Source organism: Anoplopoma fimbria, chromosome 20, assembly GCF_027596085.1.
Source record: "Anoplopoma fimbria isolate UVic2021 breed Golden Eagle Sablefish chromosome 20, Afim_UVic_2022, whole genome shotgun sequence".
NCBI classification, from domain to species: domain Eukaryota; kingdom Metazoa; phylum Chordata; class Actinopteri; order Perciformes; family Anoplopomatidae; genus Anoplopoma; species Anoplopoma fimbria.
Window position 1 is genome coordinate 10640766 of NC_072468.1, and position 72089 is coordinate 10712854.

The following is a 72089-nucleotide window of genomic DNA, read 5'->3' on the forward strand; positions in this document are numbered from 1 at the left end:
AGACAAAAACTGTTCATCTGACCAAAAACTAAGAAGAATTGGGTGAAAATGACAGATTGAGCATTCAGATGTGCAAAGCTAATTAGAGACCAGTCCGCATAACCTCAAGGCTGTAACTGCTGCCAAAGGTGCATCTACTAATTACTGACTCAACAGGGATGAATACTTATGCAAGCATGTGTTTTATACTTGTGATTAGGACCAACAAGGTAACAGACACTCCAACACAAAAGCACAAAGCAAGAAGCCAGCAAAGCGGCAACGATGAACTGACAAGTGGTGAAGGAAAATGGTCTGGTTAAATATCTGGAGGACTGATGAGGAGAGTGGGGACAGGTGAGCAGGTGGGCGGGGGAATAGGTCAGGTAACTACAGGGCCGATGAAAGATGTGGGAACAGGTGAGTAGATGTAGGGGGCAGTCAGCTGATGGGTGGGGAAAGGAAGGACATTCCTAGGGTGAGAGGGAGAATGGAAATTATTTGCTTTTGGGAATTGGAAACGTGGCTAGAGAATGACTGGTTAATACTCTTTATTGGCACCAAAACTTCAAACCCATAAAGCCTATGGACTTTTATTCAGTTCTGTGTTTGAAAAAGCATTGCTTCTGTGTGGCTAAGGACAAGGCTCTCCTGAGTGTTACCTAGCCGCCAGTGTCTCCATCAATTACTGTGGATTAGTATAAAGATGCAGTCATGTAAATATGTGTCATGATATTAATGGAAGTACAAGCAAACAAAGTTAGCTATCCCTTCTTTTTCATAAGCAGACAGAAATATTTTCCTTCAAACACTTATTTTCTGTGGAGCCACTTTAAAAAAAATGACAAACCAATTTGACCAATGTCACAAAAGGCCAAATCTATAACTCGTGAGAAGAACCAGTTTGTGCGTTAATCATCGTTCTTAGACTTTTTGGTGTGATTTCCTCATTACCTTATGTTTTCTTGAACAGGCAATTTTGTTTTATTTGTTATTGAAAACATATGCACATATTAAATACTTTATAAAAGAGACAAAGTAAAGGTATTAAGGCAGAGCTATCAGGCTATGTAATCCTTTTAATTTTGTAGCATCAGTTAAACAAACAGAATGTAGGCTAGCCTTTCAGGTTAGAATTCAATGTTATAAGCAGCCTACAATTATCAGAACAAGGGTGTACTGTAGATTTACATGTTAAATAAAAGACTTGAATTTGATTTGAATCACTTCTTGGTTTTACATGTGCATGGTTTTAAATCTCCTTAGGTGAACACAGCCATACTTTAAACCTGCTTGATCCCAGGAGAAGTTGACCTAACCGAATGTACTGGAACACATGAATGAGTACAACGCTTGCAGACCATAGTGTTTGGAATATTTCACAGCACTGAAGGTGGAGTTGGCATAATGAGCCGCTGCCTTGGCAGGGTTTAGTATATTAAAGGAAACAGTGATGTCAGCGGCTGACAGGCTGCCATGCTAGAGATCAGTGCAGGAGTCAGGAGCATCAGCTGTGCCAGCCTGGTTGGCAGCTCTTCAGGCAACAATAGCCAGGACTCTGAGACCAAACAGGACAAGCCAGGAGGATCTCATGTCACCCGGCAGTCTGCTTTCCACAGGGAATTATTCATACCACTCAGCCCTGTGATCTCTTTCCATCAAAGTATCTCATAGCAGGAGCAAATGACACATTCACAAGCTTGAAGCAGAGATGCTCACAAGTCCAAATCAAGTCTCAAGTGTTTGAGCTAGAGTCCCAGTCAAGTCAAGTCTTTGAGCCAGAGCCAAAGTCAAGTCTCAAGTCTTTGAGCTAGAACCCAAGGCAAGTCTATGAGCTAGAACCCAAGTCAAGGCAAGTCTATGAGCTAGAGCCCAAGTCAAGAGCTACCCAAGTCAAGGCAAGTCTATGAGCTAGAGCCCAAGTCAAGTCTCAAGTCTTTGAGCTGGAGCCCAAGTCAAGACTCAAGTCTTTGATCTTGAGACAACGTCAAATCCCAAGTCTTTGAGATAGAGGTCAAGTGGAGTCTGAAGTCTTTGAGAAAAAGTCCATCAATCTAATTTTATTGTGGTTGTAATGAGCCTTCTACCATCGGCTGCATGCCATCCGGTCTGTTTAGAACTCAGATTAACAATATCTAAGGAATTAGAAACATGTGCACTACAGTATTATCATTACTCCTTTATCTTTTAGTATTATCTAAATTATTTGTTAGCATCATTACTGTGATTACTCATGAAAAACAAAGGAAAATTCATGACCAAGACCAGACCACTGTTTCAGATCTCTGGATTGCATGTTCCACATTTTATCGTAAATGTGTCATTCGGTGTGGGATTAGCACTGGTCTGGTCTTGGATTTGACCGAGTCTCAACCTCTCAATGTCTTGGTCTTGTCTCGGTCTTGAAACATTCTGGTCTCGATCATGACTTGGTCTTGCTTAAGGTTGTCCTGACTACAACATTAAGGTATCGTCACACAAACACCAGTCTTGAAATATATTTCCTCTGACTCCCAGTCACTTCAGTTGAAGCCTATACAACCCATGAGATCCAGCTTTCCTCAACCAAAAGAGACAATGCACTTTGGAAAATGAAAAGTAAATATTCTTGTGGTGTGACATAACCTAGCTCTGTACAATATGACACTGTGAAAATTATCATTGTTTTTATACATAACACACATTAAAACTATGACATCACATTCTTTTTCAAGGCAGACTGTGGGACATAATGTGACCGGGCAAGAGAGTGAACACACATAAATACAGTTTCATGCAAACCGGCATTAGCAGCCACTGCAGCTCCGGTATCCAGGCTGTCTGCCCTGCAGGCTGGCCTGTGGTTAATATGTGGCAGGCAGGGGGCTGATGTGTCGACTCCTGTCATATCGCTCACCTGCAAAGATCTGACGGAGCGCTGCAGAGAGAGAGCAGCAGCAGCCCCGTCCACATGAATCCTCACAGCAGCCTCGTCATATCTAAAGGACCACACGGCGCGCTCACATGAATGTCGGAGAACATAAGTTGAGCTCAAGCTGTTACTGAGGGAACCCAGGCTGCATGAAAGAATGAGGTAGTGTGTATTGTATTTTTAAATACACAGACTGATGACCACAAGCTTTTTTTTTGTAGCCATCATTTTTGAACCGCCTTTCTTTTTATAGCTCTAGCTGCAGAATGTGTTAACGGTGCACACGGTTCATAGAGGCTCTGGGTGGAGGCGCACTCATTTTGGGACAGGAAACAGCAGTCGTCTCCAACTGGCTTCTATCAACCAAAATTACTTTTCTGGCTCCCAGCCTGCAACTCCATTACAATTAGTTAATACTTTCCAGTGAGAGGAGTGTTAGTGTAGAATACAAGTAAAAATGATTCAAGAGCAGAGGTTGCAGGCTGTGGATTAGAGATCCTCTTCATTAAGCGTGACCCCTTCAAAGATTCTCTTTCTCCCTGGGGTTCTGTTTTCCTCCTAGTGATATGTTTCAGTATGGAACTTGTCCTTGACCTCCTGGTTCCCATTGGACTGTTGAGGCCAGTGTAAATAAATAACAGCCAACCTGAGCAGACTTTCTGCCGTAACCTTGTGTAACAAGTGTAAAATGAATGTATACTTTTGGTTTTACACAGGACATGAACAGCGGTCTCCTGGGTGATATTTGTAGACATTTGTCAGGGCTTTCTATACGGCCTGCCGGGGGCGGTGGCCACTAAGAGCGTAATTTAAATTTAGATTTACAGTTGACAATGTGTAACTATAAAATAAGGCAGTAAAGGGCCGTGCTATAATCTATAAAGACGTGAATATAGATCATGATCATGGTTGTCATTTATAAAGCAGCGCGTGTGATCCATACCAAAAGTTACCAATGCACACAAACAACAGTTATCATAAACAATTATAACCCTCATAAATCACAACCAATTTCATCAATATGAGCCTCATATTTTGCTCAAATTCACCCTCAGGATGTACGGATAAGGCCTATTGTAAATCGGGTCATGGTGGTTTGTCATTCTTTTTAAAGAGGGTCACCAGAAAAAGAGTTTGAGAAACACTGGTCAACAGCCATAGTGGCTTTGTGTGTGTGTGTCATTGAGCTATTGTGCTAATGTCATTATGCTAACAGAATGGAATACCAAAACTGTGAGCATACCAGTTAAAATACATGTCATGAATATGTTTCCTATCAGTCCCGTATCACACTATATAAAACACCCAATGCCGAGTGGTTAACGTTGTGAAAATTTGTTTGGTTTAGTCAACAACATTACTTGGTCAAGGTTAGAAAAAAGATCATGGTTTGTGTTAAAATAATAACAAAACAACATACCAAAACAATATAATGCAACAAGTGTAAATAAATAACAGCCAACCTGAGCAGACTTTCTGCCATAACCTTATGAAACAAGTGTAAAATGAATGTATACTTTTGGTTTTACACAGGACATGAACAGCGGTCTCCTGGGTGATATTTTTGTTTGACCAATCCACCTGCCCTGACTGTCTAGTCCTTTATACTCTTTATTTTATCACTTAACTTTCAATAATAGCTGCTACATTTATACTATGTCACATTGCTCATTGTAATGTATCACCTTCTCTGCCGAATGCAAAAATGTCCACATAAAAAAAAAATCAGTTTCTGTGGTTTCTAGAATCGTACAATGCTAACATTTTGTTCCTGGTGACATTGCTTCATCAGCCCTTCCATTGATAGTGCTGTAACAGACAGATAAGGACATATCCTGTCTAAGCCTGTTAATCAAAACTTGTAAGCAAGAGTTCCATCACATCACAGAAGAGCTGTTGCATTCAAAATCAGGGCTTAGCGCTCGGAAATGTCGAGCTCAGAGCGTCTGAAAGGGAAACAGATAAGAGAAGAAAAAGGGAGCAGAAATCAGGGTGTAAAAGGAAAAAAAGCAGAACAGCACAAGCTCGAGGCATTGACCTATCTCTGATCCACTTTCCCTGCTCCGCGTTAGAAATATGGAGAGCAGCTGAGCTCCCTGCTTACAGCCTTTTATTTATGGCTCGCTGTGGCCCGTTGTGAAAACATCATTATTAGCTGATGGGCACTCGCAGAGAATGTGTAAATATAATTTTAATAGCCGGCGGCCTGCAGCAGCAATCAGGGAACGGAGGACTCAGTCACCCCCTTCATTTACATGATAGAAGTGTAGTAAGAGTGTCATACTGTGAAACTAGTGTGTACAAGAAACAACGCATTATCCATTGCAATCACGTTTTCAATTTATTTTCGAAGACCTGATAGCAAGCTGATGTAGCCCGGAAATTGTAGTCAAAAAGGAGTATTTTACAATATTTGGTTTCAACCATTGTTTGATTTAAACGTGCGCTGATTGAACTTGATAGCCACAGTAATGTGTGTCCTGTGATTGCATCAGGCGGCAACATCAGGTACTGCTGTGTGAAGCCAATGCGGAAGTGTCTTAAAACTTGCATTCTCTCTTCTGACCAGCAGGGGGCGACTCCTCTGGTTCCAAAAGAAGTCTGATTGTATAGAAGTCTATGAGAAAATGACTCTACTTCTCTCTTGATTTATTACCTCAGTAAACATTGTAAACATGAGTTTATAGTAACAATCTTTAGTTTTCAAGTCTTCTTCAATACAGCATGATGTTCATTTAGTAAATTATGATCCCCTTTAGAGTCAAATAGACCATAAAGCGGGGTATGCTATAGGGTGGGCTTACTGTGATTGACAGGATACTGCCACTACCAGAGTCGTTACAGCGTCTCTACGTCAATCCTCCGCATTCCAAATATGGTCACTTCTGTTTATTGGTTGCAAAAAGCTAAAATGGCGACGGCGTAATCCCCGAACTCAAGGCTTCAAAACATCAGTCCACAAACCAATGGTGATGTCACGATGACTATGTCCACTTCTTATATACAGTCTATGGATAGCATAGACAATGAAGCTAATGTAAAATCTAGTAAAGTCCTAATAAGGGAGGTAAAACGTCCTTGTTTCCTGTTGGTCCTCCTTACTCCCAGAGAGCAGGACTGTGAGTCACGTGTCCACGTCACGGGCCTCAAGGTAGCAACAGCAGACCGGTATACATCTTCCAATAGTCCATCTTGATTGCTCCGATAATGACCTTCACCCTACTGCTGCATGATGATAGCCATTAAGGATGAGTCATGGGTGACCGACCGTTTATGTTTCACATCACTCCGCCTGTCCCTCTCTCTCACACACACACACACACACACACACACACACACACACACACACACACACACACACACACACACACACACACACACACACACACACACACGCACACGCACACACAAACACACATAAAATTGAATTTAGAGCATGCATAGGAGACATACAGTCGTATAATGCAAGTAACCGCAAACAAGAACAAGGCTAATGTGTTCTTGCAGCAGTACGTGCTGTGCCACTCTGTTTACCTCTGAGATGCATCAGTTTAAATTGATGATGACAGCGGCACACACTTGGTGGAGCAAGAAGTGTGTACAATCCACATAATAAAAATAGAGGCGCTTCAGATATACTTCCATTGATTTACCCGTTGCATGATGTGCCCTTCACTGTATATCAATATTAATGTGTAATCCTAGAGGAGACTAAAAGAGGAAACAGCAGGTTTACGTTCTAAAAATGGAGCAAAACCTGCAAGCTGGTCAACTCCAGCTGCAACGCAACATTCACATAGGTATGACATGTCCCACTCTCTGTATCACACATCGAACGCACTCTTTCAATCGTCTATTTGGTGAACCTGCACCAAAGAGTATAGTGGCAAAGAGATGGAAACTCTGGTGCTTCTTTGACAGCCGCTGCGAGGCGGCGCTGCAGTACTATTTGCCCCAATTAGTTGGTTGCTATGCATATGTAAAGAGATGTCTGTAAATCAGAGGATCATTTTATTTAAGGTGCATCAAATTGCAAGGTGCTCATATGGTTTTGTGATTCTGCCGGCTTGGTGCTAGCTGTACGGGGTTTTAATAATGGATATATTGGCTGTAATTAATCATCTCCATCATCAAAACGTTCATTGGCTGTATACTGTAAAGCCATACACTATATAAGAAGTGGACGTAGTCATCGTGACATCATCCATTGGTTTGTGGACTGCCGTTTTGAAGCCATTGAGATGACGTATAAGGCTCTGGTAGTGGAAGCGACCTGTCAATCACAGTAAGCCGGCCCAAATATATTGATAGATATTGAGACCATAAACTCATGTTTACAATCTTTACTGAGAAGTAGGATCATTTTGTCGTAGACTTCCATATTATCAGAATTATTTTTGCAACCAGAGGAGTCGCCCCCTGCTGGTCAGTAGACAGAATGCAAGTTTTAGGACACTTCAGCATTGGCTTCACTCGGCAGAACCGGAGGTAGCCGCCCGTGTAAAGCATGTACCGTGGATGTAACCACTTCTCTGTTCCAAAACCGGCCATCAGTTAGTAGCTAGATGCACTACTAGCACAACACAAACAAAAATGAAGACCATTAAGTAACACACAGGGCAAAAGCACAAGGTACAACCTCTTGAGTTTTGTTTGCACAGTGGCGAGGCTCGCAAGCAAAAAGCACACACAATGGTGTTTACGCTCAACCTGCAGTTGATTCCTTCCCAATGCCGGGAAGGAATTGTAGTCAACTCTGAACACATGTCTCATATTCATGGACTACTTTTAAGTCTTTATACAAGCTCTGTAAAGAAAGAAGTCAAGTATTACATGAATGATAATGAAACAAAGGTTGAATAGAATCTGATGCTTGGGGACTTCCAACCCGCCCTCATTCCCAAACGTCACATATGGAAGCTTGGTCAGGACCACTTGGCATCATTTAGGTTTAGCACTTTACTAAACTTAATATAGGTCAATGTAAACTTTTGGTTTCACATGGGACACAAACAGTGGTTTCCTGTGTCAAAGTCCTGTCCATCCACCCTGACCTCCTCTCTTCACACACTTTGTTTCTCAGTTGCTCTGAGCATCTGATAATGGATGGGTTTACATTGAGGTTAGGTGAAATCCAGGTGCCAGGTGAGGCTGAGGGCCGTGCCATAACTGGGACTTCTGGGTTGAGTAATGTAGTAAGTGGACGCACGGCGGTCTCCTCTGTTGACCCCTTTAAGGTCATCTTATCTGCAGTCACGTCAGCAGGACAACGGAGTGGGGCCCAAACGCAGGCACACTCGGGAAGCAGGAGGATGATTAAAGGTGATTTTTTTATAAAGTCCAAACGAAACTTACACAGAAGGTTAGGCTGGTGAGTCCAAAAGCAATCCAAAAAACCACAAGTGAACCGATTAAACAAAAAGTCCAAAAGCTTCCAAAATCCAAAAGGGATTTTAGAGAAAATCCAAAGTCCAGAACTGAGTAAAATGACAAATAAAATGGTATCTGGTCCACAGGAACAAGTATAACAAAGGCATGGGGGGGATACAGCTAGGAGACATAGAAGACAAACCGTCAAACCAAGAGACAAAAGCCAGGACTATAAATACACAAAAAAAACACAAAGCCAGGCTGAAAGCTGATTGGTGGAGGAAAAAAAGGGTACAGAGCAAGGCTGAATAGACTAGTACAACACAGGTGATGCACAGAAAAAAGGAGGTAAGAAAACACACAAAGACAGGAAGTCAAACCAACAGGAAACGAACTAAACGAAAACGTTTTCTGATCACTTAGCCCCCTTAATATTAGACAGATTAAATGAAACCAGGAAATACAGCTCCATCCATAGTTCCTTAACTCAGTCAACTATTTCCTTAATAACTGAAAAGGAAAAATAACAAAAAAATAGTGCAGCTTGAGGAATGTTAGTTTCCTCAACATTATTGTTAAACCACTTGTTAAAACTCTGGATCGCCAACTGGACCCATCCCCCCAAATATTATCTCTGAAAATCAAACAGGTTTTTTAGGGCGACAATTATCATGGAACATTTAGTAATCTTCTTAACACAGCTCCATCTCCCTCTGAGGAGGCTTGTATCGTTTTTTATAATCTTATCTTCTGGCTCCATCCACTTTTGGATGAAGCTGACAGGAGATTGGTGGGAGGATGCACTGGATATACGGTGAACTGAACTCAATCTTCTCAAATTTATGAGGCCGAAATGTTTTTAATTTGTTCCTGCTTTGAAAGGCGCTCGATGTCTGAGCCCAATCAGACACATAATGTTCTTTTCTTGTTCTTTCATTATCTCATTGCTCATTTTTGGAATTAGCTCTGAGCTCCTGGGCCTTATGGAAATAAAAAGCTGATGCTTTAGCTTTTTGCATCCCTGATTGCTCGTAGAACAATTTAATTGCATTGGAAAATGCCCTAATCCTCCTCTTCCTCCTCCTCCTCTTCCTCCCTGGTTAGCTCAAAGATCTCCATTCATTTTTACACAAAAAAAACAAATATACTCTGAGGGGATTGACAGACAAATCTTTTTTGTTTTGTGTGTTTTTCTTAAATAACTGTCAGTTTGCTGTGAATGTGCACAATTATTTTTCAGCAGCTGTCTGAGTTAACAATGGACTGTTTTAACCTACCACCCTGACTCACTGTGTGTATAAAATAATGCATAACCCTCACTGATCAAACATATCAAAATCAATGTTGTTTCAGAGGAACGTCACCCTCAAAGTTTATTTATCAAGTGTGAGACAATAAACCATGTTCTTTAGCTAAAGTTGCTATTTTAATGGCATTACATTTCAAACCATGTATTCTAGTTTTAGATCATTGTATTTTCTAAACCTGAAGGTGAATAACCGCAACCTGCAGCAAATAGTTCAGTTCATTGGTAGCATTGGATGTCACCGGTAGCAAATACTTTTTTTTTTACCCACCGTTAAAAATCGTTATTTAAAAAACATATTTATTTTTCGATTAAGTTTTATAGCACATTTTCTGAATTTATACAAAACAGACATTCAATAGAGAATTTCAAAAGACAGCAATGAATTATTTAAATATCTCCAAACACAGACATACAGATCATTTGAACACTGTTGCCATTGCATTGCTGGTCGCCAGCTCAGCAGTCTCCATGTGGAGGCAATGGATATGATATGAATTCCGTATAGAGCACTTTTAAACAGTTAACCAAATTTTTTTGAATGATGCAACTACATGTTGCAGACTATTTTATTATGTGGACAACACAACAACAGAGAGGGGGGAGGAGTACACCCAAGTGACACCCAAGTGGAGGCACGCATTGCTGCGTGCTTGGCTGACATCTCGAAGTGGATGGCGACACACCACCTGAAGCTCAACCTGGACAAAACCGAGCTACTGTTCCTCCCGGGGAAGGGTTGCCCACACCGAGACCTGTCCATCACCATTGATGATGTCGTGGTGACGCCAACTCGGACTGTGAGGAATCTGGGTGTGACCCTGGACGACCAACTGTCGTTCTCAGCAAACATTGCATCGGTCACACGCTCCTGCAGATTCCTCCTCTACAACATCAGGAGGATTTGCCCCTTCTTCACTGACGAGACGGCGCAGGTGCTCATCCAGGCTCTGGTCATCTCCCGCCTGGACTACTGCAACTCACTACTTGCCGGAGCCCCGGCGTCGGCCATCAGACCTCTGGAGCTTGTCCAAAAAGCTGCAGCACATCTGGTGTTCAATTGCCCCAAGTTCTCCCACACAACTTCCCTTCTCCGTTCTCTACACTGGCTCCCTGTAAGAGCTCGCATCCAGTTTAAGACTCTGGTGCTAGCCTACAGGGCAGTGAAAGGAACAGCTCCTTCCTATCTCCAGGCCATGGTCAAGCCCTACACCCCCGCCCGACCACTTCGCTCTGCTGCCTCGGGGCGACTGGTTGCCCCGTCGCTCAGAGGTCCCTGCGGCCGATCCACCCGGTCACAGCTTTTTTCTGTCCTGGCCCCTCAGTGGTGGAATGAACTCCCCACTGACGTCAGGACAGCAGAGTCGCTGCCCATCTTTCGGCGCAGGCTGAAAACTCACCTCTTCATGAAGTACTACCCTGAGCCTTCCTCGTAGCACTTATTGCATTCGTATTAGTTTGTTGCACTTATTGTATTCGTATCAGTTCGTTGCACTTATTGTATTCGTATTAGTTTATTGCACTTATCCTATTCGTATTAGTTTGTAGCACTTATTGTATTCGTATTAGTCTGTTGCAATTATTGTTTTCGTAGTAATTTGCCTCTGCACTATACTTTTGCTCTGGTTTATGCTTTTAGATGCTTGTTTTAAGAAAGGAGATGCACTTATGACTTCTGGTGACTAGTAGTTCTCTTGAATACCTATGTTGAATACATTTCTTGTAAGTCGCTTTGGATAAAAGCGTCTGCTAAATGACTGTAATGTAATGTAATGAGTAACAATGGGGGAACTAGGATTCATGACCTTTGTTATTGTCCAGTCCTGGCAGCCACGCTGTGTCTGACATCATTACTTGAGTGTGCGTACACAACAAGCTTGGTGTCTCTCTCTCTTTTTTTACACTGGTTTATGTGAATAAGTTTCCTGAGTTCCAGCTTCATATTTTTACGTCAGCCAATTCATCTGTTTCTTTGGTATTTTGATCCTCTCATCTACGCTGCTATCATTCCCTCCAACCTTGTTTTCTTTCTTTTCTAGATTTCCAAACAAAATCCTGCTGTTTTGAACCACTGTCCTCCAGCAGCGCAGTATGCAGGCTTTGTATGGCTGCATTAAATCCAATATAATCCAGATAGGGGCTTAATGAGCTGGACAGAATATGTGTTCAAATAGAAGCAGAGAAATTAATGTTATCTAAAAAACCAGAGGCAGCCAGCTCACTTTTGGTGGTTCAACGTGTGGGAAAAAAAGCAAAACATTTGATGTAAGAGAGATCAAGTGGGGATAAAGACGGGATCACACGTTTGAGCCATTTCTCATTAGAGCCATTTATTCAGTGATGAAAGAAGGAGCCATAGAAAATGTCATTAATCCCAGAAGTAACGACTGGAATTTTAATTCAGAGGGGGTAAGGCATAAAACAGCTTCAAGTGATATCATCTGTGCTTTTCACAAGACGCAGATACCAAAAGACAGTTCTGTGACAGTTCAGCTTTAGAAACGTGTCGCTCAAACAGACAAGCTCTCAGCTCCTGTCCTTCCTTAATGACACCAGATTTTCATCCAATTTTCATCCCTTTTCTTTCATCTTTTGCTTCAGTACGCTGCTGTGCATTTCAACAATGTGCAAGCACAGTCCCTATGAAAAAAAATATAAAAAATATAAAAAAATTATACATTTGGGCCATTTCCAGGATCCAGTCCAGAAGCTATTTGCTGACAGACATTTTTAATCCCTCGATTAAAAGCAGAAAAGCTTATCTCATAGAAACAGACATCCGAATCAATCACTTGATCTGCTGCTTGCTCTCTGTAAAATATTAAAATAGACACAAAAAATAGATCATGCTTCTTTCCACTAAATGTTTGGAAAAGAGAAATCTGCTCACTTGGCTGTGAGGAGGAGCGGGGGAATAATTTGTCTCACATTTCCCTCCCATGAGGGGACATTTGGAGAGACATTAGTGAGCACAGACAGAGGACTGGATGAGAAACGTGAATATATTTGGAGTGTCAAGCGTCCCCCTGTCAACAGATGGAGCTTCTGGGAAATATTTGTGTGCTGCAGATAATCAAACAATTGACACTTTGGACATGAGAGCCTGTCTGTGTTTGCCGATGCTTCATGCACCGACACAGTGATTACCTCGAGGTTTGTTAGGTTTGTCAGAATAATATCGTCCTCTGTGTGCCCTCTGATGGTAGAACAGATCAGATCACTTTCTAATAATAGCATCCTTTGTGAGGAGTTTATAAGTTGTTCGTATGGCTTTATAAATGGTTAATTAATGCCATATAGATCAGTTATGAGCCCTTAATAAGGACAGCGTTTGGGTTGCAGCAGGACAGTTGCTTTGTCTTTGTCTCGCTCTAGCTTTAGTTCATGGTGAAGACATCTATAATGGACCAAAGAGCTGCATCCTTATTGTTATCAGAACTGCTTATAAATGTCTTTATATATCTATAACTATAATAAAAGCAACCACAGAGGTAAGTCTTATAGGCCATCAGCAACAGCAACTGTTGACCCCTTTGTAACTGCAGTGTGTGTTTACTTCCTTTTATTAATGACTTATTAACACATGAAGCTGCAGACTTAATAGCTTATTAGAAACTAATTAACATTTATTAATTATTTGAATCGCAATGACACCAAGCAGAGAGATTTTTCCTCACCCATAATTAATCGTATAGAAGTGATCAATAAAATCATTAGTGAATGGTTAATAAAGCCAAATGTTACAAGTTAGAAACCTGTAATAACGGGACATCTTTTGAACAAGACAAAAAACTCATCCCAAAGGATTAATAATAATGCATACAACAGTAATCATCATCAGGGACAAGTTGACAGCAGTCCGTTTAGTCCTCATATTGCTAACAGAACAGTGTGAGTGATTGGCTTACAGCTATACGTAGAAGCTAGGTTTTGCATCGCGTCTTGGTTCCCCTCGCTAGCTTTGCTGTCAATCCAACATGTAAACTGACCCTCACACTCAGAGGCTTTGAGGCTAAAGGAGCAATCTCTTTAAAGGCCCAAAATTTGAAATATTCCCATTTTTTTCATTGTTGTGACTTTATACTTTATCTCAGGTAAACACTGTTTGCTCTGTCAGCACTGATGCCCTTGTTTGCACTATGAGTGCTGTAAGCACTGTTAGCCTCTAGCTGTCGGCTCAGCTGTCCCCAAGTTAAGTTAATCTCTCAATCATGGACACGCTCTGAATTTTCGAATTGACCACTTTTAAGCAAACCTAATATTAATAATCATTTTGAGCATCACTTGTGACATAATATTTGACTGCATGACGTTTTTGATTTAAGTTGGACTTTCAGATATAATAAAATCACAAAACGCCATAACAGATTGGTCCACTGACCCTGGGGTTGCCATTGTGGATGTTGTATTCATTGTAACAAAATAAAAGGGTGTTTGTTTTGAACATCCAAGCTTGTCTGCTAATACTCCCAGACTACCTGAACCATAGGAACTCTTAATGACCTGAATAACGTGATTAAGTTGTTTGGTCCAGCTCAGCTCAGTCACAGGTCCCTCTTGAGCTTTAGTTTCATATCTCTGATGTGCCGGAGGAGAATCTTCCCTCTGTGCTCCAGAGTGCGGATGAGCGGTCTGAGGCCGCTGGCCCCGCCTTGGCTGTCCCAGAATTCCCTGTCCGTGTAAAGGGAGCGTAGAAGAAGACTCTCCAGACAACCCGACTGGAGCACCGACACCGCTCTCTCTGGAAACCTGACAACAGATCAGCATCGTATTTGATGTGTTGTAGCTTTAAAACAAACAACAACAACAAATGTGTAAACCTTTCCTAGAAGCTTCTGGAGGATGTCATGTTCTCTGTACACATCATTATAAGAGTATTGGACCGATTGTTTTTCTTGCAACCTCATAACAGTCAACTGTGCTTCCTACAAAATAAATTCCAATAAAACTAACTTTTCATTGTGAATGAAAAATGATCTGTGGCCACCCTGTAACATCGCTGTATGTTGAGTATCACTGAGGTACAGTAACTGTGAATGCACCACCCAGTCCCCAGAATGAAACGTTTAAGAAAAAAGATGGATACCTTAAATCTGTCTGATCACGAATGTTTCTGAACCAAAAAATGCGTGTTACATCAACTATTCTAAATATGTGTATGTCAACGTTATAGGGTTAAACTACTTGGTTAGGTACAGTCAAAGGTCATGTTTTTTGTTAAATAAGTACATCACTTTTGGTTTCACATTGGACATGAACAGCGGTATACTGGGAGAAAGTCCCTTGTTAGACCCAACTATTTACCCCATCCTCCTCCCTTTACGGATCTTGAATAAACAATTTCTGACATGTCGAAATACAAACGTGATTTAGGAGATTCATGTTCCCCTGAAAGTGTAATTGATGATGTAGATTCATAATATGGGAACGTCATTTTAAGGAGACCAGGCTGGATTGCCAGCAACATATCAATTCTAAAACAAATACTTGAGCAAAGTTGATAAAAATCCACTAGAAAATGAGTCGCTCAATACCTCTGTAAAATAACAGAATTTTCCTTTAATTTTGCTTTTTCAACCTAATCCATCTACCTTATGCAGTGATGGGGAAATAAAATAAGACCTGAATATTCTATTTCCATTCAGTTTCACGTCCAGGCTTAAGATATTTAAGAGCATTTTATGGAGCGGCTCAGTAATCCAAAGTGACAGACAAAAGGGGGAAATTCTATCAGACCAGATTCTCTCAGCATGTTGAATAGCAGGCTAATTGAATGCTCACTAATCTAATCAGACAGACACTGAAACAAACTGTAACGAGCTTCCAGAGGACGAGTTGAAAGCTGTTCACCAGGGAAATATGTTGTTAGATGTGTTTTTATTTTCTCCTGAAACATTTACTCCCATCACTGTTTGTGCATGCTGTGAGACCAAAAGAGCTTCTGACTGCGTGGTGTTACACATCGAGCATAGAATTAAACTAAATATGATTTAAATATAGTTCAAATTTGTATCGTCCTGCTTTAAAGCAGTGTTTTCTACTCACTGGTCAATGCCCTCCACCAGCCTGAAGTTGAGGTTGTTGGTGGACTGATGTGGTCTGCCAGCGTTGTCTATGAACACCAGTCTGGAGGGATCGGCCTTCCTCACCTGAACACACACACACACACACACACACACACACACACACACACACACACACACACACACACACACACACACACACACACACACACACACACACACACACACACACACACACACACACACACACACACACACACACACACACACACAGACACACACACACAGTCAGGAAGAAACCCACAAAAAATGCATCTAGAAAAAGAACTAAACAGGAAAAATCTGGAAGTATATCATTGTGTGGCTGCAGAAATGTTTTTTTATGGCGAGCTGCACTTCGGCGCTGCCTAGTGTGTTTTTTGGGCGTTAACTGGCCATGCACTGTTCACATAACATCCAGTAATGTAAAAGGGAGTGGTAGTAATATGAGTTTAGCTTGCCACTAACATTCCCTAACTGAGCAGAGTATCCATAGCAACATACTAGCTACAGTAACTTGAATTTGAGCATCAGCAGCAGCAGCAGATTGATTTGGTTTTAGGCACATCACCCGTTAAAGCCTCACTAACCAATACCTTTACACAAACAATGGATTAAATGACTGCGTAAAAGGGGACAAACTCATGGTCTGTAACTTTCTAAACAGTCCAACATTCACACCCCACTCCTCGCTGGGATTAGCCAGCTGTGAGGAGGTGAGAGAGGGGGGCAGGGTTTGAACTTCTCTCTCTAGTTCTGGCTGTTCGGAAACAACTCCGGAAAAAAAGGACCGGTTTCTTTTCAATCAACGTTGGGCATTTGTCAATTTTGTGTTATCGTATTATCTAATAATAAAGACGAATAATAAAATGAATGGCTGAGTTCCATTTAGCTGCTTCAGTCTCAGAGTCCTGCGTAAAAGGGGAATGTGACAATAATCTGAATTTGATACAGGTTCATGTAAACATCATATTCTGTTTGGATATTCTGTAGCGGGATATGTAGATAAAAGTATTGTTAACAAGCTTAGTGATACTGTTTGATGTCAATTCAAACCAGATTTTTATTTGTTTTAGAGGGTATGATTTATATTTTGTTTCATATTTATTCTCATTATTCTCATGGGGCGGCTGTGGCACGAGGTAGAGCGCTTGACCCGCAACCACAAGGTCGGTGGTTCGAACCCCTCTACAGGCAACATGCCGAGGTGTCCTTGAGCGAGACACCTAACCCCAAAATTGCTCCCCGGGCGCTTCATTGCAGCCCACTGCTCCTCCGGTATGGGTCAAATGCAGAGAACCGAATTTCCCCATTGTGGGACTAATAAAGGCTTAATTATTATTATTATTATTATTATTATTATTATTATTATTATTATTATTATCTACCCAACATCTCCCTTGCCTGTTTTACGTTCAGCTCTGTGCGTTGTACACTGGTTGTACACCAACCACCTAGCTAGCACTTTGCAGAGATGCATGCCCCAAAAGAAATGCCCACATTTCTGTCAGGAAGAGAAACACACCTACTTTTAAACATTATGGAAGACTTGGTTATCAACAGGATTTTTTGAATATGGTCAGGTAAGACTTGGATAACATCTTGGACTCAGATTCACCAATGTCCCTCACTTGATATAAGTGTGCAATTGACCAGTATGAACACAATGAATTGCATATATCAGTGTGTGTTTATGAGAATTGTAAATTGGTATAATTAACCACCCAATAATACCATGTAAGGCGTCCTGCTCCGTATGTGGTAAATTGAAGTCCTGCTTTCAGAGATCCATTAAGCAAAGTCTATCTACTAGGGATTCCTGAGAGAGGCCCTATTGTCTTTTTTTTAAATGAGGGCAAAAAACAGAATATTATGTTAATGAAAACGTAATCACTGAATAACTTGAATAGAATAGAAACCTCATTAATGCTATGAGGGACACCTGCGATTTTCCAGCTATGACGAGTCCAAACATCTGCTCTGCTGTGGTTTGTACATTAGGGTAGCTACAAAATAAAAATAAAAATACCCAATGACAAAAGCAACCATCACACAAACAGCTTGATCTTTTTTAACTTAACAAGCTCCTCCACGGAAACATCTGCCAGACTCATTGGCTCATTCGCTGTAGCTGTGAAAAACATATTCATCAGCCCTGCCGGGTGTTTAATATATGCTACTGTTGCATGCATTCTGCTGCGTTGCCATGGAAGAATGGCAGCGGCGGTAAACAAACAGGGCAGCCGTGCTGGATTTCATTCTCTTCAGCCCTCAGTCATGACCAATAATGAACAGCAAAGCGCTCTGAAATCACACAACCATTTGGCGAGGCAGGAGAAAAAATAATACGTTTTTGTATTTTTTACCAACGCATCAATCAGAGCAAAGAGCAGGGAACTAGTCCTATTGACTGAGAAATAATTAATTACTGCCAATAAAGAGAAAACAGCACAAAGGCCTTGTAATGTTTGAGGACATAAATTAATTTTAATAATGGCACAAAGAGAGAAAATAACATCAGTGTTGTTTGTGAGACACATACCAGGATGTGGACCAGCAGCAGGTCCTTGGTGTTGCCACACTTGGTGTAGAGCAGGTTCTCCACACAGAGTTCTGTCGGATCGGGGGTGAAACCGCAGCAGTACCTGTCCAGCCGGTCGTTTACCTGCACCGAACAGACAAAAGACACAACAAAAAGTTCTTCAGCTGTGACGGTGTGAGGTGAAGCTGCTCAGCTTGGATGATATCTCACAAAAAGCTAGTTCAAAATGTTTATTTACAGCTAATATTGTCAGAAAAAAACAGCAGAATTGACTATTAATCAAATGCTTTTCTTGGTAAAGATGCAAATACATTTTGTAAATGGTAAATGGACGGTACTCGGTTTTCTAGTCCTACGACCACTCAAAGCACTTTAACACTACATGTCATCATTCACCCATTCATACACTGATGACAGGGACTACCATGCAAGGTGACACCTGCACATCAGGACTCATGATGGATAGATAGATAGATAGATAGATAGATAGATAGATAGATAGATAGATAGATAGATAGATAGATAGATAGATAGATAGATAGATAGATAGATAGATAGATAGATTAATGTTTGAAACAGCACAATTAATTCAGCAATAACCCATTTATCAAATCACAAAAAACACCTCAGGCGAGCATTAAAACTTTTGGAGTGGGAGAGTAATGAAGTTTTGTTGAATTTTGCTAAAGCTATCGTTCTAAATGTGCATAAAAATATGAGTATGGAAACCCCGCTAGTATAAGATCCACCTGAATAACTCTCAAGTAAAAGTGTTGAACATGTGAGGCCGACAAGCCGAGAAGCAAACAGACACAACCTTGACGAGATCTGCCCTCAGGTCTCCTGCAGGGTCTGGCTCTTTGTGAAGGTCTGTGTGTTTGCACTCTCTCTGTATACATGTAGTGTGCGTACATGTAGTGTGTGTGTTTGGTTGGTATCGCTGCACTCGCGCAAGTCTGTGCGTCTCACACGACCCCGGGTGCCCTCAGGTCAGCCATGTGTGTGTGTGTGTGTGTGTGTGTGTGTGTGTGTGTGTGTGTGTGTGTGTGTGTGTGTGTGTGTGTGTGTGTGTGTGTGTGTGTGTGTGTGTGATAGAGAAGAGGGTTTTAGTTTTTACTGTGCAGTAAAGTTGCACCTCCAATGGTTCTTCTCACTTGTGTGGTGCCTTCTCACCCTGCCGCCACATTTCCATCCCACACTTGAATACTAATTCTGAGTTCGGTCCTGCAGCCTTGTGGAGACCGAGCCAATATTGACTTACACTGCCACTGAACACCAGCAGGGCTCGGGGAGAGACGAGATGTGGTGCTCTGCTGTGGTCAGAGTCAACACAATATTTAAGTGGATGTGAACCGTGCTGTTTCTTTATTCCACTATTCTGTGCTCCTTGTCAGTCAAACAGTGTTGGCATTGGACTACGTGCTGACTTTTCCTGACTTTTACTTGTATTATTTCTGTAAAATTTGACTTTTGGTAGGTGCTTTTCTTATCTTTTCCGCCCAGTTGCCAATAAAAACTGTACGTATCTGAAAATCACGGATACATTAAAAGTTAAAAATAACTGCAATAACTAGTATGACATGGGAGAGGGCAGCTGGGAGGGGTAAAACGAACAAAGGACTCTGACACTGGAGACCGCTTTTCTTGTCTCGTGTGAAACTAGTTAAGTTATTACCGTTATTGCGCTACCATGTTACGCTACCATGTTACGCTACCATGTTACGCTACCATGTTACGCTACCATGTTACACTACGATGTTACGTCAGGATGTCACGTCACAACGTCACAACGTCACAACGTTACGCCACAATTTTATGCTACAATGTAACACTAGGATGTTACGTCAGGATGTGACGTCAGGAGGTTACGCCACGATGTTACATCTGGATGATAAGTCTGCATGTTAAGTCTGAATGTTAAGTCTGAATGTTAAGTCTGAAGGTTAAGTCTGGATGATAAGTCTGCATGTTACATCAGTAAGCATTTCGCGTTTCTGCAAGCGGGATACAAGGCTGATATGAATCGTATCTATGAAACGTATCCTGTGGTGTGCAGAAGTGCCAACAATACTATTGATTAAAAGAGTGCAATTAGATATCAGATAAAACACTTCTGACTGATGAAAGTGCACAACAGGCCAAAACTACCAGGGTTATTTCTACATAATGGTTCAACTTCATGGGCAATGCCTACAGACAACAAGTGTGCATACGTGTGTTTATGTGTGTGACCAGTATATTCATGTCTCTTTGTCTGTTATTTTGGATTCAGTGCTGTCCCTTCAATTAAAGATTGTGGTGGAAATTACCCAATTTACTATACTAATACTATCTATCAATGTCCCGAGATGAGTCTCAATGAGCGTTGAAATAATGATCAAATGACAAATGTCTTTGAGGTATTTTATTTCTTGCAAGAAAGAGGCAGAGGTTTACAGGGTCACAGGGAGCCTGCAAAGCAATGCACTGAAGAAAAAGGCTGCACACCCCTGGTATATATGGGAAAAACCCACAGAGACGGGGTACATTACATTACAGTACATTACATTCCTGACATAATGGGTCAAACCTTTACAAATATATCTTCCAACATACACTAATATAATTTTCCATTACAAGATCCAATACAGCTCTTGGTCTGAGTTTAGTGTGTGTGTGTGTATAATTTGTGTGTGTGTGTGTGTGTGTGTGTGTGTGTGTGTGTGTGTGTGTGTGTGTGTGTGTGTGTGTGTGTGTGTGTGTGTGTGTGTGTGTGTGTGTGTGTGTGTGTATTTGGATTTACATTTTGAGTGGAGTCGTTCATACGGTGTCAACTTCTAATGATTCTGCCAGAGCTGTTGTTTCTGTGCTAAACGAATACAGTGTGGATGGATGGATAAAAGGTGAAGGCGAGAGAGTGAGAGGTGTAAATTATGTAAGCTCTTGTGTGCCATGAAAGGAATACACTACATTATAAAGAAAACAGTACAGTATTATTGAGAGAATGAATAATTCCAGTTTTATTTAACATGCATGCGTATGCATTTTTTAAATCAGCATCTGATAAAAACCTCTACGCACATAGACTTTTGCACACTGAGTACGATTCGTTTTTATTCTTCTATAAAATTGCAATTACCAGACAAAACTGAATTAATGATATGGTAAGCTCTAGTCCCTAATGAAAGTATGACATTAGCAAGAAGCTATCATTTAGCTGCCTAGAGCACAATCACTACCGTCTAGTCTTCACTACACCCTTTGTTTTGCGACAGTCCCAGGTTCCAAGCTGTTCTGTAATCACCTGTGACAATCGTTCATTCATTATACATTGTTTGTCCTAAAGTGCTTTGTGCTGGGAGACGAATAAACTGAGGCATCAGCTTATCAGATACCATTTTGGATGATGACACTTGCTGGTCATCAAGTACATGAGAAGTACGACCCACAAGCAGCCAAGGCTCCTCTAATGCAACGTTCTAAGACGTCAAGGTGAATTTTGTTTCTCCTCGTTCACAGTTGCCGCTCGGCGTTTAAAACCAAAATGACGAGCCAATAACGGGGCATGCTAACATCAAGCGGTAAACAGCAGTTCAGGCAGGAGCCTACCGTCAGGGTTTTAACCGCTCACCGTGATGATAACATGTATTTGTATCGAGTTTCATCTGAGCTCCTGAACACACAGCAGAGCAAGAGATTCCCTACATTGTACTTTTCATTTAAGATGAAATATCCTGCTGAATGGATCGCAATCAAGTGATTCCAGCGAGGTTAAATGACAGACTTTGCAATTGTATTGCATGGCACAACCCCTGCTTACACTATGATTTTGTACCTCTCTACAGAGGCACAGTGCCATGACAACACCACAGGATAAGCCTGCCCTTCCCTGCATCACATGACACAATCATGGCAGAGGAACAAATAACGGTCTGGAGCCAGCTCTTTTCAGAGAACAGAACCAAATAAGAATCCTCACCGTAGGTCTACTTAGTGATATCTTGCGGCTTCAAATATAGTAACTTCTATTATTACGGTGTGTTGCCTATATTTATGTTTGTTTACTCTGGATTAAAGAGGTTCAGTTAATCATATTTGGCTGTGTTTACTCGAACGCTATAAAGCCACAAATACAGTGAGAAAAGCCAGTCTGGCGGGCGGCTTACATCAGTGCATAAACTCAAAGCTTCCCGCAATAATCCTGTTTACTCCACTGGATATATTGCTATGATTATGAAAATGGTATTTGAGTTCTGCTTAAAGTATAAAAAAATTTTTTTAATTAAGCTCAGGACGCAAAATATTTCACTGTATAAATTTAGAATCTGTGTTTAGTTATTCCCAAGTTTGAAGTATTTTAAAGCACAGACAGTTGTCTGTGTGCGTGCAGCAGCTTGTTAGAACCTGGTGGTGCCATGTGTGAAAATTAATTACTTGATGCACACACACTCGTTATTCATATACGTATCTGTGTTAGTTTAAGAAACAAATACAGGAATACAAGCATTGACAAACTGATTTTCATTAAATAATGCACACATTAAACTGTAAGTGAACATTTTTGGTAGTGAATGAAAATACTTTAATTTTTTTCTTATCATTAAGAAATCCCTTTAAGAAACCCCAATCAACAATGAATGAATCTAATAGCAAGTAGTTCGTGTGTGTGTGTGTGTGTGTGTGTGTGTGTGTGTGTGTGTGTGTGTGTGTGTGTGTGTGTGTGTGTGTGTGTGTGTGTGTGTGTGTGTGTGTGTGTGTGTGTGATTCCTCTGTGGGCATAGAGCTTCATTTTTTTCCCCCACTCACTATTAGAAACACACTGGGTGACATGTTCATGCTCATTAAAGAACCAAATCTGCAAATAGTCCCCAATATAACTGCTATTTCGTCCTGTTTGAATAGAGCTGCAAAGAAGCATAAGTCCCTTTCAATTTTCCAATAGACAATGTCAAGTGCCTCACAGTTGGACAACTTCTTCTATGGACATGAAAATCTCCTGGTTGAGTCATCAGTACAAAAAAATGATAGTGCCTCGATAGCCAAATGGTTACAGCAGACAACTGCAACGCCCCAATGTGACTCCAGCCAGAAGCCTTTATTCCAAAAATTAAGTCAAGGGTGCAACTGTGGACAAAAAAACTTGCATATCATCAAGAATCAACCAATCAGCGAGCTGTGAGATTAAGTTTTTTTAGAAAACTGACAATACAGTTTGCAGCTTAAATGAATTCTGGATCAATTTTGAATAACATTGGCAACTGTGACTACCACTCTGATTGAAACCACTGGCTCGCTTCTCCTCCATAGCAACAGTGGCCGTTTTGTGTAAATTTACAACGTCAATCACATTTTTTAAACTTTGACCATAATCAGTGGGGAAAGTACCTTTCCTTCAAAATGTAATCGAGAATGCAGTTGAGTTGTATGGTGATGTAGTTTTCTAGGAGATAGTGATGGTTACTATGCCAAAATGACCGACAAAATTGGATTTTTCATAAAAAAAGTTGAAATAATCAAAACTTGTTCTCATAACAGGAACCTATATGATCATAACATTATCAGGGAGAGTTTCTTGTTTCTATGTTAAGCAATAGTCATAGTGTTTTAAATAACTTTTTATATATTTTTTTTTTAAATGTCGGGGTTAAGATTACATTTTATTTTTGTCTGTTACGGTGGTCACTGTTTGGGCAATTAAAGAGCCTTCTAGAGGGACTTGGCCTAGAGACATAACAGACGACGCGTCTTTAGGGATTGAAACTAGAGATTGAGACCATATACGCATGTTTACAAGAAGTAGAGCTGTTTTCTCATTGACTTCCATACAATCTGACTTATTTTTTACAACCAGAGGCGTCGCCTCCTGATGGCCATTAGAGAGAATGCATTTTAAGGCACTTCAGCATTGTCTGTACCTTTCAGAACCGGAGGTTGCCACCTGGTAGTATGAAGTTAGTGTTGCTGTCATGTATGAGCACACACTGTAAATGTATTTCTGTCAGGCTCACTCTTCCAGCAGCAGTGTGCTGTTGAACATTTCACTCTTATTTCACATTTCACCTCCTCAGTGTTGAGTTTGCTCCGACACATTCACACTGCACCCTGTCACTGATTTTACAACCTGCAGAAGTAATTTTGTCCTGCATTGTTCTGTCCACACACTAAGATGGAATGTGTTTCTAACACCCGTCTGCAGTGTGTGTCTGTGTGTGCGAGTGTGTGTGGGGTTGAATATGAATAAGCCATGAGGCAGCTCTCTCCCCCTCACTGCTAGAAGTCAATCCCTGTAACAGGGCCAAGCTCTAATAGCCTCCTATTGATCTGCTGAGAGCAGATGAGTGCGCCTCTGAACACTTGTTCCTACCTGCTCCCTTAACACCTCCCTGGGCTCTGATAGCAGGGAAGCAGACACCGAAGGCGCAGGAAGAGCAGCGTGAAGGACATAGCTTCACACACACACACACACACACACACACACACACACACACACACACACACACACACACACACACACACACACACACACACACACACACACACACACACACACACACACACACACACACACACACACACACACACACACACACACACACACACACACACAGAGACAACGTAAGTGGAGGACACCCTGGGGAGGACAGTGGAACTGAGGATAAAGTGACAATTTCAGTGCAGGTTTCCAAAATCAAAATGTACACAGCTGCAGACTACTACCTAGCAAGTTACACTGCAGCTTTGAGGGGGAAATCGACCAAAGTGCTGCACACTCTGAGTCTATGCAGTGTGTGACAGACTCAGATTATAGTCTGACATCATCTAAAAAGTGCGATCGTGGTCAAACATGGCAGCAGCTTTGATGATGCCCACCCACCATAGAAAAGTACAGTTTTATTCTAATAATGTGGGCTCATTTAAAGTAAAGTGTTTATCCTCTGGGGAACATGAATGTGTGGATGTTTCATATGGTAGAAAGGCATTGGTGTGTAAAATCGGTGTGCACAGATTGTTTAAATGCATGCAAAAACCAAGGTCTTAAATATGAATCTAAGTGTTGGGTTAGAGCAGCTGATTTCTTGGTGTGGCCCAGTGCCTTTATGGATTCTTCACTGGTGGCCCCAGCAACATCATGGTGACACCAAGATGTCACTGCACATGGCCAAAGAAATAGTCCAGCACACAACTCCCCATAAAACCCCAAAACAGATTAAAGGGGCAGTATGTGATGTCGGGCCATGTGCTACAAAGAAACAAGGGGCACCATTTCACCTCTACCACGGGGTCCATACAATCTGAATTTACAGTATGATTTAGCGGCTACTACAACTACTAACTAACTAACAGCAAGGCAAGAATATGCAAAATTTAAACAAACAAAGACCGGTCAAAATGCTGCTGCCTTATAGTCTTCACGTTTGGTGTTGCGTTGTGCCACAGGTTTGTTTATTAGACTAAATCCAAAGTGGCAGAAATGAGAAATCACTCCTCTGGGAGATGGAACTTCAGTTAGCAACCGGAACAACTTAAAACCGCGGCTGCAGGAGTCAGAGCGGGCTGGTGACCTGCTAGGTGCATCTGTGTAACGGCAGCAACAGAAAGTTTGCTGATCAAAGCAGCCTTTCTATGGCGTGGAGGACGAATTGAAAACACCAGCTATATTCTCACTGTGCTACATTACTTTCTCTGACAGAATGCACAAACATTCACATTTAACATATCCATTGCTTCGCAGAATTTTTTTAAATATACTGTTTATATATAAAGCTGCACCTCTGCTAGAGCGACTCATTTTGTCAGAAGCATTTTTAGATTCATTTCAGACTGTGTGCGAGTGATTGCACATTTAAGTGTGTTTGCGTCTGTGAGTGTGTACTTCAGCTGCTCTTCCTACATTTCAGAGCTAAATGTTAAGAGCCCTCTGGACCAGCTTTGCATTATAGCTGAACACAAGTTTGGTCATGAGAGAGAAAGTACTACGATTACCAAGGGGCATGTTGGAGTCAAATAATGGAACCAGTACTTTATATTTATTTTTTTACAGTTCTAAACCAACGTTTCTCTATACTAAATTCACCTGTTCAACCGAGCTCAGCCTCAGCTCATCACAACAGTTACTCTGGTATCCAAAATGCACTAATATTGGTGTGTGGTGGTGGTTGAGTTCATGAAACCGTTCATGAATTTTGAAAGATGTTGTCAGTGAATGCATTTTGTATCATAGCAATGAAAAGTTATCCACATTCATTAATCCGTGCATGGGCGAGAACTCGATATCCGTGAGTGTATCTCACACACACACTCACACACACACGCGCGCGCGCACACACAAAGAGTTAAAGACCTGCATCTATTTCGACATTCTGTTGTGTCTCAAGGAGTAGCCTATCATACGCAAATTTAACGTTTTTTTGTCGAGCTTCACATCGGCTTGGAATTATTCCCGGGCATGCTCAAAAGTTCTAGGTCAAATACTGACAAAATGGCCTGGCTACACTGATTCCCGTAACCATAGTAACTCACCCTGTGCTGCTGCTTGTGTTCGGTGTGTCACATGAGATACACCACACTACACTACAGGCTGTGAGGCCCTAAATATGCTGACCAAGAACACATGAACTTGGACTGATTGATGCACCAATGCACCAAACCCAAAATGACATCAAACCTATTGGTTACCAGGGCAACTGTAGAAAAACCTGTGATTATCGATAGTCTCATCAGACTAGCAGAGGCACTCCTATTGACCGTGTTGCCTGACTTGACTGCACTCTGAGTAATCATTGGAGAGGAATTAAGCAGGAAGAAGAAAATCCACACTCGGAAAAAATCAGTCAAGTCAGAATTAACCACACGGCGCATAATCTCCTGTCCAGTTTAGATCTTGTTTCCACAAAAAGGCTTTTTTTCCCCACAGGTTTATCTCTTACCAATGTTTTACTAGAGCACCACCACAAACCTGCATAGCGCATAAAACATAATTATATGTTTGGTCCCCACTGCTAGATGCTTTTCAGACTGTGCAATGAAATAATCCGTATGTTGCTGCTCTCTTGTGTTGTCCTTAAAGAGGAGTGCTACAAACAGCTTTGTGCGTCTGATGTGTGAGATCAGATGGCATCTTATCTCAATTACACTTAAAGCTGAGTCTTACATCACACCCGAAACCTAACGGCTCGGCCGGCCAGGACATCTGGTGTGTGTGTGTTTGTGTGTGTGTCTGCACCAGACATGAGTCATTTCCATTAAGTCTGTGTCTTCTCTTCCAAAATCACTGAACAAATTAAAGAACAGGTTTTTTCCAATTGTGTCATTTTGATGACAACAAAAACAATATTTTCTAATAAACTTTATCACTGAAATGTGCCAAATAAAACTTTATAAAACATCATTAAACTCTGGCAGATCAGTTAATTAGAACACTGTAATAACAGCCAGCAAAGCTACAGTAACATGCCAGGAGATAGTGACATCGGCAGCATTAGTGCTACCTTGACCAGCATGTTTGGTCACATGAACCTCACCCTGCAGGTCGTAGCGGCCCGTCAAAAGTCTCCCAGCTAGGTCGAAGAGTTATTGTGACTGACTAGCTCTAACAAGTTCCTGTCTGGCTAGCGTGTAAGCATTTAGCTCACCAACTAGCCCTGCAAGGAGTCACCACGTATACCAATTAACAAGCACAGCCTAGTAATGAAGATTTACTCTGCCGTTTCACTATATGGTTTGACCGGGCTTTTATAGACTCCCCCTCCCACTATAATGCCACGTTTACCTGGTACTGCTACCGTGCTGTTTCCCGGACCTCAGAGTGAACATTACTGTAAATGCTTAAATTAAAAAACAGCCTGTCTCGCAATCTTTCCCTTTTCATGTAGTAATCCTCCATCTCACCAACTTGACTCCCGTCACCTCATTCCTTTCTAGGATAGAAAACATTTATTTCACACTCAATTTTCATTTTTATCCCAAAAGACTTTTGGCATATGTATTGTTGAGTTATAGGCCAAAAATGTGTTTTGTGAGGTTATAGTGACCTTTGACCTCTGACATCCAAATATTGAATCAGTTCATCCTTGAGTCCAGTTGGCTTTTGTGCCAAATTTGAGGAATTTCCCTCCAGGTGCTTTCACGAAAATGGACCAGACATGAGGTCACAGTGACCTTTATATATATAAAAAGCACTCATCTTACCTGCAACAAGAAGTCAAAGAGAGCCAGTCTCCCCCACTCTGAGTGGTGAACTCCCATGCAGGGCGCTGACCTCAGGTCTGCCTCCCTCCCACAGCGGAGCAGCAGCAGCTTCTGGTACTGGGTCCAACTGAGTGGCACCGAGTTCTGGTCGTTGTCCTTATCAGATAGGTGCTGAATGTCCGGATCCCACCACACCACGGGTCTGGGAGTGCCGCTGGTGTATCGATACGGCAGAATCTCGCTGCGGAAAGTCCTCAGCACCGCGGGGAGACTCCTGTTAAGTCTCAGCACCCTGTCCAGGTGGAAGGCCAGAACCTCGAACCAGTCGTCGGTGCGTTTGATCAGGGAGCAGTGCCCCTGCTGGCAGCGCTCACCGTGGGTTTCCAGACGTCTGTGGTCAGGTCCAGGCTCAGGGGAATCCCTCTTAGGGGAAGGCTGCTGTCATGGAGAAATGAAGTTATATAATGCTTTCCATTTAGTTTATAAAATCACCCAATATCAAGAGCCCCAGGCTACAGCCATGAATAACTGTTAAAATGGCTTCACTTATGATAATGTGAATGTATATAAAACAATCAAATAATAACTTTTCAGCCAGCAGTTCACTTCATAACACCAGATCTGCCTTCAACCTTGCATGGGAGTCAAATAGCTGCTATGTTAACGCCCAGTAGCTGTTTGACAGATTAATTGCTGCCAGCAGGACGGTGTACGTGGGATTGAGTCATAATGAACTACAGAGCCCATGTTGATCGCAGTGATGACACATGTCATCCCAGCGCAACAGTGGGGCTCAGTGACACAGGGCAATAAGATGAATCAGGCTTTGAACAGACAGATTTTTGTTGATTAACAATCGCACATAACTGGTTAAATTTTTTCATTGGATTTGCTGATAATAAGAAAATTATAGAATATCATCAGCCTTTAAAGTCTGCAACAAGCAGCCTCATCCCGTTACATGATATCTTGTGGAAAGAAGTTTGTGATGAACATGTTTGATTTGCAGATAATCTCTTCCTTTATCAAGACTACCGTAACGTGGTGCAAAACCCCAGGGACGCCATTTGCCTTGCTAAAAGGTCCTCCTCACCATAAAAACACTACTTAAGGATCAATTGAAGTCAGACAGTGAATGGCAGTACAGTAGTAAATCATGACAGGCTCTCTCTCTAGTGGCAGTGTTTGGTTTGTCCGTTCTGGGCTGCTCTAGAAACTTGGCCGTGCGACATGGTAGCGGGTCCACTCTGTGAAGACGACCCGCTACCTATGTAGATATGAAGGGGCTCATTCCAAGGTAACGGACACACAAAGACTCCTAGTTTCAGCTGATTGTACACTTATTCTGATTCTGATATTCCATTTCTGCCAATAGATCCCACCAACATGCTACACAATGAGCCTTTAAGGATGTCCAGTCTGCTCTATAGGATACATGTCAACAGTGGTTCAGCACAGAGCGTACGCTCAGTGTTTGTGGTTTGGAGATTAATTGTTTGAAAAAGAACCCATCCATCTAAATTGTGTGACATTTAAAAGTCATCTCCCGTCCATGTAATTCAAATCAGCGTACCTGCTGGTGTGCAGGAGGATCCAGCGCCACTTGGATCACCTGTCCGTGTGCGGGCACCCTGTTCTTGCTGACCGGCTCCCCCTCAGCTAGGAGCTCCATCTTCTGGATGTCATCCTGGCTGAGCCAGGGGAGAGGCCGGAGATCAGGACTAATCCTGATCCCCCTGCGGTCGCCGTCTGGAAAGTCCTGGTCCCTGAAGCTCCGACACCAGCCGCCGTCCTCTGCCTTCATGGCTAACAAAGCCTTCCTACGGTCTGGTGACCCTGGATTCCCCCTCTCTTCAAAGTGATCCTCCGAAGGATTATGCTGGTTCTTTAGATCCCTTGAGGGCTTTTTCACAGCCTTGTGCTCCTTACCGACTTTGTCAGATTTCCCAAAGTGCTTTGCTGCATGTCTGTGTTTTCCCAAAGCCTGGTGATGCTCAGCTGGCTTTGCACTTGCACGACCACCATGTATGTGGGAGTCTGCATTCCTGTGCCATCCGTCCACGTGTCTGTCTGCAGCCAGTCTGCCATTCATTAGACCGAGTGCTGGAGCAGGGATCCGTGCTGCTGTGGATTTACCCCTTTCAAGATGAATGTAGGTCTGCACAGTGTGCTTCACCACAGCGTTGTGGTTGCTTGGCTTAATTCTATGCTTTGGCCTTGTGTTGTTGACTCTAATCTCAGGGAGACGGGGATGCTGATGACTGTTTGGGTGCCTGGTGGCGCCCTTCGTCTCCTTTCTTTTGGAGGCGATGCCTTTGTTTTTGTGTTCATTCCTCCTCTCTTTTATGCTGTTTTTGTCGTAGCCAGCGGCTTCCATGAGAGCCTCCGCTTGCGCCAAACTTTTAGATGGCTCTCCTCCGGCACCGGATTTCCAGGCCTTGCTGTGGGCGTCAGCGGCCGGAGGGTGCCCCACGACTTTGCGCCTGGGCCGGAACTCACCGGCGGAGTTCAGGGCTCGGGAGGACCGCCAGTCGACATCGTGCAAGGGGAGGGGGAGAGTCGTCGTCATCACGGAGATGGCGAGGAAGAGGAGGACGAGGGGGGAGAGGAGGAGCAGCCACTTTTGACCGCAGCAGAGTTTCAACCACGCTCGCCAGGCCTGGGAGGAAGGAAAAAATAGAAAGAAAGAAAGACAAGTTAGAGGGAGACCAACAGAGCCGTGATTATGATGGAGTGGTACCATAAATTGCAAAGATAGCATTTCAGCTACAGAGAATGGGGACGCTCAGATTCCTGCGGGGTTAACTAACCCAAGGCTGCACTCTCTTGGCCACAAGGCATGTGGGAAGCAAGTGTGCAATGGGAAAGGGAGAAGAGAAAAAAATAAACTGTGCTGTGTCGCATTATTCTGCTCCGTCAGTTTGAGTGTTTTTTTTCCCTAAAAATGGAAATGAGAGACTAAATCAGGGATTTTGGTGACAAAGCGGTGAGCAGAGCTGAAACATCCTGTTTACGCTGCGCAAATCTGAATATGGGAGCGGCAGGAATACAAAGCGCGTGTCGGCCGACTCTGTGTTTCCAGTAGCTCACAGCAAGATTGGGCTTATCCGTCCGAGACCAATGCGATTGTGGCGTGCCAGTAATTCAGTGCTGCAGCAGCAAGGGGAGAAAAAAAAGGCCTGTCACCAACCTTAATATTGCTTACTGTACACTCACTGGAGGCTGTGTGAAAGTGATTTTTGCTATAGAAATTGAAAAACCCTGCCCTTTATTTACTGTGGAGTCGAACAGAGGCAGCCAAATTGCAGCTCCGTGAGACCAAATAATAAAACCGACGTTAAGAATTATTGTCAGGGTGTTCCAGGGTTTGTGTTTGCATCTATAGGGACACTTGTCCCGTGTGACGGCAACCGTCTGAGCAGAAACAACACATCAAATTGTCAGAGGAAAGGCTGGCACCCCTGCAGACAGGGTGGCCCTTTATGTTCAGTGGAAAGATAAACAGTAAAAGAAAAACTGAGAGCTTCTACAAAGAAGCTTCCTTTCATTCCAGGGAATTGGAACAGTGCCAAAACGACATGATCGGCCCTGAGAATAGCACTGTGTTAAGGCCTTGTATAAGTAAAAGCCATATAGGTGAAAAGTTTTCATTTTCCCACCAGGGTGACCCAGATAACCCACTGCTCTCCCCTCCCTGTCCTCCCCCATTTAGGCGAACGGTGAGCGGAGGAATGTTTCGGACCCTTGAGACGTCTTCCCCATCTTAACTACATTCCCGGATCCCTCCACCTGTGAAAGGATCCCATTATTCCTCCCCTGGACCGGGAGGCTCCCTGTGCTGGCAGCCTAAGCACCGAGAGAGCCTGACACGCATACACTTATACATTTACTAATGTGTTTCACGGTCATACACATATATATATATATATATATTTAACCGTGTTTTAATACGCTACAGTGAATGGTGCCGCAGTGCTGATGAAGGATAGCTCAAGGTGGACGTCTGCTAACAGTACTTTGTGTGAGGGATCCCAATGAATACTAATCGGTCTGCGATCGATCAAAGGTGCTGCACGGAGCAATTGGACGTCAGTGAATCACTGGTGCGTTTAGTGTGAGGCTTTGGAGCATTACACTGAATGAGTGGGATCGTTGCCGAGGAGGGTTGACAGCCTCCACTGACCTCCAAAAGGCTTCTTATCTATTTATTTCACAACGCAGGGTTTCACAGCAAATCTGCACGACTGCCTCATTCAGCTTGAATTTGTTTACCTTAATTGTGAGGACACAAGATCGATTAGTCAATTGCTCAGTTAATCAGGTGCAGAGAAAATGAATAGGCAGCTACTAAGACGATCAATCCATTGTTTTAAGCAAAAAATGCCAAACTTTTATTGGCTCAAGCTTCTCAAATGGGATTTTTTTTTGTTCCCCTTCCACAACTTTGTGAGAATTGTCTCTACTAACATTTGAGCAAACTTGCTTACATTGAATGGACAGAGAGAAAGAGAGAGGGGCCGAGGAGCTTGTTGATCGGCGTTGAGAAATGTGGTGTGAACAGCTAAATATAAAAGCGCTTCCTGCATGCATCACTGTGTGCATATATAAGTCTGTGTGTAGATTCATCTGTAGATACTGTGAGAAAAACATGTCTGTATTTTATTTGTTTTATTATTTTTGGTTGGTGGGTACAGAACCCTGTAATCTTTGATGCAGATGATGCTAATTTCTCGAATCTTTTCGTTTCAGAAGCCGTTATTGCGGCGATGTTCATGATAGGAGTGGTTCCCTGGTTGCTGCAATCAATCCGCCTGCACATGACACGGAAGACCGGAAACACATCGGAGCCATAGACTGTATATAAGAAGTGGACGTAGCTATCATGAAGTCACCCATTGGTTTATGGACTGCCGTTTTGAAGTATCGAGTTTTGTATTTTGGCCGTCGCCATCTTGGATTTTTGCAACCAGCGAACTGAAGTGACCATTTTTGGACTGTGGAGGAGTGACGTAGGGACGCCGTATACAGCTCTGGTAGCATATTCCGATATTTATGGCAGAAATGCAGCTAAACCCTGTTACAGTGGTTTCCTGTGCTGCAGCACAGATGCAATAGACCAGAAACATTGACCAATCGGAGCAGACTGGGCTTTTTCTGGAGTGGGGCTTAAAAAGACAGGGTTTAAAATGAAGCGTTTCAGACTAACTGTGCGTACAAGTATATGCAGGCAGACAGTGTGAGAAAATTAAGTGTGTAAACATTTTCTATCAGAAAGCCAAAATACAAGTATGAACCTGAAAATGTCTCCTCTTTAAAGCTGCTGCAACAACTCTCGCCAAGATCCAACGTGTTAATAAAAACATAAATCGGCCTCATGCTGAGACCTGACATGAGAACACCACCGCTATTATCAAGGAAACAAACACACAAGTCACCGCGCATTAACTCATTAGCGCTTCACTGGTTTACCCCCAGCGGCATGCCGTCCCTCCTTTTACACCCACCCCCCCTCGCTTGTATCGGATGTTTCGGCTGAGCACGCTATTAAGCGACCGAGCGCGTGCAGCTCTGTGTTGCTTGGCGTGAATGTGTCAGCGGGAGAGTGTGTTGTTGATACCCCCGTCACCTTCAACACCTCTCTGTGGTTAACACACCGCACGCAACCAGGCCAAAGCCAGAGGTCAACGCAGAGACGTAGTGGACGCAGCTGGAGACCCACTCGCAAGGACACGCTGTATATGTTTCATGTGATGTGGTTGACTGTTTAGACTATGCCACCGTGCACTTTGACCTGCAGAATAAATACTTAAAAAGAAAACACTGCGAAACCACAAACAGCGGCTCCAGAAGAGCTGTGGGTTAATAGACACAGACACACACACACTCTCTCTCTCTCTCTCTCTGGGCTTTCAGTTGCCTTTAAAACACAGGTTACAGGGTCTAATTTATTGTAACATTTTTCTGTGTTCCTTCAAAAAGAAAAATGACACTATTACTGGCAAGCTAAAGACATTTTTTTCTTTTGTTATCTCTCCAAGTTCTTTCGTCCTGACAGTATTTGTTCCTCCCTCTTTTTCTGCCTCCACTGTGCAGCTCTGATGAAAGCTCTCTACTCCACACACTCACAATCACACACTGTATATACATACGATACACATCTTCCCCCTGATAACCTCCTGCCCGCTCCGACAGGCTAGGTGTTTTTCTATCTGTCTGACAGCTCTTTCTATACCTTTCTCTTTTTACATTTCCTTCTCCTCCTGCTGAGGGCGTCAGGTTGAGACATGCAACAGGTGCTGCAGCTAGCCAGCTAGCCTCGGGAGAAAAGGAGGAACACCGTCTCTTTACACCATCTCATATATGAGATTTTTTATTGGCATGACAGAACAGGGCTGTTGGGATCGGGGAACCCTTGATCCGTGAAAAAGTTGAAGGCAGGAGAACCTCGATAGCAGATGGTTACAGCCATAGATGGTATATGAGAAGTGGACATAGTCACCGTGACGCCACCCTTTGGTTTGTGGGTAACAGTTTTGTAGCCTCGAGCCATCTTGCTTTTTGACTGTCGCCATCTTTCTTCTTGACAGTCGCCATCTTGTTTTTTTTACTGTTGCCATTTAGTTTTCTTGCAATCAGAAGTGAAGAGAGCGTATGGAACTCAGTACAAATGAACGCTGAATAAAACAGTCTAAGGTGAGCAAAATGTTACTATTAATGAACATTCATGAACTGAAAAAAACACTGTGAAAATTGAAAGTTCAAAGACGAGAACATGGACAATTCCCAGACTGGACACAGCTGTGGTAGCGACTTGTCAATCATAAGCTAGCCCCGCCCCAGAGCATACTCTGCTTTATGGTCTATTTGACTCTAAACGGATCATAATTTACCAAATGAACATCATGCTGTATTGAAGAAGACTTGAATCTAGAGATTGAGACCATTAACTCATGTTTACAATGTTTACTGATGGAATAAATCAAGTTAGAAGTAGAGTCATTTTCTCATTGACTTCTATACAACCAGAGGAGTCGCCCCCTGATGGACATTAGAAAGAATGCAAGTTTAATGGCACTTGAGCACTGGCTATACTTTTCAGAATCAGAGGTTGTCGCCTGGTTAGAGCGTACGCCACATAACAGAATCAGAGTGTAGGTACTTGTCTATGATAATATCCTACCCTACTAAGGATGTTTGAATATTGTGTGACTGCTATTAGCTTCAGTCTTCATGAAGCAATTTCTAACTTCGTTGGAACAGATATTAAGTGTTTTAGAATCTATTCTGTATGTCAAAAAATGTGCATAACAGAGAAAACTGAGGTCAGAGACAAAAAAGCAGAGAGGTTATGTTGTACTGACAGGTAAATACATGCCAGAGAGTCTGTTTAACACCATATGAATGATAAGAAGCAGATCATTCTAGCTCAATGCAGCTAGAATGAGCCGTTAGTCAACACTGGCTTAATAGAGCCATCAAAGCTGGAATTATGTTTGAAATGTATGAGGTCAAAAGGTCTCTGCTTCAATTACCAGCTTGCACACACACACAAATACCAACATAACACTCACTCACTCACTCACTCACTCACTCACTCACTCACTCACTCACTCACTCACTCACACACTCACACACTCACACACACACACACAACACACACAAAGAGCATCTCTCTGACTGGATCAAACAGGATCCACAGACTCAGAGAATAATCAGTTAACACAGATTGTCTTTACTCAGTCTGAGAGACAGTCTGTATGTGTGTCCATGTGTATAGCAGAGACAGAAAGAGAGACAAATGGGAGAAACAATGTCCCGTGAAAGAGACGTGTCAGTCCAACCCAGTCGGTAGAATGATAACGTTGGCATTGTACGTTTGTGCAAACCAGTGACCAAAAATATGCTTCGTATCAACATTTCTACATATTTTTCTATCAGCATTTTTTTTAAATGTTCATGACACTTTCCCCATTTCAAAACAAACAACAGAGTGCTATTTACATTTTTTAATACATTTAAAGGGTTATTTGTCGATTATTGCCAGATCACATTTATGTCGCAATATTTAGATAAAAGAGGCAACTGTTTAGTTCCCAGATTGTGATTTGACATGTAAATGTAATCTAATTTAAATTTAATTTTAGAAATTTAAAAAATACACAAACATACACATACTTTTGGGGATGTTTAACTGCAGATGTATGGAAAACATGATGACCGTGGGTCTAGCTTCTCTCAGAAGCTGCATGCTAACATGCCCACATTGAAAATGTTAACATGCTATTGTTAAGCAGATAATGTTTGCCATGTCCAACATGTTAGATTAGCTTGTGTGTATGCTAACATTTGCTAATTAGCATTGAACAAAAAGCACAGCCGTAGCTGTTGGCAATGTCATTAGTTCAGGTGTCAGGTAGTTGGTCACAAAGCAAAGTATATGATATATTAAAATGTTACCAATATTGAAAGAGAGAGAGAGCAAAGATGTCAACCTAGCAGGGATTCAGTTTTGAACTTGTTCCTCGTTGGGGCAGAGAAGAAAATGTCACTGAGAACAACTCAGTTGTGTGTTTGGCTGTATTAAAAACACAATGTAAGAGATGATGACTCATCAGTGTAGCCTGGTGAACTATTTGTTTGGCAAGAGGAAGAAGAGATTTTGTTATTATAATTTGTTTTCCCTTTCAGTGCAGATTGAACCTTTCAAACACCACCTAAAAAGGATTTGGAAAATGAAAGACAGAAAGGAAGAATGAAATATGCCTCTAAACATATTCATTGTGCAATATGCCCGAAATGTTTTATTTCTTAAGATAAAAAAAATTAATGTAATTTATTGAGAACAAAAAGTGATGTGGGTGTTTGTGGAACAAGACGAAAAACAGGGCAAAAAGCACATCTAAACAGTGTGTGTATGTGTGTATGTGTGTGTGGGTGTGTGTCCCTCAGCTGTCATCACCGGCCTGTCAGTTGAGAGGGGACCTTAATGAAAGCAGTCAGACCCCCCCCTCTCTCTCTCTCTCTTGCAGTACAGAGAAGAGCACAGGGGCGAGGATGTGAGAAAGATAAAACAAATGCAAAGGCAAAGAAACTAAAGCAAACTGACGCACCAGGACGTGGAATGCACTCAGCAACTGCTCAACTGGTTAGCTGCTGCGTTTGAGTCCGAGGACGACGACAACGTGCCAAAGATGATAAATGAATGAGTCCAGCCATCTACAGAGGCCATTCAGTGTTTCTACATGGACCAAAATGAGAGCGCTGAAAAAGGAAAGAAAAGAGGAGGTGACAGTGAAAGATTGTGTCTTCACCTTCACCTCATTTAAAAAATGCCTGTATTTTAAGTATAGGTTTTGCAATAAGTAATATAATCTGTACGGAGGTCTGAGAGGAAAATCCGCAAATACTACTGAATCCTTCTCCGCACATTTATATCATTTTTATACATTATGATTTACAGGTGACAATCTTAACAACATTAGGGCAGTGGTAAAGTGTAAAGTTTCCTTTGAGAACTCAAGGTAACACGAGGTTACATTATATATATATATATACAAATAGCCTTTTTACGGGTGACGTATTCTCTTAAGACTTAATAAACTGCCATTTTTTTGCACCACACATGCAGCGTGAGGCTTAAAAGGCACAATGCATCCCAGGGTCTGACCCCAGTGACACAGTTTGCGTTTATAAGAGGACAAGAGGAGTGCTATCAATATATGAAAGCTAGGGCGGAGAAAGGAAGGAAGTAATAATGTACTAGCCCAGGGCAAACATGCCTGAGGCTGACGAACACATCAATGAGTCGTGGAGCAGCTGAAGTAATATAAACGATGGGATATGAGCGTGCACACACAAACACGCACAGGATCACACAGCTGGAACTGATACATGTAGGCAGTTACACATGTGGACAAGCAAAAGCATTGGTAAGCATTCAGTATGAAAGCTGGCAGTATGGACTCAGGCCTGTGTGTGCTTGAAGACATTTCCATGTACGATGCAATGTGATTTATGTATTTCAATACCGTCCTGCAAATGTATCTAATGATTTCCACACAGTGACGCTCTCTGAAGAAGAAACCTAACACTGCTCTTCCTGTTTGGGTGAAACAAGAGCGGTCCTCTGTCCTGCTCTCCTGCTCTCCTGTCAGCAACTTTCTGCTCTAGACGGCAGCCATCGGGGGAAATCGCAAAGGTAAAATCGGACAATTATTAAATCAGACGGGGGTCTTCTTTTTGACGAAGGTAAAATGTTTCTAATAAAGAGCTTATCTTTGGAGAAAAAGGGTACCATCGTCGTTTTTCAATGTTCTACTGTACATTCTTAAATCAATGGTTCTTTCCTGATGTTAACTGTGGACTTAATGCCCAGGAGAAGCGTCCAAACATTCAACCCATGTGCTCCCCTTCTCATACATGTTAATCACTAACTACACACTACTTTACCTCGTCCTTTACATCCTTTATAAATGTCCATCCACCACAGCCATACTTTAACTAAGGGTTGCCATAAATAGACAGAGGTATGCAAGTCAACAACAATGCTAATGGTTCTATGTGGGCCCGAACACACAGAAAGCAACACCTATTGTTTTAAATGGCCAAACACATACTCTAAGGGGGCTTAGTCTTAGTCTTAGTCTCATGGGAGTATTTTGGGCATAACGCCAACCAGTGGAACCTTCCAGTCCCTTTAACAGGCAGGTGTGCCTCCAGGGATTTGAAAAAAAAGCTGTGCAGCATTTAAATGTTTTAATTTAGAATTTGAATGTCAACATTATGAATGAAGCCTGAAAGCCTTCAATTATTCAGTACAACCCCCGGGATTATTATATTGATGAGTATAATATTCTGTTTACCGATAAGGAGGGCACTACATTTACTAGATGTCACTGTCCATTTAATGGGTGGTGCTCAATTAATGTTAACGGTTTTTTTTTTTGTGGAGGGAGGGAAGGAATAGGTATGTGGCTCTTGGTCTCCCAATCCTCTGTCCTTACAACAACCCCATTTGACTGCACATGAGCAAATGCACCGCTGCCATGCGTCCCTGTGTGTGTAAAAGCAGTTTAAAAATACTCCGCCATTTATTTGCCCAATGGCTTTCTGCTGCCTCAAGATAGCGATGTGCCAACAATGCCCCCGACCACACTTCATTTAAACATCATCGTGGGCGCTGGGTGTAATAATGACAACTGGTGTAAGATAGCGCCTCAACTGTTCTTGGACTCCACTAGCTTTTACCTTGGTAATGAGAAACTAAGGAGGTAACATGGAGCTTCTACTGGGACACTCAGACCAGGAGAGGCCTGCATCTCCGTTCACCTTTGACCTGTCCTCCAACCTTTTACAGGTAACATTAAATATATTCATATTATTCAAATACATAGGGGTATGCAGGGATGGAATAGATAATAATGAATGCATTCTGTATAAAGTTAACTTGGTGATGTTGATATGTGATAATAATATTCACCTTTTATTAACTCTTTTGTGCCAGTCCTCTGCATGAAGATTTTGCACCGTGAGCACATATATGAACCATTCCTGTCAGTCACAAGCCATGAATGATTAAAAATAATGTTGTTATAAATTATCAATATCCTCTCACACAGATTTATTAATGGTGTAACTTTGACCCAGGTGGCAGCACTGCTGAGGTTAGACGTTCTGAATTTACATTTACACACACACATCAATATTAAATGTACATATAAGTGATGACTGCCATTTAACTCATGGCATTGTTTCGTGTCATCTTTCAGTTCATGTTTTGGTTTTACAACCCACATCTTTGGTTCATTCTCACTACTCTAATTAACCACCAACTTAGCAGCTTGCTCAGAGGTAACTACCCACAGGTGGGTTGAAGGAGAGCGTACATCGTTACATACATTTTATTCAGCATTTTATCTGCAGTACACCTTTGAACCACATGAGGGAGTCTTAATGTTCGTACTGTTCTGATAACCGAGCATACTCATAACATTGAATCTAATATAAAAGTCAAGCGTACATGCTAATAGTCATTACGCACAAGTATTTTCTCATGATTTATAGATAAGGCCTAATGTGAATTGGGTTGCGATGGTTTGTCATTTTTTATTAGTGAGTCCACAGATAAAATGTTTTGGAAACACTGCTGTAAGGGACTTAATACCGATAAATTATTGAGAATTATTACATTTTGAAGGAGCGTTTCTTTTTTAAACTGTTTCTTTTTTAAACCATCAAATGTGAGTTAGACATTCTGATTATCTGGACCTTTGCTTGAGGAAATTTTCTCTAACTGGGTCTTTTCTTTTAAAAGTATTCTTCAGTCAGTAAGCCTGTAAGGAAAAAATCTAGAAATAACTTTTTTTTGTTCCGTTTGTGTGGTTGCAGCTGCCATGCATTGTTTTGTAACTATGTGTGTGTGTGTGTGTGTGTGTGTGTGTGTGTGTGTGTGTGTGTGTGTGTGTGTGTGTGTGTGTGTGTGTGTGTGTGTGTGTGTGTGTCTGCCTCTATGGTGACCTGTCTGCCATCACGCGTCGGTTGAGATTCTCGAGTGTGACAGCGGGCAATCTGGCAATCTCCTGCTGACAAGCCTGACCGGCCAACTGGTGTGTTCCTGAAGGGAGCGTTTCTGTGCATTATTTTCCTGTGTGTGCACTTCATACATGCTTGTGCACATTCTGTAATTTGATTATTTGTCAGTTACTCTGTGTGTGTGTGTGTGTGTGTGTGTGTGTGTGTGTGTGTGTGTGTGTGTGTGTGTGTGTGTGTGTGTGTGTGTGTGTGTGTGTTTTTAAAGGTAGCTGGGGACAATCAGCCACTTTATAAAGGTAGCTGAAAATAATGATCATAACAGAGGTCAACATGAATTGTTAAAAAAATGGCTTAATACCAGTGTAGGGCAAGCTATTCGGAAAGTTAAGAGAGTACCATTTACTCTAAATTACCTTCCCCACCGATGGGACAAATAGCACCCACTGCATTGTTCTGGCAACTCCTGCAGCTAAGCTGGCACCAAATGTATGGGTTCACAGTTCTTTTGGATCACGAGAGGGAGGCCGAGGTGGCAGCACTGCTGCCTGGACCACACAGGGCCTTCATACACCTTAACCAGGCTTCTTGTGCCCTGAAGAGGAAAACTCCAAATCTAGATCACCGGTTTGGATATTCTCTACACTGATCCATTCAATCTGGCAAGAAGAAAACCGGCAGCCCACAACTACGCTATAAGGATGTAATGCTGACGATTGAAAACAGCTCGGCTCAACACTGACCAGCAAAGAGAACGAGGAGTAAAGAACAAAATAGGACACCACTAAAGCTAAAACTTCCAGGCACACGAAATCTAAGGTCTTCTGATACTGAGAAGACCAATTCTGAAGTTAAAACTTACAAAACTAATGAGACACAAAACACAAGGTGCAAATCATTATTTTAAAGGAGAGTTGATGAAAGAATATTGGAAAAAGGTCTACTACGTAGACCATAATAACTGCTCTTTATGATAAATATTGTCCTTTAGTTATAAAGGAAACAGAAATTTGTTGAAATACTTGCAAAATGTAAAATATATACAGAATTTCTAAAGCCCAGAAGAGTCAAACAAGACAGGTATTAAAAGATGCAGAAAAGTGAATAATTATAGTTAATTAATAATACATGGAAAGTGCTGAATTACATTGTTTTAAATGTTGCTGGAAAAGAGGGCTATCCAGCACATTTCCTGACAAAGAATAATACAACTAGTAATGATATGGACTTGGTTGAAGATTATTTAAATCTTTTTTTTTAAAAAATGTGTTAATGGTGGACCTATTTTGGCTGAGGTGGTCCATACGCTGAGCAGTAGAGATGGAGTCGTAATAAATGTTATTAATGTAAATACACATTCCATGTTTATAAGAGGCACTGATGAAAAATAATTTGTTGACATTGGCAAAAAAAAATTAAGAGGAAGAAGAAGTGCACGGACAAGGGTGAAGTTGACATGTCTCTGGTTAAAAATGAAACATTGAGTGTGTGGTAAACCCATATTTGCATTAAAAATAATGAATATACAGTTCTTCTGCATCTAAACAAACATAACAAATGAGACTATTGACCATGGCTTATTGGTGAAGAAATTAGTATGGAATTAAAAACTAGATATCAAAATGTTTAAATAAATAAAACTCATAACTATTGAAGTTACTTGTGGGGTTCCCCAAGGCTCTCTGTTAGGCCCATTATTGTTTATTGTGTACATAAATTATATATGTCTGGTTTCCAAAACATTAAATGACTGGTGTGGAGCATTTCAAGGGATCTATTAGCAGAAATAGAATGGAATACTCATAACTTAGCTTAGAATGATCCCTTCATATCTACATAAGGAGCGGGTCTTCTTCACCGCCATGTTTATGCAGTAGTCTAGAACGGACAAACCAAACACCGGCTCTAGAGAGAGAGAGAGACTTTCACGTTTTTAAGCCTGAAGGCCACCGTAGTTCTCCAAAACGCTTGTGAAACTGATCCTACAGACTGTACTTATAAAATGTATTTTAAGCAGATATTAATAATTAGTAATAATTTGAAACGGCTACTGGATACAGCGGAAAAATACATTGGAATTGGAACAAAGCATCACTGCATTTAGGTAAGACTAAATTCATATTGATTGGAAATCGGGCAACCACATATAGAAACCACATGTAAATGATATCAAATAAAACATTTCAAAGTTATATGCAATACGTATAATATACATAAAACTAAGGATTTTCTAGCTCAAGATTTATAATATACCTTACATTGGACTGATGTGGTGATTCATTTAATTGTCCCGCTCTTTTGTTTCTGTGGAGTGGTGTTTTTCTGTTATTTTTAAACATATCATTTTCCACTGCCCTCAACTGTTTCCCATTTTCCGAGAGCTCCCTCAGAATAAAATGTGTACCGCATGCAGCCACTAAACATCTCTTTCTGTTCGGAGTGCCAAACCAATCGCATCTTGAAAAAGCTGTGTCCAAAAGATTTGTGATGAGTGAACAGACTTGATTTTATTCCTTTTCCTTTGGCAAAGGAATAAAGGATGCAGTGCTTTATGCTCCTCAGCTCTGTGTGTAGAATGAAGCCAAGACATCAAATCACAGCTCTGAAAGTAATTACTCCGTGGCACAATAAAAACCTCGCTCCATATGGCTGCAATGGGAGTGCACGTGTGCTTGAATCTGTTCCCGATTGCACATTCCATTCTCCTAAAATGAAGGTGCAGCGTGAGCGAGAACATTTGCTGAGAGACGTCGTGGCCAAAAGATAACCAAAGCCATTTCAAAATAATTTGCTGACACACAAGAAACACAGTAAAATCTGAACAGCTGCCAAATCTAAAGTCTAGATAAAAAGGAAGACTATCATAGCTGCCAGAACCACAACTTCTTTACTTCTTAGTCTGAGACTGGAAAAGCAGTACATTTAGAGGGTCAGTGGCTCCAGTTCACCATTGCTGCTTTATTGGGTTCTGGAATCTACTGTACCTTTGCCTTTGCAGAACTATTAACCATCCATGTCTAACTTAGACCATGTTCACACCTGGCATATACATGCGTCTTAGAAGTGGACAGCTTTATGTACAGGTGTGAATGTATCCAGGACTCATTGAGATCTGATCACTCAGACCACATTTAAACAGGCTTCAGATCCATGGATATGAAACTGAAAACTTGTTGGCATTAATATTATTTACATAACATCTTAGTTCTGATAACAAAGTTAGTTCATATCGGCTTGATATCAGCAGAGGAAAAAGCAATCATCGATCATTATTCCAATTGTCTATATACAATAGTTCGCCAACAGGCACAAGCCTATTTGACTCTGAGCAGACTTTTTAGTTTGTAAAACATCTTAGTTAACATATTAATGATCACTAAAAGCATCGTACAACCGAGGTCTATGGGATTGCCAATAGTTTTGCAGATATTTGGTCATAAATCCAACATGGGAAAATGGTGACCTGATGGTGGAGCTTAGTTGGGCTATCTCCAGAGTTAATAGAGTTAACCCTGGGGAGGTCATGAATCTCTGGAGGATAAGTGACCAAATATCACCTGATGGTGGCATAGGAGGAAAAGTCAGGGGTCACCAAAGTCTCTAGACTTCAACAGGATCTTCTAACTGAGGCTGGTTTTCCACCGGTGGGGAGACCCGAGATGATTTCAAAGATAAGCGAACAAATTTGCAATGTACATTTAAACAATAACTTTACAGGTTATATGGTTATGAATAAAATAATGTAAAGTATATATTCAATGTGACCGATTTATTTTTGTTTTAGACTAGCACAGATTAGCGCCAGTCGTGGGTTAATTTGCAGCCCAATTCACTACTGTACTCGTGGCATATTGAGTGGGAGGCAAAGCACCTCTGAAGACACTCAAACGACCATGAGATCCTTCTTATTGTCCTCAGTGCTGTTGGTCTTTGTACAGAACCAAGCCTACGCCACAAAGCTTCACACAGAAGCAACGTATTTGTTCTACACACACAGACACAGAAATAACAGACTCCTTTGCTGCTGCTGTTGTAAAATGTGCTTGCTAGGCATCTTTTTATTCACTTCTAACATTAACTGACTGGTTTACTTGCTTCCTCATACCCTTAACATGTCAAGTAAACACGAGGGCTGGCAGGATGGGGGCTTAAACAGGGTATATATTGATTTAATGAAAACGTTATAAAACCTTGATTTACCTGCTTTATATAGTTTGTTGTTATTTTTCTTAGTATTTTTTGGGAGGAGCAAGCATGACACTAGAGAGAAGAATGTCCTGAGGCAATTCAACTGTGGCAAGTAAGATATATTTTGGGGTATTTAAGGAATCTTAACTCCATTATAACCTACAAACCAAAACCTCCTGTGTGTGTTGGTTTCAGTGTTACTATAGTAACTATATCAATTAGCAAAAAATGAAAAATAGCAGTGAAACATATTGTTATTGAAGTTAAATCAAATGAAAACCATATATTTTAAGAAAACAAAAGTAAAAAGATATTTCACACTTAAAACATTGATTAAATTCAAATGAACCTAAATTAATTTCAGTTGTTTTTTAAATAAAATATAAAACTACAGAAGGCACACACACACACACACTCCTATTCATCTTTTTGAATAAAAAACATTTTACGCTCGCAATGTTGCGTCAATTTTTCTTTGTGATATCAACAATAGGGGCAATCATGCCATTTTTCAACGTATTGAACCAAAGTAGTATCGTGACAACACAAGTCTCCCTGCCGTGTTTTTATAATCATAGACTCCAGTTGTACAATGATTTAAATTTGTAGCGCATTTGTCTCAAAAGTTGTAAAGGACACAACAGGTTAACCTGGTTCAGTGCATGTAAACACACTTTGCCTGTAGCCGATCATCCTGAAGCATGTCTCCTGCTCAAACATGTTAATCTTCCTCATGCTTATCTCGATCACGTTACTAAAAATCAACCGACTACATGTTGCTTCCAATAATGCTGCCTTTAATGACTCCATGCAGGAGTCGTTGGCCATGTGGTAAAGCTGCTCTAGTTTACCCTCCAGTCATTTGTCGGTGACGCTTCACATACGCAGGTGACGGGAGCTGAGATTTCACGGGTCATTCACAATGCAACAGGGCGCAAGTGGGAGGGTGTATCCATACGTAAATGAGTGTGTTTGTGTGCATGTGTGTGTGTGTGTGCAGGAGGTTGTGTGTTTGGTTAAGGTGCACGCATTAGGGCCGTCCGTCAGGCGGAAATCTGTAATTATACCCAGAAACCTGGTTGATAATGAGGCTCCCTGTAATTCAAAATGACTTTGTTCAGTGAACTGAATGTCATGCAGGTATGTTTGCTTCTGCACATATAATATCCATAATAAATGATTAAAAGAGGAGCTGCTGTGAGCGCGTTTATGTGTGTGTAAGTATGTGTGTGTATGTTTTTTAATGAAAAGAGTTTTTTCTCTCGTGGCAGGTCAACTTTCCTCTAACTAGCGGCCATTATTTACTTTTATCATACTTTATTATTTTTGTCTGATGAGAGATGAGGACAAAAATCTGGTGGCTTAGTCGACTAATCGGTTGTTTTAGTCTTTCATCAGTTGATAGGTTGTTTTTTATGTTGTTTTTTTATGCTAAATGACTTATCTCTGGTAAATATAAGACTGAAAAGTATGCTTTTGAGTGAATGTCTGTGGAGGAACTCGGTTTAACAGATCTGTCTATTAAACAAACTAATCGATTAATATAATTTGCGTTTTATTCAACTAAGAATCTCTTTGGTGGAGCACAGCCAAAGAAAACGGCTACCAAATGTGCTACAATCGCATTAGATAACTTACAGCGATAGCCCATGAAAACAAATGTGCTCACATGTAGACCTATAAACAAATAACTAAATGATTAGACTGTAGACTATGCCAACATACAGGTTAAAATAATACCTGTCTGTGTTGAGACTGTCTGTCTATGGATCAACAAACAGCACTATACGGTCATTACTTAATTGAACCCTGTGATTGTGAGCAGGACCCCGACACAAAGCATAAGAAAAACCACCAACAAACAAATACAATGCATTTGAATACTGATTTGGACATTGATTACCATGGCAACGGTCACTGCTTCGGAGCATTTGGAGCATCTGGAGCATCTCTCCCTCATCAGGGACATTAGAAAACTGAGCTATTCGGTGTGTTTCGATACGACGCAAGCTGATACAGTTCTTGTTTGATGTAGCCATTCCTTTCACAATACATTTAAATGGGCCAATTCTCATTGCTTACCTTCAAATAGATATATTTCATAAAAGATAACTGAAACTCAAGTATTTTTGTCATGGCACAGGGAAAAAAATGGAAGACAATAAGTCGTCTTAGCCCTTTATTACGTTGCAATTCCCGATCTTTGCAAAGCGAACCTTGCGTTGACTCTAGACTGTATTTAAGAACAGGACGTATTGTCGTGATGTCAACAGTTGGACTGCTGTTTTGACCGTCGCCATCTTAGCTTTTGCAACCAATGAACAGAAGTTACCATATTTGGAATGCAGAGGAGTGACGTAGAGACACCGTATACGGCTCTGGTAATAGCATGCCGCCTGTCAATCACAGTAAGCCAGCCCAAAGCATACTCTGCTGTATGGTCTATTTGACTCTAAATGGACCATCATTTACTAAATGAACATCATGATGTGTTGAAGAAGACTTGAAACTAGAGATTGAGACCATAAACTCATGTTTACAATGTTTACTGAGGTAATAAATCAAGAGAGAAGTAGAGTCATTTTCTCATAGACTTCTATACAACCAGACTTCATTTTGAAACCGGAGGAGTCGCCCCCTGATGGTCAATAGAGAGACTGCAAGTTTAAGGCACTTTCTCATTGGCCTCACTCAGCAGAACTGGAGCTTGCTGCCTGGCGTTGACCTTTTGAAGAGAGCAAAGAGGCAGTGCAGAACAAGCAGCAAAAGTTTTGTTCAAACGTATTATAACTTTAGAATCGGGCCTTCGACCAGTACACACTACATTTAGATCCATCTTATTCGTGATCCAATTCTTATTTGTGAATCATCACACCCCTGGAGTTCACAACTGATTTCAGAGGTCCTGCAGAGCTCTGGGTCCTAGTGCCGCCTGGTTCGGACATAGTTGTGGTGTGTTTGTGTGTGTGTGTGTGTGTGTGTGTGTGTGAGAGAGAGAGAGTAGAGAAAACAGGAAGGTTAATTGACTCTGTGGATACAAACCGCACTCCTCTCATTTTCAAAATTGAAGGGAGTGTGTGTGGGCATGCAGACTCCAATCCCTCCAATCAGTTACAGCTTGTCTGCCCTCTGTTCTCTCCACGCAGACATAGACGTGGAGCAAAGGAACAGGAAAGCACAGCTGAGAACACAATGAGCAGCAGTCCCTGGTGTTAAAACTACATAAGACTGACTATCCTGTGGGTCTGGAGGGTATCGAGTGCCCAGCATCGAATTCCCCCAGATCTGCAGGACTTGGACTGTTGTGTTTCAAACAAGTACTACAAACTTTAAGCGGAAAGATAGCAGTGATTGTAAAACACAGCATCCACATTTCCATCCTTCTGTCACTTTGTTGAATGAACGTTTAGTCAGGAATGTCCAAACTAGATAAAACACGAGATCAGGAAAAAGAAGAGAAAAGGAAAGGAGAGGAGGAATTTTTTTTTTTTTTTTTTTTTGAAATAAGCAAGAGAAGAATGGGCAGAGAGTTTTCCTCTTGCTTTCCGTGTGGCAGTTCAAACCAGGAGCCTGTCCGCTCTGCATATGGAACCAATTTGAAATGTGAGACTATAGCGACTGCCTGAAAGACGCCCGATAGTCAGGAGATATGAAAGCTCTGTTCTGACCTGCCGACACAGCTATTTTCCAAAGTTCACAAAAGACTTGGCAGAATGCAAAATACCAGACGACAGTGATTTATGACTTGACTCATATATTATTTCATTGAATTACCCATTTGCATAAAGTCATCCGGTGAGTTCATTTCCTTTCCTTTCCTTTCATTAGTTACCATTCCCTCTATTTACATTGCTCATTTAAGAAGACTCATCCATCTAGATTTACTGACACAGTGGGACCCAAACTTGCAATTATTGTTATTGTCAATAAAAATGCCCATTATTTTCTCAATTAATCCTTTGATCTGAAGATTGGCTGTGATTAAAAAAATGGGAAGCTGCGACCAGAAAATGCACTTTTGCTAGAAAGTTCCACCTTGACCACCTACTACAGTAATATGCTGCTTAAGGAACCTCACAATGAAATACATCATCACTTTAGGCCATTTCTTTTTGCAGAAGAAGTACTTTTACTTTGATACTTTAAGTACATACACTTGCAGTTGGGTACATTTACATTTTTTGTTAAGGTGGTTCAACTTTGTATTGAAGTTAAGGATCTTAATACTTGTAATAATGGAATATTCTTAGGTGGTATATAATCTTGCTTGATGAGCTAAATTGCACGGTGTCTATGCTGTGACAACAATAGGACAGAGAGGAAACATACTAGAATACACGTTGAACTTTGTCATAACTGAACCTCGCATGCTACAGGTCCTGGATCTGTCTACTCAGCACTTTATCAGCTGAACTTGCAGAGGTCTTTATACAGTTCTATGCATTTGCTAAAACAGAATCTATGAAACCAGGGCCCTTTTTTACAAATGCTATCCACAAAAAAAATCCAAAACAAATAGCCAGAATACTAAATATCTTACATCTCTTGAAAAGTAGTCCAACCTCATTAGAATTGTACAAACTCTTCTAAAAAATGAAATTTTGCATGACAACTTTACACACAAACACAACATATGCTAAGTGTAAAACGCAATTATCGTTAGTCGTTGCCGTCTTTTATTGGTAGCATGATATAAAAACAGATTATGAACACAAACGCATTGTGTTCATTCTCAATACTCATATACTCATAACAGTATCAGACCCTACAGGCAAAAGCATTTTGAGAGTTGGTGCTATTTTGCTTCCATAACATGTCTTCTTTCATAATATAAGGAAGGAAACATACAAATTTAGGTGTTTAATTTACTAGACTTGACCAAAGTTAGCATTAGATAATGCCCCATTTGCATATTGAGACTTAAAATGTCATAAAACTTGTAATACAAGAAATAATTGTAAGAAAATATTGACTCAAACTGTTGCGGCTCGTTTCCGGCTGCACGGCTGAAGGGGACACGTTAGCATTAAATTAAAAGAAACACAGTCTCACCATGGTGCATGTCCCCGGCAGAGTGCATTCCACTTCGGCATTTAACTCACGGACATCCCGTCGACTGGACGTTGATGGAGCTCCGCACTGAACACGCTGGACAGCCGGTGGTCCTGAAGTTGTAGCCGCGCAGTTGAACTAACTCAGTACAATGTGTAACGGTAAAAAAAAGTTTGCACAGGTAACATTTCCACACGGTCGCTGCATTCGATACGGGCTTTTTAACTCGATCGACAGGGCTGTCTCGAGCCCAGCCTCCCCTCTCCCAAGGGGAACGCACTGCTCCTCGCGAGCGTCTGGGAAAGCTTATTTCAAAGTAAAAGCCCCCAGTGTTTACAGGAGGGACGCCGTCTGCTCAGTGAAATGTGAGAAGTCCTTCCCTCCCTCCTCCTCCTCCTCCTCCTCCTCCTCACCGTAACGTCTCTCCCAGCTGGCAGAAAACTCAAGACACAGAATAACACAGACTACTATCGCCAGAGAGGTTACAAATACTGCAATGGCATACTGATACAAACATTCATGTTAAATATTAAGTTGTTGGAAATCAAGAAGGGGAAGTTTTGTTTGCAAACATATTCTGAAAAAACGAAAAGAAAATCACATCACATTCGGTTGTCAGAAAACACCTGAAGTTAGAAATCAGAGCTTGAGCACTATAAATAGGATTCACGTTTTGCTCTTTGGTGTGAACCATAGAGACAGAGTTAGAGGAATGTAATTGTAATATACTGTATTTTGATTACAATAAAAGACATACACATTGTTCATGTCTTCTTCAGTTAAGAAGTGACACTACAGGTGAACAGATATCACCATGAACCTTGCCCGGTGTCTTACTTTTCAATATTTTCTTACAATTATTTCTTGTATTACAAGTTTTATGACATTTTAAGTCTCAATATGCAAATGGGGCATTATCTAATGCTAACTTTGGTCAAATTATAGAAAAAGTCTAGTAAATTAAACACCTAAATTTGTATGTTTCCTTCCTTATATTATGAAAGAAGACATGTTATGGAAGCAAAATAGCACCAACTCTCAAAATGCTTTTGCCTGTAGGGTCTGATACTGTTATGAGTATATGAGTATTGAGAATGAACACAATGCGTTTGTGTTCATAATCTGTTTTTATATCATGCTACCAATAAAAGACGGCAACGACTAACGATAATTGCGTTTTACACTTAGCATATGTTGTGTTTGTGTGTAAAGTTGTCATGCAAAATTTCATTTTTTAGAAGAGTTTGTATAATTCTAATGAGGTTGGACTACTTTTCAAGAGATGTAAGATATTTAGTATTCTGGCTATTTGTTTTGGATTTTTTTTGTGGATAGCATTTGTAAAAAAGGGCCCTGGTTTCATAGATTCTGTTTTAGCAAATGCATAGAACTGTATAAAGACCTCTGCAAGTTGGGGCCCACATACTGTACGGAGTCTTTAGAGGGTTGAGGGCGCCCTCTTGTGTTCAAAAAAGCCATTGTCTTTTGTCTTTTCTATGTCTGTTTACATCACTGGGTGTTTGTCATATGCAGCAAATACAGTTGGAAGTCAGGTTTTGCAAAATAATAAGTTACCTAACTCGTGCTGACCCACCCACCCACACACACACACACACACACACACACACACACACACACACACACACACACACACACACACACACACACACACACACACACACACACATCCATCAAAGTTATCATGATTCCGTGAACAAGTTGAGGAAAATATTCTTCTCACAGCCGAATTATTGACTTTTACATAACTAATGCTTTTGATGTACATCAATGTTCCATACTGCAAAACCCAATGAAAATAGAGAAGCACATTTCTGCCACGAAAAGAAAGGAAATAGATTAAATGTAAGGAATGACAAAAGGAATAGTCAGAATTATGAGATACAACAACAACAAGAAATTTATCTCAATGTGAAACAGCACCAGGAACATCTTGGAAAACTTAATAATAATTTCATGCATCTTGCACCTTTCCCTTGGTACGAAATTTAATTATATGTTGTCTTTATTTATAAAAATGTATTCATTGCATTATTTATAAAAGATATATTAATTGCATTATTTATTAATAAAAAAAACTTTAATCGTCCATTCACCCTATACTCCTTCCCAGAGTGATTGTTTATAACCTTCTTCTTGTTCTGTTGTGCAATAAAAAGACACATTAAAAAGATGTGTTGAAAAACAATTGCCTGCAGGTGGCGATGTTGGTATGTTTTTTTAAATCAAATCCATGAACACTTTTGAAAGCAATAAAAAAACCACCAAACCTCCTGAAAAGAGTCACCCACATGTCTTTTGATGTGGTCGTTTAGGAATAAACAATGATCAAATCCTGACCCAAGAAAACAATGCAACTTTAATACAACACCTACACCAACCCCCGTTATCTGTACTTCCGAATCATTAAAACCTATTTGTGTTGCAGTCTATGGGAGGCCTTGTCAACAGTTTCTCTGTGTAGAAAAAACTGTGTTTAAACCTAAATACTAGACCAGGAATGTTCTGTCATGATAAAACAGTTATTTAACAGTTTCATATGACTTAGGGGCTGCTGTCTTTATGTATATTATCATTTGATGTCCACAGTGCATACCTATTTTGCATGTTCAAAAGTCAACCAACTACAGCGCACCAAAACACGACAAAACACAAGATAAGTTGACATTACCAAGCGTTGCAAGTGTGTGCGCAAAGAATTAGGTAATTAGATGTAGCGTGTGTGTGTGATAGCACAAAGCCCATCTTATCACCCTCCTCTGTTCTCTGACCTTTCTGCCTCTCCGCTGCCTCGCCGCCGACTCACTCATTCCTTATGTTCAGGACTACTGTACCACTGTACAATCAGCTGCTTCATCTAACTCTGCTGACCTCTGACCTCTGACCCCTCACCCTGACCCCCACAGCCACGCGACCCCCGCGGGTCTCACTGTGTGACATTTCAGCCTCAATAAAAGATCCACTTGACAGGACTCTGAGTGTGTGTGTGTGTGTGTGTGTGTGTGTGTGTGTGTGTGTGTGTGTGTGTGTGTGTGTGTGTGTGTGTGAAAACCCAAGCAGCTAATTCTTTTTTTTTGTTTAGCAGAAAGCACGTCCAATTGAGTATTCAAGTGGCTTCATGCACAGTACATGTGTGTGCTCACTTGTACTGCATCATTCCATTCTGTCAAGCTGCACTGTGGGCTTTATGGAGGACAGAGGGAGAATATTTCCAACCACAGAGAGGCAGATAGAGATAGATATTTCCCCTGCCTCACAGTGAGAGCTTTGTTCCCTGGCAGCATTCCTCCAGCTTTACACTACTGTACATTATCAGCAGTCTGGAACTGCACCAGCAAACTGCCGCATTCACACTACATTCATTTACTGTATTCAGAGCAGAGTTTGTGAGAGTGAACATCTACCCTGCTGTATTCCCTGTAATGTTCTATTAAAACCGTAGCTTAGCGGGAAAACGAAGTAGAGCGGACATTCCTGTTTGAATCAACGTAGCTGGATGTTCAAAGTGGCAGCCATTTTTATTGTATCGTAGACATGGCAACCGTTGCAGCAGGCTAACTTCTGTATATAACTAAATTGATTGATAGCAATTCACGGAATTAAGGACTTAAACTATAAAGTGAGGTTACGAAGCGTAGAGAGCCAGAGTGAGAGTGCGAGTGCGAGCAAAAGTGATGTTTAACAACTCAGCGCTTCATCCACACATTATTGTCACAGCCGGGGAAAGCACATCGCTATTGTAGGATGAGTGACTTTGTTTGGCCCATTTCTGTAACCAATGTAGCATTAAAGCATGGTGAAATTAGCAGGCTAGCTAGTTAACTGACCCAACTTGCTGATTCCACTATACTAGCTAAATTAGCTAGCTTGCTAATTCCACCATGCTAGCTAACGTAAAGGGCCACCATGCTGTCATGTTACACTGTGTACGAAAAAATAAGCCAAATGGCGGCTGGTGGCTTGCTTGGTCTCATGGACACTCTGCCTCACTGCTCTGAAGATCGACAATTGCTACCTAGCTAACTAGCATGCAGTTTATTTCTGAAGCTGCATCCACTTTCTTCTGTATAACAAGTAATTACAATCGCTTTTTTTGTATTGTCAAATGACCACAGATAACAGCTCAATGTCCTTTACACTTTTCCTAACTGCTTTGTGGTGTCCCTTTTAATTCCCAATACTGTGTTGAGTGTGTGAGGAGACCCAGAAATCTTTAACATGTGAGAAATACATCAAACACTTCCTTGTCGACACTGCAGAGAATATATAACCGTCTTGTTGCAGGATCGGCAGCTGGTCGGGGCCAGTTTCAGTAGAATCTGCAGAAACACCCACCTTAAACCTACAACACCATGAGTCACAGTCAGAGGTCAGAGATAACAAATGGGGCCGTGTTTCACAAACGCATATTTTCACCATGATCAGATACTTTAAGTCTGCAGGGGTAAAGATAATTTAACGCTCTGATAGGTCTGGGGAAACCCCAGCCAAGACGTTTACAACCATGACAGTTTGTTCACACACTCTGTTGTTCAGCTGTCGCTGCCCTCATTTTTCAGTTTTTTTTTATTGTTTCTGCTGATCCACTCGTTTAGCAATGTCTCAGCCTTCCTGTCATGTATTTTCACGCTGTTCTGAATCAATCGAACCAGTGGTGAAACGTAACTATTCACAAAAATTTGTACAATTCCTGATATACCTGTACTTGTGAGGTATGGCTACATTTTTGTGTATGTCTAACTTAATCAACATGTGATCAGCAAATAAAATAGGATGCACTGTTAAAGATTAAACTAACAAAATAATTGTTTTTAGTGGCCCATTAAAGGGGACGTATCATGCTCGTTTTCAGGTTCATACTTGTATTTTGGGTTTCTACTAAAACACTTTTACATACTTGAATGTTTAAAAAAATATTATTATTATATTATTTTTCTCATACTGTCTGTCTCAATATACCTGTGTTCATCCTCTGCCTGAAAGTCTCCGTCTCTTTAAGGCCCATTTCTGGGAAAAAAATCTGATTGGCTTCCAGAAAGGAGCGTTTTATCATCTTTCAGGTCATTGTTTTGGTTAAGTCCAGTGTGCGCAAGTCAATAAAGGGGTCTGGGAACCCATGAGACTACTTGATTGACTTGTATTTTGCACACTTTTGCACATATGCAATTGAAAGTATAAAAACTATTTTTACAAGAAGTGAACAGTTTTATGTTTTCAATTGTGCCAAGACGAAAGACAGATGTCCAAGATGGGATGGAGCCTAAAGAGAATGCTAAACCATGCTTCTGGGCTCAACTTAAGCCCTAGTTGAGATGTCTGTATGTCAGTGATGATGTTCTCTCAGAGAAGACCATGAACCAGAAGGACCAGGGTGGAGAATGCAAACAAGGAGGACAGATGGAGGAAAAAGAGAGTAACCAGTCAATTTGGAACTATTTCATGATTCCCAGGGGGGTGGGGGAATTAAGAGTTAATGGGTCCTGATTTGAGGTCCGTGACAAATGTTTGAAGAGCTTGCTGATTTCCTGAAAATCTAACAACAATACTGAGTCATAAAAAACAAAGCACAAATATACTCCATGTCAACAACCACTGCTCTGCACGGAGAGCATCACAGCTACAAAGAAATAACAACAGTTAAACTCATGGAATCTGCTCCAGTGTGAGTAATGTCACAAACCACTGTTGTGTTGTGGACAAGAAACATGATGAGCCATTTGTGTGCGTGTGTGTGTGTGTGTGTGTGTGTGTGTGTGTGTGTGTGTGTGTGTGTGTGTGTGTGTGTGTGTGTGTGTGTGTGTGTGTGTGTGTGTGTGTGTGTGTGTGTGTGTCTTAATTCATGTGGGGCACTGCAAGAGGGTTACCCAGGGCATATTTCCACTATTGTAAGTGAAGCCTGGAAAACCGCAATTGGACTGAGTTTCTAGCGGTTGTTTTTAACATTAAGCAGACGGACATTATTTGGCGATGGCGGTTTTAAAACATGCTTGGGGTTTCATTCATTTATGAATAACTGTACAAGGAGGAATTCAAAGCGAACACAACACTGCAGCACACGCCATCCTTTTATTAAGGATGCATGTGCTTCCTGTTTAATAAGCAGGAACCAATGTGTGGGGAGTGAAGCTCATGATCTGACAACCAGTACTCACTCCCTACTCGTCAGATTTATACTTACACTTAATCAGTGGCCCTCGGCCTCTGTTACCATTGCACCAGGGCGGCCTTTAGCGTCTGTATGAGGGATGTAAACCCAGAGGTTAAGACACTCAGAGCAACTGGGGTATTATAAAGAGAGAGAAAGTCTGTTTAGAGAGGAGGTAAGGGTTGTTGGACCAAACACAGGGCTTTTCCCCAGGAGACTGCTGTTCATGTCCCATGTGAAACCAAATGTCAACTTTGACTTATTTTACCGTGGTTTTGTTAAGTAACTTCCATACTTAGAGCTTGAGAACATTGGAGAAACCAGTAAGCTAGATTCTAGAAAGATGGGTTTATTACAGTCATGCGGTTCTTTTTTTTGTCAGAGCATTTAACGTTCCTAACCCTAACTGAGTACTTTGTTGCCTCAACCAAAATCAAGTAGAATTGTTACGTAAGTAAATCAAAAATCTAAAGTAAACCTACATCGTTTTAGTTTATTTGAAAAGACACTATGCACATAAAGACCAGAAACTGACACGGCTATCCTGACATGTCCAAAACTGGCTCTAGAGGGGAACCTAGAGGGTCATAGTTTGAAGCTTAGGGCCACTGATCAAACATTTGTAACTGGCGAGTTGTGCTTGAGAACATCTGTTGCCATATTGCTCACCCGCACACTTCATGCTAATGCTACTGTTGCTTATACAATATTTCAAAAGCAGCTTAGTCTTCCTTAAGTGTCCTCAATCCCCACTGTGCTGATGTTGGTGATTCCTCGAGGTTAGCGATGAGAGTCCGGTGTCTCTGCCAACCAAACATCACATCATCAGCTGCTATCTCATGATCTCTTGGTTTTTTAATTACCTTTCAATTGCATCTCTCTTTCTCCTACCTCCCCATCACACTCCATGGTGTCCATTATCTAATGGAGTAGAAATAACTTTGGAAAAGTACTGTAAAGTCCTAGTGAGGACCCACCACAGCGGAGCCCCACTGCTGGAGCCCAGCAAGGGCCGTGGAACAACAATGATCTCAGTGTTGGTCTGGTCCAGGGTGGAGGCCTCTGTTGCTCTCTGGCTAACAGATGCTGCTGTGCACAGCAGGTTCATCTAAGGCCTCTCTCATGTTCATGTGGTAGAGGATGATAGTGCCTGAGGGAGTCTTTTTCACATGTTCTACCTCTTGGTCTTGTGGACCCTTTCTGTTTCTGTTTGTTCTCGTTAGTGCGCTGCGATGAGGAAAAAAGTCGTAGGAATCTGCAGCAGGAATCTCCCCTGGCCTCTCTCCTCCTCATCCCTAGAGTTTGGAATCTTTCACTTGCCCCGTGTGCGTCTTAAAAGATAATTAAAGCCCGAGAGCTGGACTCGCTTTCCCAGACAGATGTACTTTTCGTTGCCATGTCTGGAGAAAGTTTTGGATCAAAGTCTCTCTCTCTCTCTCTCTCTCTCTCTCTCTCTCTCTCTCTATTTCCACTCTTTCTCCCCAGATACGCTTGCAAGCCCAGGGGTTTGTCTGAGGGCCCAGATTGGTCGCCATGGGGACGGACCTAACAGCAAGCATAAACAGAGATGTGAGGAGGGGAATGACGGAGAGGAGGGTGAAATGGTAAAAGAACAGAGGTTAAGGGGCAAGTGGAGGGGACCGAGGGGCAACACGGAGAGGGAGTTTGACATCAACATGGTCCAGGGGTAAAGGGGGTCTGTGAGGATTAGATTCAAGCCTGGTGGGCTTAAAAAAAGACATCATTAAATATGGAAGCATGGAAGAGACTGTATGTACATTTGCTGCTCCACTGCACCAGCGCACAAGGAATGTTTAATAAACTCTGCAGTGCTAAGGCAGGATGGCAGAAGGGCAGGGAATTATTTTTGACACAGGATACGCTAACTACTTTAAACAAACCTTGATGTTGAAAAGAGTGTAAATATATGATATTTAAAAACCTGACTGTCCACACAGGATTACACTACCAGAAGAAGTTTGGAGTACTTTGCTAGGTCTTTGTCATTGCGATGGCATTGCTACATTGCAAGATTCACTAACAAAATGTCAAAGGTGTATTGTTGTAGATAAAGCTGAAGACGAAGGGTGTGGTCCGAGCAAGGGCGGAGGAAGTAAGGGGTTAGGAAGTGGGTAATGGGTCCATTTATATAAAAGGTGTGGAACATGAAACCATAAATAAAATCTAACACTGGAATGCCAAGGTACTAAATCGTCACCTTGCACAGAGATTTAAGCTGCTGATGTTCCGTCCGCAGACAGCTGAACTTCTCAGAAACTCAAGTCAACCACAATGTCACGGAGGTGCGGCCTCTAATAACGGGGTGCGATAGGAGCTTCTGGCAGTTGGTGTGTTTGTCTGCAGAGGACACCCAGACAGCGTGATGATGACAAGAGGATGAGTAAAGCCACAATGCACTCTACAGTCTACACAACAGCTGTCTGTTGATTTACACAGCAAAACCTAATGAGACTAAGCTATTTGGGTGTACGTGTGCACCCATGTGGGTTTGCTCTTGGATTGTGGTTGTCTGAACTAATCCAGACCACAGACACAATACAATGAGCTGTAAAGCAGCAGGTCGCTTTGTTGGTATGTAGGAGTAAGTGAGTAGTACTCCGGACTTTATTGCCCCTCTGCAAAGTCTATTAAGAGACAGAATTCTGCAGAATGGGTGTCATGAGCTTACTGTAAGTGCTCTTCCAATCACTTGAGGACACTTTGTTCTGAGAAACCCTCCAGATTTAAATCATCTTTGAGATGAGGACGGTCATCCTTTAGGGATATTTTTCCTGGACTGTGTGTGTGTGTGCGTTTTGCTTCTGGGTTGCGATTGGCAATCATTAATCGAAGACATCTGCTTATACTTGCCTTAGCATTAGTACTGTCACATGCTTTGTTTGAGTGTGTAAGTGTATGTGTGTGTGTGTGTGTGTGTGTGTGTGTGTGTGTGTGTGTGTGTGTGTGGGTGGTGGAAAGAATAGTCTGATTCATTGCTTGCTGTAAAATAAAACGAAGGATAAAAGTAGCCATACCACATAAAAAATAGTCTTCATAAGTATAATCCCGGCATTGAAAATCTGATTTAAAGGTGAACACTTATAAAACAAAAAAAACAAATAAGGGGCTGCATTTCACCTCTGAGTCCAATACAATCTAAGCTGACAGTCATCAGTGATAAAAAATAATTACCTTTATACCCAGGTACCAGTCCAAATTCTTTAACACATTCTATCAGAGCTGGTACTGTCTGTTAAGTTGAAGAGAACATCGTCAGCGTAAAATAGAATTGTGTTGTTTTGTCCCCGTCATTGTTCATTTAATAATCTGATTCTGTCAAATAGCAGCCCTGTCTCGTAGTTTCCATACAACAGAACTGCATTGTCGATTATGTTTCAAGGGAAACATAATTTGTCAAGTATTATATTTATTTTTTAAGAACCACAAATACATTTGTAATCAAACTCTGTGAAAATCTAAAAAGGTTGGGGTAGATAGATGGGTCAAACAAACACAGGACTTTCCCCAAGGAGATTTCTGTTTATGTCCAACGTAAAACCAAAAGTCAATGTTGATGTATTTTAACATGCGGCCATAGATTAAATTATTCAGCAAATATTGCAATTCAAGCCATGATGTTTTTTTACTAAACCTAACCAAGTGGTTTTGTTGCGTTTTTTGTTTAGTTTTGTATCAATTAACAATGTTTACCACTTGTTTAATCTACAACCTTAATATGTGAGAAAATACATTTCCGTCAAAACGTAACTGAGAATGCTGTTTAGTTGATTGGGAAGGTCATCTTGTCGAAGATAGGGTTGTGAATAGCAAATTCTAATGGCTATATATCCAGGGCAAACAGGAGCGGGGTGAGTGGACTTCCTTGGGCCTCTTGTTAGTTTAAAGTGTGGTGTAACAAGACCATTTGTCAAAACGGAGGCTGTAGGCCTAAATAAAAGTTTAAAGCCAACTCTCTTCAAATGTCATAAACACGTTTTTCTGTTAAATTCAATCAAACCCCACTTCAGGGTCCATACATACAATCCCTACATCCCTGTTCACCTGCTCACCAGAAATCGGGCACTCCAATAAATTATCTTAATCAACTGATAATTGTGGAATAGTTAAATTGTTTAAGGGGAATAAATCGTAAATGTTGCATTGATTATTCTCAACCGGTGTTTCGTTTAGTTGCCAAATTCCAACAGTATTTGTTAAGCAAATAGAATTAAAACATTTTTTTCTAACTGTTTTATTGTGATGTCACTTTGTTAATCCTCCCGTTCTTTTATTCTCTGGGCTCGTATATGAAAAAGCAGTTTGTTGTGTGGCTATATGAACTAAGTCAATACTTTTTTAGTCGGCTCGTTTTTTTAATCGGCATTCTAAACTAGCAGAAATCCAAACAGGTGCAGAAATAAAAATAATAAAAAACACTGAAATAAAAACGTCTCGGTGTCTGTGTGTATAGGTCCATAGAGACTTACACATTTCTTTATTTGACATGCAATTTATTTGCACAAATTTTATGCGTTTGGTCTGAAAGGGGTTGCATTAACATAGTAACAGGAGCATGATCTGAAAGAGCAATAGGGTTTTTATCCAAGGTTTAAATCAAGCTGTTTAACATCTTGGTTCCTATAATGTTATTTAAGCAGTCCATCTCAGCAAGTTGACAAAATAGTATAGCAAAAAAAATCCTCATCTTGGACATTAGGAGCAAAACCATTTCCAAACAAAACATTTTCACCATACAACAGCACTTCTCTAAAACAACTTTTCCTTCAGTATCTCTGTATGAGGCTGTATCAGTAAATGACAGATTTTTATGTTTTAATTTAATAATGCCCCTTTTGTTTTCAAAATAAGATGGAAAAGTAACCCTTACAAAGCCCCCCCTTAAGATAATGATTGTGTTCCCTCATCATTTAAATGTGTTTCCTATTTAGATTTATTTATTTTTAAGAGAGTTCACGACACATTTCCTCTTAACAACATTAGCAAAGCCCAAGGTGTTCCTTGTACATTGTAGGGAGTTGCAGAGAGCCTGGTATTTGTATCTGTAGTTGTTGAGGAAGCAAAACAATTTGTACTTTGTACTACTAATAAAAATGGAAATAGGTGTTTTTATTACACTCAGTGATGTTTGTTGCTTTTCAATATAGTGAGACTCACAGGTGGCCATTGGGGTGGACCCCCAATACATTTTTTTTTTTTTTTAAATGGTTGTGTTAGATGTTTTATGATTGAAACAAATAAAATCAAAATTCAAAATAATTAACATTGGAGAAATAAAAACGTAATGCCTTTGCAGATCAATGATGTAATAAAAAAATTATCATGTGAAAATTGTATCACAAAGACTGAACAACTTTGAAAACCCTGCAGTATGAGGGGAACAGTCTGAGGGTTGAGAGAGAGGGGAGAAGTCACTATGATGATCCAATGACAGTTCATTATGAGAATAACTTTGAAAATAAAACAAAGCATGAGCTAATAGTGACTTCAATCAGGAATTAGAAGCATGTGCAGTGCGTCACACCTCTTTCTCTCAAATGATGCAGAGCAAGTTTTGGTGTAATATACAACTCTGAGTGGGTCGATGCATTGTCCCTTTTCCAACCCTTGACAATGACTTAATGGATCCATGGGAAAATTGTCCAAATCACCACCCTATCATGCCTAGATGCCTCTGCCCAATCCCAACATGATGATGACTAATCCCCTGCTCCAATTATTAGACCCCACCCATCACTGTTCAATCACCTCCAAAATCCTGAGGCCCTGACCACCCAGTCCCACCAACATCATAACATGTTTTACTCTACTTTACAGTTTTTTGCACTGACCCATTCTCACTGCAAATTAGCCAAATACAGACGCTTGGCCAGTGGACCTTTAGCGGCTTTCTACCAACTCCAAAGTCAACCCTTAGATGCTCCGAGCAACTGTCGTAGTTTAACCAGCGAGTAGGGAGGAGGCCGGGTTGGATAGTTGAGTCAAATACACAGGATTACGCTGGTGGTGTCATGTGTGATGCAAAGTAAGTCTTGACTTATTTCACCTTACTTTTATTACGCAACTTATGTACGCACCATTAGTTAACTTAACCATTAGTTAAGTTCCCAAGTTACGTAGATGTAACCAAGCACAAGGCTGTGGCCACAAACTAATATCAACAACGCCACTCCCTTTGGGGTAAAGCGGGAGACACTTTATAATATTAAATATAATTTCCTGTCCTGCAGTGAGGTAGCGTGAATGTTGCCCAACATCAGACACAACGATATGAATTTAAAAGCAAGATAATTTATTTACATTCCGGATCACCAACATACGGTTTAAAACAGTCATCAATATAAAACACTGTTTAAAATGACTGAAATAAAAGTGATCACAGATATCCCGCGTTACATGCAGCAGCAAACCCAATAAAAGAGATGCATTTCTATTTAGAAACAGAAAAAGGCAAAGGGGACACCAATTTGGGACAGCACGGGCAAGAGGTCAAATCCATTTAAACGCCAATCAATAAAAGCGCCACTCGCGCCGTGCAAACTAGCGTCACGGACAACGAGGCGCTTACCAGTTAAAACCGGGGCCAATGACGGAGGGGATTGCGATTAAAATCGCAGTTAAATACTTTAAAATCGAATCCGCCTGCCCACCTCCTTCCGTGCTGAGGCAACTCCCGAATGCCTGCTCTCCAATCCGCCACACCAGGTTTATATGTGGGAGCGGGAGACCGCAGCGCACCTGCAACAGATAATAATGATGAGACGCATCACTCTACAGCCAATAAAACACAAGGCAGGCCAAAAGGAAACCACCCCATCTGCAAAATAAGAACTTATTTCAAATCAAAACTCACCCCAATAAATAGTTAAAACATGCAAATAAATAAAGTTAAAATCAAGCAGATGGAGTTAAAACATGCAGATAAAAACATTTAAATATATAATTAAACAATAAAAAACATCTAGCTGTTACATAAACAAGCATGCTAAGCATACTTCATTTAGGAGAGACTTGATTTAGAGTGAAACAATAATTTATTACACATGCATGAGGATATGAATGATGAGGGGTCTTTGGCGATTGGACTGGACTGGTTGTGAAGGGAGTTGCTGAAGATCCGATGATGAGATGAGGAGCAGGACTGGGCAGTTGATATGATGTAAACTGGAGGTGAATGAGGTGTTGGAGGGTTGCATCGCTTCGTACTACAATGATAACTGACGGCGGCGGAGAGGGGAAGAGTTGGGCCACTGACAAAGTGTCGGTAATAGCGAGTTGGGAACGAGAATGTGGGGTTTGCACTGGCCTCTCTACTACAGAAAACACGTTTCCTGTTTGACTCTCTTGTGTTAATTGCAGCAAGTCAATATGTGTTGGTGTGGGTCTATTAGTAAAAGAGCACAGTGTTGCAAAACAGTGGCCAAGTGTTGGTATTTGACAGGTTATAAGTGAGAATATGTTGTTTGCACTGGCCTCACCACTGCAGAAAACACATTTTCTTCTTGCTTTGTTTCGTGATTGACTCTCTTTTTATTGCAGCAAGTCATTATGTGTTGGCGTGGGTCCATTAGTAACAGAACACAGTGTTGCAAGTGTGGCCAAGTGTTGTCGTGCAGAGAAAACTGGAAAACATTAGCATGCAGCAAACAAGCCTAGCTTGAAACATGGAACAGATTATGGTTATTTTAAGGTTAAACACCATGGAGAACCCTACGCGTGTACATCATACAGATCGCATAACTTCAGCATGTCAAGAGCACACTGTATCTTATCCAATGTGATGGCTGATTAAACCCCTACGCTTAGAAACACATGTAAAAGAGGGAGGAAACTGTGTCTACGCAGAAAAGCATCCAGTGTCTGTGCCAACAGAAAAGTCAGCGCACCACCACAGCGGTTCTCAGAGGACCTGCTGAGTGGAGTGTGTATCAGTTTTCTCCTGTGTTAACTCTTTCATTTGCTTAAGACCTTCTGAAAAAAGAATTTCAGTTTTGGTTCACAAACTAGAAACATGTAGTAGTTGTTGCTTAAATGCATCATTCTGGTTTGATCTTCATAAATCATGTATCTAAATCAATTAAGGTCGGTCCAATGACAAGTATAAGGAAGTTCAAACCACTAAATTTGCCATTTGTATAAGCTTATCATGCTCCTAACGTAGAGTTGGCATGTTCCCTTCCAAGAGCTCCAAGTCCAAATGGAAGAAGGTTAGGTTCAATAAAAACTCTAAAGGTTGTTGACTAATAATGTCTATTTCTGTTAGACCTGAGATCTTTGTAAAGGCACTAGCCCCGGCGATCCTTAACGAGGTTCATAAATTATTGATGTTTGTCTGTTTAAAACAGATTGGTCCCCAAAAAAAATCTATTTCTTAACATGGCATAAGAAACGGATATTTTCACGGATAACGTCTGTTTTTTGCGTATCACATATGCGTTTCTGATCATAGTCTGTTTAGTGTGCCGGAAGTCCACATAGGAAAGGGTTATGGATGGATGGGTGATTGGGGGATCAAACAAACCCAGAACTTGTACCCAGGAGACTCCTGTTTTTTGTGTTGCGTGAAACCAAAAACCAACCTTGACTTATCTAAATTTACATCTGTAACTTCCATAAAGTAACCAACATACTTATTTTAAGCCAAAACCATGATGTTTTTGCTAAACCTAACCGAGGAGGTTTTCTTGTATTTTTGTTTTGTTTTGCTTCAATCCACAACTAACCACATATTTAAAAGTGCAAACAAATCCTGGCGAAAATAGATTTCCTTTGAAACGGTAATGAGAGGGCAATTTTGATGTGAGAACTCTAATTTGTAGGAGACAGGGTTAGTTTGAACCACTTTATGGCAGAATAGTGCCCCAATGGGGTTTTAATGTAATGCTTATTGGTACAATCAGAGCAAACTGCATTAGTTAAATCAACAAGGCTGACATAAACTAAACTATAGCAGTCCATATAGGTTCAGTTGTGGTGTGGTAACATGGTAGCCTGATATAATAGACACATCATTTGGTTTTACTCACTTTGATTGAATGGAAACAAGTGGCGTATTTAGATCAATTATGGAACATAATGTATGTACAATCCACCATTATACATCCAACTCTTTTTTTTAAATAATGCACCTGCCTTGATTGCAGTCACCTTACGTACTTTCTAAATATAAATAACAACATTTGCGGTGTTATAGCGCTCGTGGTTGTAAATCAATAGTGGGAGAATAGAAGAGAAGAGAAGAGTCTTGTTAATCCAGTCTGGCTCTGTCTTCATCAGCCAACAATCCCTTGTGGTGTGATTGCAGTCAGCTGATAGTTATGTACACAGGGCTAATTGAGCTTTGGTTTGTCTTTTCGGGTTAAAGCGAGTGTTTGATCTTCCCTAAGCCTTTGGCCACTGCCACGGCTCGCTGCCAGAGGAGATGGAGCCTCTCAGTGGGCAGGACCAGAGGGACCGACTGAGCCGTGTTGTACAGCGTTTAGACATACAGTGTAAGGCAAGGCTATTGTATAGAATCTACCAAACTGAAGGAACATCTGAGTTGTTGAAATATTTGTTCTAATGCAAAGAAATGCTTTAGGAAATAAAATAAATACAAATATATGCAAAATAATACACATACAGTTTGGGTGCAGTCATGGGTTGCCAAACAATTAATGGACATCAATCTATAAATTAAATGCACAGAAAAAAGAGAGTGGATAAAGCTGGCGTACATTTAATACAGTCAGGACTTTGATTCCATATCTCTGTAGAATAGTAGCTAAACGCAGTGTTTGAGAATTAATCAAGGTACTACTAGCTGGCTACTTCCATAGGATGTAAGGGACGTACTGGGTTTATACTTTACTTGAGAAATATTTGTTATATCAGCCAAATATTTGCGTATCTGTGGACAGTATAGGGGATCTTTTGGTCCACAGCCATTGTGTTACTTGTTATCCCCGCCAGGAGTTTATGTATTCAGTTGTGTGTGTATGCACATGAGTGTGTGAGTGTGTGAGTGTGTCTGTCTGTCCACAGCTAATCGTGAATACTGCTGGAACCCATTATTTTGTGTGCTCATTGATGACTGCATGCTAAAAGACCTCTCAGTTTCTGTTGAGAGAAAGCGCTAAACATCTCAACATGAAGGGTATTTGTTGCATGAGACGTGTGAGTGAAATACGCTTGCGGTCTATAATAGTATGCATCAGTGGTTATTAGTCATTCAATCAAAGGTTACAGCAGTGGTGGCTGCAGACACACCTGGCGGAGATCAGTCTCATATCGATCTTTCCATGTGTCTACATATTTCCCGCCATGTATTGTATGTTTATCTGTAGATTTAGTCACCTTAATTAGTAACATACTGTCAGAACAAATAGTACAGCTTGTTCTTAATGCTACATCTCTGACCGATTTACGAGTGTGTTTATGCAATATTTCAATCGGGCTTGTGTTTATGAAATGTGCGTTCGCAGAGTCTCGACAGCAGCGGAGAAAAACACATAAACTGAGTATGCTAAATGATACTCCCACCCCCGTCATCATCGTTCTGCTGAATTATGGTCATGTGGGCTCGCTATTTTGCTTTAACTATGTTTGTCTCCCTCTCTCACACACTGACACACACACACACACACACACACACACACACACACACACACACACACACACACACACACACACACACACACACACACACACACACACACGTCTGCATACACAGACAATTAGCAACACATGACAACTCCATAAAACACTTGACCAAAAGTGACATTAAACCACCCCAGAACAGACAAACACAACATGGACCGCACGCCGAAAAATGCACACTTTGTGTTTTGCAGAAGCTACAATGGGAGCATGTGAGGACATATATACACACACAAACACATTCACCAAGGCACAATACTGGACATGAGAAACAGTGAAAGATGGCATAATTTCCTGTTTCTTATTAGGAAAAGTCTTGACTCCTTTTCTTATTTTTTATAAATAGCGCGAAATTACCATCATTAGCATTTTGAAAGAAATCCACCCAAAACGATCACCACTGATGACATCCCTGGGTTTTCATTAGGAAGAGCAGATCCACCCAAAACACACACTACACGCTGCCACCACTACTATTGCGTCGGTCAGCAGGAGAAATAAATGATCTCCTTCCTGTTGGGAGGGCCCTTCCTCCGCAGCAATCTGGCAGGTCAAGTGTGCAGAGAAAACATGCAAGGTGAACGTGGGATTGCGATGATATAACAGATGAAATGATATCAACCTCCCTCCCCATCGTCTCTCTGTTTTTTTCCCCCACTTTTGTTTCTCACGTCTCATGCAGGGCCTCTGTCACTTCTCCCATGTCGTATTTTTTTAAAGTGCTTCCTCAGTGCAAAAATGTAAAATCTCATCAAAATATTTATCAATACACCATTTATATAGCAGATTTTAAGTAAGCATTGGCAAGCAACCTGTCTGACTTGTAGAAGTGAATGTTGACCTAAATAAAAATGAAAAAAGTATTTATTTGAGAGCTTCATGAAATGATCTAATCAGCCTGACACAACGACATCATTGTTTAAAATGCCTATAATAGAGAGCTGCATGAATGATTTCTAAAACTTAGAAATGAGTTAGCCTTTTTACACTTCTGCTTCCCTCATCTCAATGGGTTTTTGGTTGGATGCCTGAAATAAGGTCTGTGGTTAACACAAAATAGATTTTAACATTTTGTTCTACGACATCCTCTTGTGAATTAGGAATCTTTTTACGTCTTTTGAAAAAGGCAGTTGCTAACAAGTGGATAAATGAGACGATCACTAGCCTTCCGTGGCGTGATTTGGTTTGTTTATAGCCTAACATTAGCTTTATTCTTCTGTCGATTGCATTAACTCATCAAAAATCTATCACCAGATATCACAATAATACAAATTACTATTGTATTTTTGGCATTGGGAACCAGTACAATGACACCTTCTTGGTTGGCAGACAAAAACACATCATACTGGGCCACTCTATAGGGCTGCTTCTTGCTGGCATTGTGCAGTATTCCTCACACAACAATGACGCTGAAAGTCCCCAGCGGGTTTGTGGGGCACCTCTCCATGAGGAACATAAAATCTTCCACTTTATGTTTCCTAAAGATGGGAAAATAAAACTGTTGGATCTGACAGAATCATCACTGTTGTACAGCTACATTGTCCCCTTACAGAAAGTTTTGTGAGGACATTTCTTCTGAAAAGACAACATGAGTTCTTCTCTGCAGCCAAAGAAATAACTCTGTTTTTGTCAAAACTGCCTAGATAGGAGGGATGTCCTGAGTAAGTTCATAAAATGTTTTTAACTTATAGTCTTAAAGTAGGACCATAGACTGCAAATAAGAAGTGGACGTAGTCAACATGATGTCAGCCATTGGTTTGTGGACTACAGTTTTCTTAAACTATAGATTGAAACTATAAACTCATATTTACAATGTTTACTGAATTAATAAATCCAGTGAGAAGTAGGTTCATTTTCAGATAGACTTCTATACAATCATACTTCTTTTTGCAACCGGAGGACCGGCCTCCTGCTGGTCAGTAGACAGAATGCAAGTTTATTGCACTTCAGCATTGGCTCCACTTTCCAGAACCTGAGGTTGACGCCTGAGTTAGTGTCGCTCTGAAAATCTTTGGCCAGTTGTGGCTGATTACCTTTTCCGAGACACTTAAGACTCAGACGATAAGCTCTTTCATCCTAAAAATAGTGTCCCTAAAATAAGTATAGCCCCAGTACTTCACCTTGTGATCAACCTACAGATCTTTTTGCTGACATGAATCATCAGCTTCTCATTTCTGATATATCATTTTCGACATGTGACCATGACATCTGATCATATGAGCATGATTCCTGAGCACAAGCTCTTGTTATTTAAAGCCTGTGTCTATAATGAATCTACGTCTTGAGTAAACTGTAAAGGTCTTAAGCCCCTAAAAAGGAAGTTGACATTCACTAACATTCACTTGTCAGGGGTTCACTTCATCTTTTCAGTATCTCACAACTGGTTATTTTAAGTAACACATTAAAGATACAATAGGAAACATGTAATCCAATATTATGCCAATACAATTGTGTAGTTAATTATTAGCTACTGCTCATTCCTATTAATTGGTAATCCAATAGTACACATAAGACAGGCTTGGGAAGACACAGACTGATGGTTAGTTTTCATGCAGCCCAGTATCATGTTAACGATGACGGGGGTCTGGTATTTGATGGACGTGTAGCGCTTCTGATTTTCCCACAAGACACTAGAGGTTGCCATTCTTGGTTGCATATCTTAACCACAATCTCTCCCTTACCTTTACAAGGTTTTTGCAAGATTATTTTATAGTCATTGAACAACAGGTTTGCACAACGAAATGCCTATTGCAGTCCAATTTTGCTAGACAACAAAACACAAAAGAAGTATCATATGTTGAGGGTGGAGGATGAATTCAGGAGTCTCACAGTCTGACGAAAGAAGCTCTGGATGCGTGGGTATTGTCTTTTAATGTCCTTTGGGCTCTTTGCAGGCACCTCTTGTCACCAATATCACTGATTTTTCAGTAGATGGGTATCAAAGATGTTTGGGGGCGTTATAATCACCTGCTGTAGAGCACTCTTGTCCTATTCAGTACACATACCATTCCAGTTTGTAATATTGGCAGTTGGGATGCTTTTTATTGCAATTCTGAAAAAGTGAACAGAGCTTGGAACAGGAATTTTGACTTCTTAAGTTTCCTTAAGAAATACAGGAGTTCATGAGCTTTCTTTACCGGGATGGAGATGTGTGAGGAACATGTCAGATTGTTTGTGATGAGGATTCGTAGGAACTTAAAGCTGTTAAGTTGCTCCACCTCAGCTCCATTGATGAAGACAGGGCTGTGTGTGGCTTCACCTCCTTTTTTCTAAATCAACAATCAGCTGCATGGTTTTTACTGACGTTAAGCAGTAGGTTGTTTTCTTAGCACCACTCTGCTAGATTGTTGATTTCCTCTCTATGTGAAGTCTCACCGTTGTTGGTAATCCGGACGATAATGGCGGTGACATAGTTGACTTGTGCAGATGTTGTGTAAAGAAAGAAGTTCAAAAATGTACTCACTGGATGTACAATGATTAGATGTTTCGCAGATACGTCTAATATCAACCTTCTTGTCTGGCAATAGGGTTATTTCATATTATTTATTGACAGCTATTCAGATAAAAAGTATCACCAGCTTTATCTTTAGAGGTCTAAGGCAAGAAACTTACTTTCAAATTACAGCAAATTTATTTCTGATGAAAATGTATAGAGCAATGAGCAACAAGTACAGGAGATTGTGATTATATCAAAATCTAATAATAATTTTGATAAAAACACCATAAAATACAAGGAAACCAGGGAAAACCACTAAAAAGACATTGATGGACCCAAAAAGAACATCTTCATCTTTCATATGGATTCATGGGTAGCTTTTTCAATAAAGCCCACATCTTGTACTCTTTTTTTATACGCATTATAATTATTATAGTTGTAATACATTATAATCCTTTTATAATGTATTTTTATGTTTTGAGTGACAAAGTAATGAAATTCCTGAGGTTTAGTCAGATGTGATACACTACAAGCTGGTTGTAGTCCCTATAGGAAGTCATTGTTTGGGGAAAATAAAACATTTAATTGATGCAAAACAACACACAAAACATTGTAAAAAAAAAAATGAGTGTATTTATTACATTATGGTTGTTATACTATAGAATGATCCTTGCAAAAAAGGGGCAGTGAGTGACTAGGAACTAGGAAGGTTAATGATTCTTGACCTTAAAACTAATTTAAAAATGCTTTATAATGTGTAATGATTAAGCTTTATGGGATATTCATGTGTGCTTATAACTGTGACTATACAAGCAGATTATAAGTATGTTTACAATGCATTATAGACATGTGTCGTCACTCCTGTTTTGGAGAAACTAAACAGACCTCCCTCGAGTAGAAGTATCTGCCAATGTTTATGTCTGCACGCTTCTAAGAAATCCTTGTAAGAAGCTGTCTGCACCATCCATCCTCTGCAGCGTTACTTCTCTGATCTGTTGCTTCAAAAAACTTTGGAACAAATGAAAAAAATCAAAAGGCGGCAATAATTAGAGGCAAACTCAAAACCCCCGTAAATTACTGAGAAGGTAAATGAAAGCCAAATTATGACAATTGAATCCCACCAAATATGAAGGCAGCGTGAGAACTCGTCTCCTGTCTCCCCCTCCTCCCCTCCCCTCCCCCCTCTCAGGGGCTTTTTGTTCTGGCTGCAGAAGCAGAACTGCAGAGGTTAGGAAGTATATTAACAGCGACAGCGGATGGGGGGAAATCACAGGGCGGCACCGCGCGCAGATCATGTTCTGCTGACTGATGAGCCCCTGCTTCCCCCCTCCAACTCTACAGATTGGTAAAAAAAATAAAAACACATGCAACATGCGGCCGTCCACGTCAGTGCAACGCGTCAACATAAAAAGATTCCTATCGTAATGTCTCTCTGGTGATTATTTCTTACCAGCAACTTCCTCTTTTGGGCTGCTCATTCTCCTTCTTAATCTGTCTTTCCTCCCCTTCAGATCTGCACTTTAAGTATCTGGATTTTCTCTCTTCCCGTATTTCTCTGAGATCAAAACATCTCTTGGTTTTTCACTTAGCACTGTACGGAGTGTTTGAGCAGATGTCCTTTCTGTCCAAGTGTGTGTGTGTGTGTGTGTGTGTGTGTGTGTGTGTGTGTGTGTGTGTGTGTGTGTGTGTGTGTGTGTGTGTGTGTGTGTGTGTGTGTGTGTGTGAGATG

The 72089-nt window shown here is 41.0% G+C and overlaps 1 protein-coding gene across 3 annotated transcripts; it reads right to left on the reverse strand.

Moving 5' to 3' along the window:
* Positions 1 to 11924: 11924 nt before the first annotated feature.
* Positions 11925 to 50555, reverse strand: gask1a (golgi associated kinase 1A). Of its 3 annotated transcripts, XM_054621862.1 has the most exons (7): positions 50106 to 50555; positions 29911 to 30996; positions 28338 to 28775; positions 18171 to 18293; positions 15612 to 15715; positions 14070 to 14315; positions 11925 to 12206 (listed from the first exon to the last, which is right to left on the reverse strand). In XM_054621862.1, exons 1-6 carry the CDS (start codon positions 50106 to 50108, stop codon positions 14111 to 14113), a joined length of 1959 nt encoding a protein of 652 aa, XP_054477837.1. In that variant the 5' UTR covers positions 50109 to 50555; the 3' UTR covers positions 11925 to 12206; positions 14070 to 14110. The 3 variants fall into 3 exon arrangements, with proteins under 3 accessions (XP_054477837.1, XP_054477838.1, XP_054477836.1); XM_054621863.1 differs by lacking the exon at positions 11925 to 12206 and having other exon boundaries at positions 13305 to 14315; positions 28338 to 28772; XM_054621861.1 differs by lacking the exon at positions 11925 to 12206 and having other exon boundaries at positions 13305 to 14315.
* Between the last annotated feature and the right edge of the window lie 21534 nt (positions 50556 to 72089).

Bases quoted from the DNA above. Each gene is read 5' to 3' on its own strand.
- gask1a (XM_054621862.1), bottom strand. The intron at 18,294-28,337 runs GTAAGATGAGTG...TGTTCGGTGCAG, and splicing joins TCTTTGACTTCTTGTTGCAG to GTAAACGACCGGCTGGACAG. The intron at 14,316-15,611 runs GTGAGTAGAAAA...ATCTGTTGTCAG, and splicing joins CTGGTGGAGGGCATTGACCA to GTTTCCAGAGAGAGCGGTGT.